Source organism: Lepidochelys kempii, chromosome 7, assembly GCF_965140265.1.
Source record: "Lepidochelys kempii isolate rLepKem1 chromosome 7, rLepKem1.hap2, whole genome shotgun sequence".
Lineage (NCBI taxonomy): Eukaryota > Metazoa > Chordata > Testudines > Cheloniidae > Lepidochelys > Lepidochelys kempii.
Window position 1 is genome coordinate 66,174,331 of NC_133262.1, and position 72,089 is coordinate 66,246,419.

Here is a 72,089-nt window from a genome sequence, read left to right on the forward strand (position 1 = left end):
GACGTAAACATCAGTGGTCTGTTCTGGTATATGTAGGGATGCAGAGCCAGAAGAGTACCCAGAAGTTACCTACTACAGGATAGGCCCAAAAAATAAAATAACAGAACGGCACTAGCCATCACCTTCAGCCCCCAACTAAAACCTCTCCAACACATCATCAAGGATCTACAACCTATCCTGAAGGAGTATTTGTGGCACCTTAGAGACTAACCAATTTATTTGAGCATAAGCTTTCGTGAGTAAGCTCACTTCATCGGATGCATTCAGTGGAAAATACAGTGAGGAGATTTATATACACACAGAACATGAAAAAATGGGTGTTTATCATGCACACTGTAAGGAGAGTGATCACTTAAGATGAGCTATTACCAGCAGGAGGGTGGGGGGGTGGAAGAAAACCTTTTGTAGTGATAATCAAGATGGGCCATTTCCAGCAGTTAACAAGAAGGTCTGAGGAACATTGGGGGTGGGGGGGGGAATAAACAAGGGGAAATAGTTTTACTTTGTGTAATGACTCAACCACTCCCAGTCTCTATTCAAGCCTAAGTGAATTGTATCCAATTTGCAAATTAATTCCAATTCAGCAGTCTCTCGTTGGAGTCTGTTTTTGAGGGTTTTTTTGTTGAAGAATAGCCACTTTTAGGTCAGAAATTGAGTGACCAGAGAGATTGAAGTGTTCACTGACTGGTTTATGAATGTTATAATTCTTGACATCTGATTTGTGTCCATTTATTCTTTTACGTAGAGACTGTCCAGTTTGACCAATGTACATGGCAGAGGGGCATTGCTGGCACATGATGGCATATATCACATTGGTAGATGTGCAGGTGAACGAGCCTCTGATAGTGTGGCTGATGTTATTAGGCCCTGTGATGGTGTCCCCTGAATAGATATGTGGACACAGTTGGCAACGGGCTTTGTTGCAAGGATAGGTTCCTGGGTTAGTGGTTCTGTTGTGTGGTTGCTGGTGAGTATTTGCTTCAGGTTGGGGGGCTGTCTGTAAGCAAGGACTGGCCTGTCTCCCAAGATTTGTGAGAGCGATGGGTCTTCCTTCAGGATAGGTTGTAGATCCTTGATGATGCGTTAGAGAGGTTTTAGTTGGGGGCCGAAGGTGACGATTAGTGGTGTTCTGTTATTTTCTTTATTGGGCCTGTCCTGTAGTAGGTGATTTCTGGGTACTCTTCTGGCTCTGTCAATCTGTTTCTTCACTTCAGCAGGTGGGTATTGTAGTTGTAAGAATGCTTGATAGAGATCTTTTAGGCGTTTGTCTCTGTCTGAGGGGTTGGAGCAAATGCTGTTGTATCGTAGAGCTTGGCTGTAGACAATGGATCGTGTGGTGTGCTCTGGGTGAAAGCTGGAGGCATGTACATAGGAATAGCGGTCAGTAGGTTTCCGGTATAGGGTGGTGTTTATGTGACCATCGCTTATTAGCACCATAGTGTCCAGGAAGTGATCTCTTGTGTGGACTGGTCCAGGCTGAGGTTGATGGTAGGATGGAAATTGTTGAAATCATGGTGGAATTCCTCAAGGGCTTCTTTTCCATGGGTCCAGATGATGATGATGTCATCAATATAGCGCAAGTAGAGTAGGGGCATTAGGGGACAAGAGACGAGGAAGCGTTGTTCTAAGTCAGCCATAAAAATGTTGGCATACTGTGGGGCCATGTGGGTACCCATAGCAGTGCCGCTGATTTGAAGGTATACATTGTCCCCAAATGTGAAATAGTTATGGGTGAGGACAAAGTCACAAAGTTCAGCCACCAGGTTTGCCGTAATGTTATTGGGGATAGTGTTCCTTACGGCTTGTAGTCCATCTTTGTGTGGAATGTTGGTGTAGAGGGCTTCTACATCCATAGTGGCCAGGATGGTGTTTTCAGGAAGATCACCGATGGATTGTAGTTTCCGCAGGAAGTCAGCGGTGTCTCGAAGATAGCTGGGAGTGCTGGTAGCGTAGGGCTTGAGGAGGGAGTCTACATAGCCAGACAATCCTGCTGTCAGGGTGCTAATGCCTGAGATGATGGGGTGTCCAGGATTTCCAGGTTTATGGATCTTGGGTAGCAGATAGAATACCCCAGGTCGGGGTTCCAGGGGTGTGTCTGTGCGGATTTGTTCTTGTGCTTTTTCAGGGAGTTTCTTGAGCAAATGCTGTAGTTTCTTTTGGTAACCCTCAGTGGGACCAGAGGGTAATGCTCAAATAAATTGGTTAGTCTCTAAGGTGCCACAAGTACTCGTTTTCTTTTTGTGAATACAGACTAACACGGCTGCTACTCTGAAACCTAACCTGAACGATGACCCATCACTCTCATAGATCTTGGGAGACAGGCCAGTCCTTGCTTACAGACAGCCCCCCAACCTGAAGCAAATACTCACCAGCAACCACACACCACACAACAAAAACACTAACCCAAAAACCTTTCCTTGCAATAAAGCCCGTTGCCAACTGTGTCCACATATCTATTCAGGGGACACCATCATAAGGCCTAATCACATCAGCCACACTATCAGAGGCTCATTAACCTGCACATCTGCCAATGTGATATATGCCATCATGTTCCAGCAATGCCCCCTGCCATGTACATTGGTCAAACTGGACAGTCTCTACGTAAAAGAATAAATGGATACAAATCAGATGTCAAGAATTATAACATTCAAAAACCAGTCGGAGAACACTTCAATCTCTTTGGTCACTCGATTACAGACCTAAAAGTGGCAATTCTTCAACAAAAAAAGTTCAAAAACAGACTCCAACGAGAGACTGCTGAATTGGAATTAATTTGCAAACTGGATACAATTAACTTAGGCTTGAATAAAGACTGGGAGTGGATGTGTCATTACACAAAGTAAAACTATTTCCCCTTGTTTATTTCCCCCCCTACTGTTCCTCAGACGTTCTTGTCAACTGCTGGATATGGCCCACCTTGATTATCACTACAAAAGGTTCCCCCCCACCCCCCGCTTCCCCGCACCCCACTCTGCTGCTGGTAATAGCCCACCTTTCCTGATCACTCTTGTTACAGTCTGTATGGTAACACCCATTTTTTCATGTTCTCTGTGTATATAAAATCTCCCCACTGTATTTTCCACTGTATGCATCCTATTAAATGAGCTGTAGCTCACGAAAGCTTATGCTCAAATAACCTGGTATCCCTCAGAGAGCAGTAACCTGACAGTAGATTTGCTTAATGAAAAGGGGTTCTTAGGCTTGATTGAAAATTCTGGGAACAGTTCTGGGTGAGATAAGCTTCTTTAGACAGAAGGATAACTGGTCAGTGAAGTTTAGGCTTTAGAATGTGTGTTATGATGCTGTTTTATTTGTTTCCATCGCTCTCACTGGTTTTTATTTTAATCTCTATAGTTTCTTAAACAAGTTCCCTTTAGCTTGATAATTGAAGTCAAGTGCTGTGCATAACATAGTGGTAATGGTTTAAGATAAAGCTGGTACACTGAGGTACACTATTCATTTGTGAATGGAGGATCTGGGATCTCTGTGGGTATCCAGTGATCAGGGACTGGATACCACCAGGGGGCATTTTAAAGGTACTTGGCATCTGGGATGCATCTGTTGTCAACCTGCAGAGGCAAAGACAGGGCTGGTGTAGCCCAAAAGAGAGTGCTTGAGTGGCTAACAGAATGATTGTTGTGGGTCATGCACTCCCTGTCCCCTTTTGGGATGGGGCATGGGTCATTGTAGGCTGAGGTCAAGTCTGCGCGACCCCTCTGGGTCTCAAAGTAATGTGGCCTAACAGTCAAAGTCAGTCTACTCACCCTCTCTATCAGGACTTGGTGGTCTAACAGTCAGAGTCCCAATTGCCACCCTCTCTCAGGGCTGTGCGGCCTACTGGCCAGAGTCAGTAGAGCAGCCTTCACAATCAGAGCTCTGTGGCCTAGCGGCCAGAGTCAGTAGAGCTGGTGAGGTGGGTTGCCACCCCAGGGTGGGCAGCGGCCAGGATAGGGGGACCCGGCCCCTCCCTCTCCACCAGGTCCCAACCCAGGGTTGCCCACCACCAGCTCTACAGAGTTCAGGCCAAAACTTACCGAGCTAGTCTCCAGTTCTCCAACCACCTCCCCACAAAGACTCACTGGGTTACTTCCGACCCGCTTCTCCACAGCTTATGGTCTCCTGGTTGCCCCGATCTCTCCTCCCTTTGTGGTGTCCAGAGCCTGGGTGGTGTTCATAGCTGCTGGCTGGCTAGCCTCTGAGTCATGAAGTGCTGGCAGTTCTTCAGCAGGAGTCTGCACTACACCTTCCTTTCCAGCAGTCAGTCCCAAATGAACTGGGCTGCTCCCTTTTATACCTGGCCTACAGCCAGAGCATGCCCAGCAGGGTCAGGGGTGTGTGGTCTCCTTGGGCCAAAGAGAGGAATTAACCTCTGCAGTACCCGTGCAGGACATGCACACCCCATCACACCATGTCTACACTACAAAGTTAAGTCAACTAACACCCAGCTGGCACAGGCAAGACTCCCTTTCACTGAAAGCAGATGTAACAAGGTGACTCACCGCCCTATGTTCCCTGAGATGCATCAGAGTCATATTTATCTACCTCACAGATGTTGTGAACTTGATTAATAAATATCTGCCCTCTGGCTTTGAGATCCTCAGGTTAAAGGTGCCATGGAGATGCCGACTTTTATTTAGGTAGACATCTGTCAATTTCCAGTCACTCTCCTCTTCATTCCAAGTGTATTAGCACAGTCGATTGAAGGAAGCCTACGCTTCACTGCACTGCTGTGGATTGTATAGCGTAGTTTCTGCACATTAAATGGAAAAAGGAATCCTTGTGATAGTGCTAGATTCATTATAAACTGGATTTCTTTTCCTCCCACTAGAAAAGAATTTTTGCTATGGCTCCTTGACTGTGAAATTGAAGGGCATAGCTATTTAATTTTCCTAAATCATTCCATACGAGGGTTTATTGTCAAGTAGTGAGACAAACCAAAATGTTCTGAAGTCAAATCCATCAGCAACGTTTCCAGTGCATTGACTCTGGTTGAAGATCGTTCGTATTCTGTGATTGTATGATACTTGCATGAGCACTAAGCCACTGGGTTGTACTGTGGCTTAAAGCCACAGCTAACATTGTGTGTTTAGATTTCATGGAGGCATTTGTGGATGACCCAGCCAGAATACCACAGGCATCTCAGAGAGCAGATATGCAAGCTGCAACGTCCTTCAGGAGCAAGCACTCCCCCTACACCAGTTCGGTTCTGCTGGATAATGGTCCGTTGCACCCTAATTGATTCTACTAAATTTGGGTTTGTTTTTGCCTCATGCAGTACTTAGGGTTTTCGGCTTAATTTTGGTATTTTGCAGGAGTGGTCCTAAAAATGACAGGTTACAATAATGACACAGTAGTGATTTTGTACTACCATTGTGAAATACTGTCATATTTTTCTAAGGGAAAAGTTGGATAGTTCTGTCCCTTGCAGTATTGCACAGAGTTAGCTACTGAAAGAATTTTCTCTGGTAACATGAAGCGTTTGTGTTCTATATGTGGCTGGGCAAAGTGAGTCAGATAAGTTAGAACTGTCCCGAACCGTCACCTCAGACCCAAAATGAACTTGAGGTTCAAAAAATGTGAATAACTCTTTGGTTTGATTCTTACATATTTTCATTGTCTGGTTTATAAGCCAAAGGGAAGATTTCTGGTATTTCCAGTTGAGTTAGAAATGCCACACGTTTCTCAAGCTTTTTCTCAGAAGTTTCCCAACCTTGGTCCCAAAGCTGTATAGTTCTGTGTGCTTAATGGAACTGAACCTCTAGTCATTTTGGAGGCTTGCCATTCACAATTTGTATATTGAAAGAATAAACAAGGCATTGACAATTTTTAGTTTTCATGTGATCTAAGAGTACCGGATAATGCTTCTGGCAGGAAAATTATTTTATACGAAGCACTTTCCTCTTATGTACTGAGGCATGTTACCACTAAGAAATGCACTTGTTCCAAAGAGTGAAGATATTTCGTGGAGTATGGCCGTATAGGATACTGAAACTGGAGGGAAGCTGTAACTGGGCACTGAGCCTTGGAACACATATGAGTGTCTTTGTGTACCTGGTAGTGCCCTTCAAAACTAGTAACTACTTGCAGGACATGTGACCAAGAGCAGCAAACCAGATACACTTCCCATCTCTTAGACAGAAGAGACCCGGGGAAGATCTAATGGGTCTCTCTGCATACCAGCTTACACAGGCCATCTCTGGAAAATGGAAGAGTCATAATGTTCTATTCATAAAAATGTTAAATTAAGAAATATTTTAATTTGTATGCTGAAGAATTACTCCCTAAAAATGACATTCAATGTCCTGTTGATTGTATGAGCTCATGCACCAAATGAACTTAGTTTACATGTTTACAAATGTTAATTATTTTTTTTAACTGCCAGCCCATGGAACTCAGGATGAGATCTGAAGGTGAAATTGAGTCCTTTCCATCTCCTTCCTCAACACTTCTAATAAAGACTCTGTGGGCCAAATTAGGTCTTGTGGGATATCTGAACCCCAGAGTTTTCCCACTTCTTCCCGCAGTGACACTAGTCTGAATCCATTGCCTTAATGAGTTGGCACACATGCAACCAACTGGAACTTACAGTAGTAAACAATTAGTTAATGCACAACAAAGAATAGACTCTGGATCACTTTCTTAGTGGTGTTGGTGCTGCAGTGTAAGGTAGTAATAATGAATTGTTGTCCCTAAATTAAGCTATTGAAACTGAGTCGATCTGGGAAGTAGATTTACTGAGCAGAAAGGTGCCATTTTCATACTCTCAAATCTTGAGAGTAGAATCACACTTGCAATAGAACACTCAGAGCATTGTGCACCAGTGTGGCTTAAATTTTGGTATGATTTGAAGTACAGTTGAGTGAGTTCCAGGATTTTGTTATGCATGCATGAAATCAGCATAGTAAGATCCACTAAATTATGCACATCATAAGAGGAACTTGTTAAAACAAATTATCTCACTTTAACCAAGTCAGTTCTTAAATATATCTGTTACATTGGTTCCTAGAGTGCTCTAGATTACAGGGTGATGTGTTCCCTAATCATATCCCACACATCATGATGCTATAATACCATATAGGCAGAAATGGTCCTAGTAAGGGGTGGAATTCTAACAAAATGAATGGATGTTTAAAACAAACGTATGTGGGGGCCTGTGTGGCTCAGGAATTGGTTGTGTAATATAGAGCCTTTCATCTCCTGATCACTGGTTCAGCCATCTGCTTGGCTGATATTATCTGATGGCTCTTCCAGCAGCCTCTGTGAAGAAAGCTGAATCATTTCAAATTCAAACATCAAGAGAAATCACATGAAACCGCTACATCTGGCATCTTCAGTGGCATTCTTAACACTGAAGCTAAGAAATGAAAAGCCGTGGTAGCTGAACATAATTCTCCCACCTGGTCAGAACAGAACCGACATGGTATGGTTTGTGGGGAGAAGCTTGCACGATCATCCCAGGTACTACATTATCACTGTATGGGCAATATTTTTCAATATCATCCGTTCTGTATCTTTTACAGTCCCTAAACTGGCTTTAGAAAGAGTATGTATATACACTGACATCTTGATAGTGCTCCAATTGTTTCTTTAAGCAGAGATGCTCATTAGATGCAAAGCTAGTGTGTATAGAAAATGTCTCATTAAATCATTGATATAATGTCTTGTGCCACTCAAGGGGAATTGACTTCTGACTGATTTGAGCACAAGTATATTCCTCAACTAATGGGAAATGAATGTTTGGAATATGTCAGTCATGAATAATGGATTTCATTGGTATTGTGGTGTGATTTTATATATATCTGGCTGGGTTGTTGGCAGTGGGGATCAAACCTGGGATTTCTTGATCTAAACAGTGGGCAAAAAGAATCGCCTGTTAGCTCAAAGGCTATATAGACTCAAACCTCTGTAAGAGCCAGCCACTAGAGGGGGATGGAGAGGTACAGTGTGTTGGTGCAGGTTACATATAACTTTCACTACTTGTTACATATGAATTTAACTTAATTTAATTATCTAATACATAATAGGGTATTAGTGCGGCCTAATATAGCCCCCAAAGACTTGAAACATGGTGTCTGGGCTCAGCAGTATAATATCTTGTTATTAGTGGGCACAAAGGCCTACAGGCTACTCTGCAGAGATACCAGAGAGGGGCTCTGTTCATTGGTGCCCTGCCAGCTAGACTAGTTGAAAATGGGCACAGGACAGGAATTAGCCTCCATCCCAGTGAATAGCAATAGCACTGGCTGGCTCAGGGGCCCTTTATGCCTGGCACAGAGCTGGCTCTGCACCACCTCTGCAGGGGTCCCCAGTGAAGGAAGTGTTCTGAGGTGGGTCTGATATGGAGTGGGCCTGAGGGCAGGCCAGAAGAAGCAGAGGGTGGAGCTGGGGAAGCAGGGAACATTCCAGGGAATCACTGTCCCTGCAAAGGTCCAGAGGAGCCACTGACAGAGGCAAATCTTAGGGTTGCCCTGGCCTATGCCAGTAGCTAAAACAGACCCTTGCAGCCCCTGAACGGGAGATGCGCAGACCACCTCCCTCTGTCCAGCATTGGTTACAGCCTGAATAAGTCTGGCTCCAGAAGATGTATACTGTCTTACTTCACGAAGACAAGAAGTAGTAGGAGAAAACCAGTCCTGTTTGGAGGGGGTGATTGTGTGGATAGGTAGCCAAACTTTTAGGCTCAATGGAGGAGAAGCCATAATATGCTGAGGATGGTGGGATGAATGCACTGAGGATCATCAATGGCTACGCCTATAGATTCCCTTGGGAAACCTGCTTCTTTCCGCCAGTCTTCATGGATGTTGGTGGTGAGCTGTCCTTAGGCTTATGGCCACTCGTTTCCCCCCACCTGGTAATAAAAATGGCTAAAAGTCTAATTTTGCACCTTTTGGTTTTTGGTTGGAGAAGATTTGCACAGCTGTTGTTCTTTGAACTAATACGAGAAATAGTTGAGCACTCAGTCTGAAGAGCGACTCTGCCCAGTGGGCTGACTGTTGGGTCTGCCAGGAGAATGAGAGATCTTAAAGCATCACTGCCTATGTTTTCTTAGCCCTCCTCCCTTAGTCAATGTACCGATTTTGACTGGTTTCTAAGCCATCTTCCTCCTCTGTCTGAGTGTTCCTGTAAAGCTTGGAAACCTACCGTGTTGGCTCTGCATTTGACTTCTGCTACCTGAGACACTTGGCTGATATTTCCACATGCAAAAACAACAAACCGATTCTAACCCCACTCCCTTTTTAAAAAAGTGTTAAATAGAACGCACAGTGGGTTCCACCTCCAACTCCCCAGTCTGGCGTTGCAAAATCCCTGCACTTCCAGAGTCATAGCCTATTTTAGGACAAAATCAGTGGGGAGATTATTAAATAACTGAGCATTTCCATTTGGCATGCTTTGCCTCTGAGGCAGTTTTTAGTTTCACCTGACTTTGTCAACGCTAAAGTTATTAATATTTACTCAAAAATAAAGGGAGTGAGACAATATTTCCCTTCTGTGGGTTAATTGCAAAACTGTCTCACTGTTGCAAACCCTTGCTAAGGGGCAGATGGAAAAATCACTGCTCTCCATTCATTTACGTAAATTCCCCACCCCACCTCCCACTCTTTTGAAGGAAGCTTTCAGCCCTGGCTTGTAACTGTAGCCTAAAACAGTTTGCCTTTGGTCTCTCCTCACTGCATAGACTGTTAATATTTCTAGTTGCTCTTCCTCCCTTTTAGTGAATATAATGCTAGTGATAGGTGACTGGGTGGCAGCCCTGGGGTCTGATGCTATCACTCTCAGCATAGTTCAGCACTGGTATTTTAAGTGCTACCATCTTTTTCCTGCTACTTCACCAATGATCTTCTCACCACTGAGCTGGAGGGATCTATTTTAGAGCTGAGGGAAATTAAGTCTCTATGTCCATTCCATCCTTGGTTTCTCCATTGAGACTGACAGGTGCCAGTTATAGTGTGTGTGTATGTGTGTGTGAATTATGATGTGGGTCAGGATGTAATCATCTACTCATTCCACATACTCCACCAAGCAGCCATCAAATGGCTCCATCGCTGGTAATGGCTTTTGGCAATGGCCGACCCAAGCTGGATTCCCACCAGCGACCTCACAGTGAAAGGCTGTGTATCCAATTAACAATCCCCTGTGTACTTTATGTGCATGGTTACTCATATGGGTAAGCCCTTTGTACTTCCTTGTTTAATAACTGTTCACGGGTTTTTATGTTTTTTAACATTTGGATAATTGCTTTTTCTGGGAAGCACGGGATCAGTAACATTAAGCTCTTGAAGACTGTCCCTGAATATATCACAGTCTGTGTCTGTTCTGGTATTCTAAAAAATCAGATCCCATCCTGTTTCACCCAGCAGTTATTTAATGAGAGGGTGTGCTGTTCACTTTTGTCTGCCTTTTTCTTTTCTTTTTTTACTATGGCTGTAACTTTAGAAGTTCATAACAAACCAGGAAAGAATAAAAGCAGGGAAATCAAGGTACATCAGCTAGTCCTGATGGGACCAAAGGCTCAGAACAATTTGGGTGGGGCAGCTATTTTGTTGCACTCCTGTCCTTCAGAACTGTGGGTGTCGCTAGAATTTTGCTTCTACTGCCAATGAAAGCAGTGCTTCTCAAAAAAGGTGTTGCAGCTGTGAGAGGTGGGGTAGGTGATCAGTCACATTCTTTGGGGCACAGTCAGTAGACATCAAAAAGTTGGCAGAAGTGATGTTCTGCCAAAAATTTAACAAGAGGCACCACATCAGTTGTTTTTTCTTGTATATAGTGTTGGGTATGTGATAGGAGAGCGAGATCATCTGCGAAGTCCAGGTCTTCAAGGATGAAAGGGTGTCCATTTAATGCCTGTTGGCATGTCTTCTGTTGTACACTGCATTACCCAGTCAATGGCAAACTCCTATCACATACCCAACACCATATACAAGAAAAAACAACTTGACTCAACACATTCAACCAGCAAATTGGACTGAAAATCAATCGCAATAAGACAGATATCATGACCTTTAATATTGCCTCACCATCACCAGTACGGATAGAGGATTATGTTCTCACCAATGTAGAAACATTCACATACATGGGCAGCACCATCAGCCCGGATGGTGGAACAAGCCAGGACATCTGGAACAAAATCAATAAAGCCAGGAACACCTTCAGGAGCTTAAATACTGTCTGGAAATCATCAAAATACACCACCAAAACCAAACTCAAGATTTATCAGAGCTGCGTACTTTCAACATTACTTTACAGTGCAGAATGCTGGGGAATTAGAAAGTATGACTTGTCCAAACTGTCTTCATTCCATACAACCTGCCTCAGAAAAATCCTCCGTATCTTTTGGCTCAGAACAGTCTCAAACCAAGATCTATTGACAGAATGCAGCCAAGAGGATCTGAGCACCGTCATTGATAGGAGGCGCTGGAGATGGATGGGCCATGTGCTTTGGATGGAAACTGATTCTATCACCAGAATAGCAATAAGATGGATACTTGAAGGCAAGTGAAAATGACGCCGCCCAAAAACAGCATGGTGAAGAGCTGTGGAAGCCAAGCTGAAAAACCTGGGGCACAGCTGGAGACCCATTGAAAGACTTGCCAGAAACAGACAGAAGTGGAGGAGCTTCATCACCGTCCTAAACGCCAAAGGTGTAATGAGAACACGATGATGACTACATCATTAGGCAAAGCACATGACGTGTCTTGAGTAAAATAGTTTTTTTCTCCCAGTGCCCCAGTTGGTACTATATCCCCGGCCACCAAATGTATTGATCCCAAATAATTATCAGTTCTATATCCCCCTTTATATACGTTCTATTCTGTTTCCTCCCCAAAATCACCCACCTCAGCCCAGTACCTCTTCATCCACCGTGCTTCCCTCAGCCCATCCTGGAGGATCCTCTAGGTGGCTCCCCTTCTTAGTTATCTGGAACTGCCCATCACACCCTCAGAAGGGGTGGGAGGTCTGTTGTCTCACAGACTTTGTCTCTTTTGTAGCTGGTTATATGGCTAAGAGAGTCCTTTCTGCAGTCTGGATGGGAAATGTGACCCCTTTGGTTCCTGAAGTAGATGGGTCTCTCCAGCTTGGGTTTGTGTGGGTTGACTAAAAGAGTGGATCTCCTCTGATTGCTGGCTGATGGAGTAGGTCTCTGGGGTAGGCCTGGTCACTGGGCCAGAGTCAGGCTACAATGGTTGCAGGACTCTCACTCAGTTGCAGCACCAGGTTGGCCCAGCTTCTCCTCCTGATGCACTGCTGGTATGGCCAACCGGGACTACCTGGTGCTCTCCCAGGTGAGAACATAAAATGGTTGTTTCCTTTGCAGCAAGTGCCACTATTGTGAGAGCTGCGGGAGGTGAGCACCAGCTCACTCAATTCTAGTCCCTGAGAGGGCTAGGAATATGAAAGTTAACCTCAGCATATATGGGTTAACTTCCATCTTGTCTACTGTCATCACACCAGTTTGCATGGGACTGTCCTGAGGATATTTGGTGGGGGGGAGGGGGCAAGGACTTGAAAGATGATCATTTGGGATACGCAGCAAACTTAACTCTAATTTTATATAAAAGGAGGGGGAGGGAACTGTAGATTCTTCTCGGACTCCTGCTGCAGGAATGCAGCTGCTTGTTCCAGTCTAACCTAGCATTCTGTTTGTTTTCAAGGCTATCTTTGAAAGGTAAAATTCTAGAAACTTAGTTTTGAAAAAAGAAAATCTCAGTTTACTCCTTTTCATGGGGCCCAAAGGCATCCTCTGTTAACAAGGAACATGTATCTGAGAGTCCCTTCCAGAACAACAGTGGTGGCCGGGGGTACGTCATAAGTGGTGTCACTTCTAACTATCTGTCTCCAGAGGCAACTCCACCCAGCATTTCAGGGTGCCCAGGGGTGTGTATATTTTAGGAATCCTCAGATATTACCAGGTGACAGCTGTTTGTCTTCTGCCCCATCTTAGGAGGTACAACTTAATTTCTTTTGTTTATACTTATTATATACATTCATCTTTCTCTAGTTTACTTTTGTTTTCTCTTTCATTTCAATAAATGTTGTTTTCAGCATGCTGTGATTTCATGCTGTTACCACTCAAGATTAGATTTACCACGCAAGAAAGAGATCTTGGAGTCATTGTCGATAGTTCTCTGAAAACATCCACTCAATGTGCAGTGGCAGTCAAAAAGGTGAACAGAATGTTGGGAATCATTAAGAAAGGGATAGATAATAGGACAGCTATAGGGATATAGGGATAGATAATAGGGATAGATAATAGGATATCATGTTGCCTCTATATAAATCCATGGTACGCCCACATCTTGAATACTGTGTGCAGATGTGGTCGCCCCATCTCAAAAAATAAATATTGGAATTGGAAAAGATTCAGAAAAGGGCAACAAAAATGATTAGGCGTATGGAACAATTTCTGTATGAGGAGAGATTAATAAGACTGGGACTTTTCAGCTTGGAAAAGGGACGGCTAAGGGGAGGTATGATTGAGGTCTATAAAATCATGACTGGTGTAGAGAAAGTAGATAAGGAAGTGTTGTTTACTACTTCTCATAACACAAGAACTAAGGGTCACCAAATGAAATTAATAGGCAGCAGGTTTAAAACAAATAAAAGGAAGTATTTCTTCACATGACGCACAGTCAATCTGTGGAACACCTTGTCAGAGGATGTTGTGAAGGCCAAGACCATAACAGGGTTCAAAAAAGAACTAGATAAATTCATGGAGGATAGGTCTATCTATGGCTATTGGGCAGGATGGGCAGGAATGGTGTTCCTAGCCTCCATTTCCCAGAACCTGGGAATGAGCAACAGGGGATGGATCACTTGATGATTACCTGTTCTGTTCATTCCCTCTGGGACACCTGGCACTGGCTGCTGTCGGAAGACAGGATACTGGACTAGATGGACCTTTGGTCTGACCCAGTAGTGCCGTTCTTATGTTCTTATAGGTGTTATTAGCCAATGTAGGAATATTTGTTTTTTTTCTGTAAATTCTCCTTTACTGAAATCCTTCATCCATAAATCTTCTTATTCTCTTATTACTCACTTGTAGCTTCAGTGAATTCTCTTTTCTGCTCTTGTCTTCATTGTTGTCTTTCCTGTAACTGAAAAAGAAAATAGCTGCTTATAAAAGTACCAGTAAAACAAAACTGGACCGTGAAATAAATGGCACCAAAGGTTAGGATTGTGCAGATTTTTGAAGAATGGGAACAAAGACGCAGGTATCTATTGAATAAGGGTGAAACAGGGAGCTCTGGTTTAATATGCGCACACTGTTGTCTCTATTTGTATTCCTCTGTACTAGCTGCTAAATGTTTGTGAAGTACAAATTGTCCTGAATGAGCATATGTTTTGCTTTTGTCAGCACAGTCTTGAAAAATCCCTGAAGACCTACTGCCTACGTTGGCAAAGCATTTCCTTCTGATTTTTGCTGAAATATCTGCTAGCAAGGATCTCCATTCTGATTTTTAAAACAGGACTCTGCCCCATATTTCAGGTACAAAACAAGAAGCAGGGTTGGGAAAATCCCTTCAGGGAAATAGAATATTGTTTTTCAATCTCCTGACAGTAAAGATACGTTTTAGATATGTCTACATCAATTCCACACATTTCTGATTAGGACAGCATGTCAAGACACGGATGATTGAAAAATGACCTGCGCCTTGAAATTCTAGCTGTCCACTCATTAAGCCCTTGGTTTTCCTTTCAGATCCCTGCAGATAATTGAAATGTACCACTTGAGAATTAAACATTCAATTATTGGAAGCTTTCTTCCTTTGAAAGGTCGAGCAGAGTAGCGAAAGGATTGCTATAGCAGTGCTAATGTTGCTGGTATGGGGGGAAGAGGTGAGCATCTGCATGGTGAAGGCATACACAGTTCTAGTGTGATTTAGCAAAATATTTTAGGATAAAGAGGTTTGTTATTTTTTTATTTCCAGCTCTCTTACGGCTTGATCCAAAGCCTATTGAAATCAATGGGAGTCACTCCACTGCCTTCACTGGGCTTTGAATCCTGTACTTATGCACATGCTTAATTTTAAATCAGTGGGACTACTCTTATGCTTAGAGTTAAGCATGTACATAAAAGCTGACAGGATCAGGTCGTTGGAGAGTATGACATGAACAGGAGTGCTGTTCACTAGAAAAGGCTTTGGAATATGTGTCACCTAAATGCTATTGACTCCATAGTTTACACTGGTGGAAGATGTTTCTACCCACAAATATGTCACATGGAGTATATGGTACCAGCACTACTGCTGGGTGCATTTTTAATGTCTGGCTTGGAAATTCTAGAAGAAGCACTTCACTTCTGGCCTGGCTAAAAGTACTGTGGCTAATCCTCAAAACACACACGTGAGCTGGGTAAATACAATTACCCAGGTATTAACCACCTGTATTTGTAACTCAGGGAACTGGCATGTGCTGTATAGAAAATTAGTAGTAGTAAAATTCAGAATTGATGAAGTACATATGGAAGTGTGGTAATTTTCACTAGAAATCTGTTTAAAATCTATAGTCATGAACATGAACAATTTGTCTAATAAATAAAACAGCATGTGACTTGGAGAACAGACACAAGCTTTAGGGTGGCCCTGTTAATTAAAGTGGCTTGCCTTAGTTACTAAAGAAATAATGGAGAGTGCTAGTTTACACCGGCAGAGAATCTGGCCCAATATGTTTTCATACACACTGGAAATTCATAGTGATTTAGGGCTTTAGCTCTGGATGCTTTTGTGTTGAAAAAGGCTTAATGAACAGCAATGTGGAGAGGTGGGGGGACAATTTGGGACCTAACTATAACAAGACTAGATCTAGGCTCAGGATGGAATCAGGGACAAGTGTAGAGGTGAGCAGAATCAAAGGTTTGGAAAAAAAAATCAAGGCATTGGACTAGTGACTGTGAGTATGACATTGTTTATATTACAGTTGTGTTAGAACTTGTGTTGCTAAGTCTTGCAATTTTATCCCATGTTGTCATAAATATAAAGGGAAGGGTAAACCCCTTTGAAATCCCTCCTGGCCAGGGGAAAGCTCCTCTCACCTGTAAAGGGTTAAGAAGCTAAAGGTAACCTCGCTGGCACCTGACCAAAATGACCAATGAGGAGACAAGATACTTTCAAAAGCTGGGAGGAGGGAGAGAAACAAAGGGTCTGTGTCTGTATGCTGGTTTCTGCCAGGGATAGACCAGGAATGGAGCCTTAGAACTTTTAGTAAGTAATCTAGCTAGGTATGTGTTAGATTATGATTTCTTTAAATGGCTGAGAAAAGAATTGTGCTGAATAGAATAACTATTTCTGTCTGTGTATCTTTTTTGTAACTTAAGGTTTTGCCTAGAGGGGTTCTCTATGTTTTTGAATCTAATTACCCTGTAAGATATCTACCATCCTGATTTTACAGGGGGGATTTCTTTATTTCTATTTACTTCTATTTTTATTAAAAGTCTTCTTGTAAGAAAACTGAGTGCCTTTTCATTGTTCTCAGATCCAAGGGTTTGGGTCTGTGGTCACCTATGCAAATTGGTGAGGCTTTTTATCCAACATTTCCCAGGAAAGGGGGGTGCAAGTGTTGGGAGGATTGTTCATTGTTCTTAAGATCCAAGGGTCTGGGTCTGTAGTCACCTAGGCAAATTGGTGAGGCTTTTTACCAAACCTTGTCCAGGAAGTGGGGTGCAGGGTTTTGGGAAGTATTTTGGGGGGAAAGACGCGTCCAAACAGCTCTTCCCCAGTAACCAGTATTAGTTTGGTGGTGGTAGCGGCCAGTCCAAGGACAACGGGGGGAATATTTTGTACCTTGGGGAAGTTTTGACCTAAGCTGGTAAAGATAAGCTTAGGAGGGTTTTTTCATGCAGGTCCCCACATCTGTACCCTAGAGTTCAGAGTGGGGGAGGAACCTTGACACATGTCTTGTAAAATCTGGTGCTTTTCTTAAAGCCCCATCTCCTGGAATAATCTCTCTCTCTTCTAAATATACTTTGGGGCCAAAACGTCATAACATGTCAATGGGGCATCCCTAAAGGCATCACCTGTCCCATGCATATACCCCTCCACTGAACTTTGCCTTGGTCATTGTGTTTAGCAGAGACTTAGGGAGCAGCTTTTTTTTTTTTCTTTTTCTGCCAGAGCGATTTTGTAAAATGTCTCAAAAGATGCATTTTCCTTCACAAAGATGCTGCAGAAATCTTATCAGGTATAGGTATCTTTAAGATACTTTTCTGCCAATGGAACTATCAAGGTACAAATGGCCACCATCCTTCTGGGCGGAGGGAATTCACAATAGCAGTAAGGGGCTGACTATAACAGAATTGCATAAATGTTGATGCTACAATGTAACCAGAAAAATGAACTGAGTAAAGGAGCTTTCTGATAACAATTATGTCTTGTTAAGACATCACGCAAGCTACATATATTTTAATGACAATACTTGATATGAGCAGAATATTCAGTGGGTGAGCAGAGTGGATTAAGTAGGTAGCAGAGTCACGAGATGCGTAGATGTTGGGTTGAAGCTATTGGAATCCATAGTCCTTTCAGTATGTTACCTCTTGCAGTTATGTGAGTTCTGTTGAAGTGTGTGTGTAATTCTTTGATCTCTCTATTTCACAGCAGAGCCGTGTGTGGGCAAAAGCTTCATTCTCAGTGGCAGCAAGAGCTATATTTCCAGCATTACTCTTTCTTAAAGATCTAAAAGAGGGTCAGGTAAGGTAAGCCACACATTTTTTGTCACATTAACTACTAAGTGATCTTTATCACACATTGCAAAGAAAAGAGCAGCCTGTCTTCAAACTTGCTTAGGGGCAGTAGGGAGGAACAGAAGCAAAAGACACACTTCTAAATGAAAACCAGTTAACTGTAACAATCATGTTGTTGATGGTTTGACTACTGGTCCACATGTCTGTTGCAATATGTACTTCCTGCCCTGAGCCTCCTTGCAGGCCTAGTTAACCTTTAGTTGCAGAGCATCAGACAGTTTAGGAATGTTGTCGGGGGAAAAATAGTTCACTAAATGTTTGATCATTGGGAACTGCATAGTTGTATGTGTATAAAATGCCATGTGAGTTCCTACCACTCAATGGATGTGTTTTGAATGGCATAAACAACAGTAGTAATTTGCAGTCATTTCAGAATTTGTTTTTCCCACTCCTTAATTGTTAGCTATATAATAAGAAGCAGATTTTTTCCCCCTGCAATTCAAATGTCTCCTTTAATATGTTTTGTATCTTGATGGACAAAAGAGTGTATTTGCTCTTCCGCTTGCTTGAATGCTTTTAGGGAGGGGAAAAGAAATCTCAGCTTTGATGTATTGTGAATAGGCTGGTGTGAGTCTGGAGGATTATAGTTTGAGTTGCTGGGCTCACCATCTGGGAGAATAATTTAATTAATTAATTTTTAAAAATGAACTGTGGAAGTCCCTGGGGTCAGCAGGGCTTGATAGAACATTCACCAGGAATCTAAGTTGAAAGTACCTCATTGGCATTCTAGTTTTATTTACCAGTGGGAGTGTTTCCAGATCTAACGTAGCAGCATCCAGATTCACTGCCTATATATCCCTACTATAGTTAACAATATTTCAAGTCTCTAAATCAGACAATGTAAAATGTACAGTTTAAGTTCTTGCTTCTCAGAGCTCAGTGTCCTGGCTTCTAGAGAGTAGGAGCTTCTGAAGAGAGGACCTCTTGTCCTCCTCTGTCTTCCTTCTCGGCTTGTTTAAATGTAATGAGGCCAGCTGTCTTTTCTAGCTCAACCAGCCCTAATGTTCAGCTCTTTTCTTTTTAGCCAGATACCAGAGAGAGAAATTCCCTCCTGCTCATCAGGAGTTCTGCTTCCAAAGAATTATGAAAACCAATTAGTATCTGGATCACAGTTCAGTATAGATACACTGGTAGCTGTAACTGGCTTCCTGGGCAGCAAGTGCGCTGGCTTGTAAAAGCACTACATTGATTGCATGGCTCATGGGGTTTTATTCTGATGTACCAAATGGGACAGGGTTCTTCCAGCCCAAGAGCATTCCCTGAAAGAATCCCAAGGGGGCCTGTACACCCTGTCAGAAAGACTTACTGAGTTGTTTATTTTCCTGCTTTATCAAATGTTGTTTTCTGCTGTTCAAAAACATGATTTGTTCATATTACTACATGATGAGCCTTACTAAGGACTCAGAGGAATGGGGATTCCTTCTTGTGGTATCCTAACTCATTCAACTCAGTGGTAATATATTAGACCATGGTGAAATTAATTACTGAGTTTGTGTGGTTAGTTCAAACACTCTCCAGCTGGGAATGAGCCATATAACATTCTTGCAGCATCAGTTGAAAGGGCTGGGTCATATGTTAAGTATTATCTGCTTTTACACTCCAAAACAAAAGGAAAATAAACAAAACAAGGGACATATGCACATACTGACGTGGTACTAAAGGTTTTTGATCGCTTTGGTACACCAGTTTGCCTGCCCATAGATCATACCAGGATAGAGAAGGGAGTACCTGGATTCACTGCAGCTCTAGAGGAATGTTCAGAAATTTCACTGCAAACACAGGGGCATTACACCAATCTGGCAAGGAGCTGTAGAAAGGCAATGCCAAGTTGTGTAGTATTTGCTAGTGAGGATACTATCAGTTGTTTTTCCTCTGACAGCCAAGTTTGTAAAAGTTGAATTTGATGTCAAGATAAAGCCAAGTTTTTCTCTGTTCCTCTGTTTTTTCAAGTATGTGGAAGGGCAGTGAAAGGTCTTCCATCCCTCTTGCACACTAACTACCTCCATAATGCTGCTCTCAGCCTTTACTGCATAGGATGTGAAGGATCAGTGTGGGGAGTAAAATCCACTCCTCATATGGGCAGCATGGAGGATAGGCCTATGACAGAGTGCTTGAGCCCAGAGCTGACTCAGCGTTCTGGTCACTACGATACTGGGTATTTCCCTCCCAGAGTGGATTTAATTGGGGCTGAAGGGCTTAATTAGACAGGACACTGACCAGCCCATCAGGTGGGAAGAGTTAAAAGTCAGGAAGGAGGTGCAAAGGGGAAAGATGGCAGGGACCAAGGGTACAGGATCTCAGGACGGGGAGATCTTGCCTTCTCCTTCTCCAGAAAGTGGGCTAAGGCTGAAGTTTACTTCCAGTTGTATGTTGCTGCACAATGCTGTACTGGTGAACAATAAATAACACATGGGTGTTTATAAACTTGAAAGTGTCCACTTGGTGGTGGTGGTGGTCCAAAGAGTGGAGTAGGAAGCCTGTTACAAGGCTGCAGGACAACCAGCGTGTCCCACCTTGCACCATTTTGTTGAATAACAGTCCTTAACCGTCTACTTATTTTGCTGGATTGTATTTCTTTGGAATCACACAAGATGGACACTTCAGGTCTTCTCCAGTGTCCCAGAAAGGGTTGCTGGAATTACAGCTAATGTGGAATCCACATTATAGGTAGCTGCTATAAATCGGCCTCTGCTCAGTTAGAGGCAGGTACATTTATACTGGGTTTTTAAGAACTATTGGAGGCAAATCTTTCCTCCTGATATTTATTCACTGAAAATAAAGCATGCTGAAAGCGGCATTTCTAACATACTGACTTCCACGCATCTTTATAAAACAATGTAGAATGTATGTTTATCAACGTTACACAGTATAAACAAGGAGTTATTGCATGGAGATGGGGACTCTGAAAATTACTTCAGTGGTAGTACTACTCAATCCATGACACTGAAGCCCCCACCTAACTCTCTGGGGCTCTGCTCATGTGTTTTGTGGAGTCCGTGTACTTGATTGGTGCTAATCTCCCAGAAACATGGAGACAGTTAACACTTAGCAGACAAGATGGACTAGATCAGATGACCGTGAATGAAAGAAGAAGAGAATAAATACCATGGTGCTGAATAATCTCAGGATGGCACAAAATAATCACTATGCTTGCATTGCAAGTATTATGGTGCGACATTAACATGAGTGGCCATGTTGCAGTGCCATGATACAAACATCACAGCAGTGTCAAAATGTCCTTCTTTGGTTATTTTTGGCTCTTTGCAATTCTGTGTGAGTAAATGGCTCTCCCAGGCTCTCACTGCTTTAGTGTATAGCCCCAGAGACTAGAAAGCCAATAATGCTAACTGTGCTAGGAATATCGTTTACTGTAGAGTTGCCTTTGTGTGGTTAACAACTTGCTTAACGGTACTTTGAAGTACAATAGAAAACAGATATTTATTAAGTGCCTTTCAGAAAAAAACATAGTTAATGGTATTTTTCAACATTTAATCACAACATCAATTAGTGGAGTCAATTAAGAATTAAAGAGAAATTATCCCATTCAGTATCACAGCCAAATAGTTGTGACTGAACAATCCAGTCTTTGACACGACGTTAAAATATAGCCCTCTGTTGTGTTTGTACCGATCTATTTTATATCCTGTCATTATCCAACCAACAAAACACCCTGTCCATCAGAGACAGTGTGTCCCTGGGAGAGTTTTACTGCTTTGCGACATAAAGTGAGTAATTTGTTAAGTGTTCAAACTGTATTTACGGTATAGGGTAGGGATGTGTCAGCTAAGGGAGCGATCAGAACCATTGTGTGTAATGGATTTGGTCTAAACCTGAATTTACCAGTGGATGGCTTTTTGAACAGTCTGCTATAATAATTCGTTTTTGGCAAAGAGGTCCCAGTAATGATATATCTTAAAATATTCCCAATGAAATACCATGGAGCAATCTGGTCACTGATTCCTTGCATAGGAAGACCATCAAAAAATAGGTGGGAAGAAAAAAAAAAGATTTTAGAGAAAAATGGTGATTAATGGAGAGGAAAAGCAGGAAGCAAGGGAAAAATGGAATGGAGAGAAAGAGAAAAGCAAATGGCAAGAGAAATACAGAGGGACAAAACTAGGAAGACATAAACCAAGGAAATGAAGCAAATTAATCCAGGCATCAGGAGAAAAAAGAACAAAGAGCAGAAGAATAAGCTAAATACAGATGACAAAAGGAGGAGGAAAAACAAGGAAACAAAAGGAACAATGTGGAAGTGAAGAAAAGTGGAGGATGGCTGGCGAGGGAGATGAAGAGTGATAGACATAGAGGGCCATATCTTCAACCGGTGTATAATGAATGGCAAAGCAGCATAGGCTTTTAAAGAGCTGTGATAGTTAACATCAGCTGAGGATCTGGTCTGGTGTCTCAGTTTACTGGGAGAGCTTCTTGAAAGAATGCTGTAAGTTGAAAATTTGACTTTTTTATATCCCACGTTTGAGCACTCAAATTGCCACGTCCAGTGCCTAAAGCAGGTATGTGGGTTTGGGCACTTGGTGTAAACAAGCGTGTTTGAAAACCAGGCACCCTACTGACTTTGCCCACATTGCACAAGCATTTACACTAGACTAAATTAAACAAAAAAAAAATCAAATTGCAGTCAGACTATGCATTATACCTATTTCAAAACCTGGGATTAATTCTATGAGGCTATTCCAAAACTCTGGTCAGCAATCTGGAAGGGATCTTCCCAGAGCATTGCAACGGATACAAAAATAACGAGAGAAAAATGAGGAAAAGGGAGGCAGATGGCAAAAAGGAAAGGAAAGGCAGAATAACAAGTTAGACAAATGTTTACTCCATAGAATGAGCCTATGGAAATGACTAATGTCCACACGGAATGTCAGTGTTTTACCATGCATTGATCTTGGCAAATGGGAAAAGAAACTACCCTCTTTTCTGAGTATTATGATACATTTGTCATATATTCCTGCTGTTTTATGAATGGATCCATACAACCCCAGCCTGGGCTAGGAAATTTTGATGCTTTTCTGGCACACAAAAACATAGTGAACATGATTTGCCTAGATTGCACTTTTGGTATGAAGCCTAGAATGAACAAGAAATCTGTTTTATTGAAGAGGTTGTTTTGCTCAAGGATAGTAACTCCTATAATAAGAGAGCTGAAAAATGTATTTAATCTCTTCTGCAAAAGACCATGTGGGGTTTTCCCCTGAGTAGAAATATATTTTTTCTCCCTCAAGAGACCCTCACAAAATCTAAACCCACAAATAATTATATGCTTGTCCTGAGTATATTTTTGATCAGGTTCATAGAATCATAGAATATCAGGGTTGGAAGGGACCCCAGAAGGTCATCTAGTCCAACCCCCTGCTCAAAGCAGGACCAATTCCCAGTTAAATCATCCCAGCCAGGGCTTTGTCAAGGCTGACCTTAAAAACCTCTAAGGAAGGAGATTCTACCACCTCCCTAGGTAACGCATTCCAGTGTTTCACCACCCTCTTAGTGAAAAAGTTTTTCCTAATATCCAATCTAAACCTTCCCCACTGCAACTTGAGACCATTACTCCTCATTCTGTCATCTGCTACCATTGAGAACAGTCTAGAGCCATCCTCTTTGGAACCCCCTTTCAGGTAGTTGAAAGCAGCTATCAAATCCCCCCTCATTCTTCTCTTCTGCAGGCTAAACAATCCCAGCTCCCTCAGCCTCTCCTCATAACTCATGTGTTCCAGTCCCCTAATCATTTTTGTTGCCCTTCGCTGGACTCTCTCCAATTTATCCACATCCTTCTTGAAGTGTGGGGCCCAAAACTGGACACAGTACTCCAGATGAGGCCTCACCAATGTCGAATAGAGGGGAACGATCACGTCCCTCGATCTGCTCGCTATGCCCCTACTTATACATCCCAAAATGCCATTGGCCTTCTTGGCAACAAGGGCACACTGCTGACTCATATCCAGCTTCTCGTCCACTGTCACCGCTAGGTCCTTTTCCGCAGAACTGCTGCCTAGCCATTCGGTCCCTAGCCTGTAGCTGTGCATTGGGTTCTTCCGTCCTAAGTGCAGGACCCTGCACTTATCCTTATTGAACCTCATCAGATTTCTTTTGGCCCAATCCTCCAATTTGTCTAGGTCTTTCTGTATCCTATCCCTCCCCTCCAGCATATCTACCACTGCTCCCAGTTTAGTATCATCCGCAAATTTGCTGAGAGTGCAATCCACACCATCCTCCAGATCACTTATGAAGATATTGAACAAAACCGGCCCCAGGACCGACCCTTGGGGTACTCCACTTGATACCGGCTGCCAACTAGATATGGAGCCATTGATCACTACCTGTTGAGCCCGACAATCTAGCCAGCTTTCTACCCACCTTGTAGTGCATTCATCCAGCCCATACTTCCTTAACTTGCTGACAAGAATACTGTGGGAGACCGTGTCAAAAGGTTCCATCCTTCCATTCAAGCATTAAACAGACACTGTAGTGTGAACGATTGCATGTTGTTAGAAGCTCCATCTCCATCAAGAGCTGCACAGAGGAAGCCATTTGCAATGCTCAGAAAGTTTTATTGGTCTTACCAAACCCAGGAACTATGCTACATATTCTTCTGCCATCTTTTGGCACCTTATCTATTAACTAACTGTGACAGATATTCCAATGTCTTTTGGGAGATCTCACCGAATTAAGTTTATGTATCACTACGAGCCAGGGATTGCAGGTAATTCCATGGGGTAGGGTAAGAATAGTCTTTCCAAGAACTAAGAACAGTACGGGATGCTTAGGCAAATTCACTCAGGTTGTAACACCTTCAAAGGTACCAGCTCTTGAGGAGTTTCAGCTATACATGTTCAAAGTGAATTCTCCAGGGGCCAACAGACAAAGAAAGGACTTGTGGATAAACAGCCTGAGGTTAAACTGATTCAGGGCCTTCCTTCTGATCCTGCAAACAGATGGGACCTTCTGACCTAGAGGAAGGTCCCAATCCTTAGAGAAGGGTTGGAAGGACTGACACCAACCGGATCCCTTGTAGAGATGGGGCTGGGGGGTGATCTCTGGTAAGCTTATTCGAGTGCATATAGTTTTTTATTGTTTTAAATATGTTTTCTCTGTAAGAATAAATGTGTTTGTTTAGGAAAAGCTGGGTGATAACTTAACTTAACTATTTATATCCTCTGAAGAGAAAAGCAAAGCAGGCCTCCTTTGGGGAGTCTGCCTTGCTGGGGAACTCGCACTGTAGGCAGAGAACTCTGCCACCTGGAAATACCTGGTCAGGAGGGAGAGAAATGCACATCTCCCCCCAAGACAGGTGATGGCTGATGAGCCGAGAGCCTTGAGTGGGTGTGCTTGCTGGACCACGAGGAGGAAATACAGGTACAGTTGACCTGAACTGTGACAATAACTGTGACATATTGGATGTGCTACAAACAGAAGCATGGCACTTCTGGAAGCATTCCTAATTGGGCTGCATATATATGGGTTGTGGAAGGAGGGGGCCAGCTAGCTGGGATTTAGCCGTAACTCCATCTCCACTATGCACTGATCTTTAGAAGCAGAACAGCTCTGGGAAGGGCTGAGTAGCGAATAGGGTATAGCAAGTGCCATGGCAATTGTGTGCAGGCCAGCACAGCCTTGGAGATATTATATGTGTTTCTTCTATAGGCAAAGACAACTGCACTTCTTCCCCACTGTACTGTATCTTGCAGAGCCGTAGGTATGGGCTGTAGGATGTGAAGGGAAGTGTTTGAAACTCCATCACTAGGGGACTTCTTAAAATTTATCTGGACAAAATATCAGAATGTAATATAGAGAAAAATCCTTGAAAAAAGCATTGAAATATAGGTAAGAAGACTATATATACAGATATATCACTAAAATATAAATTAAACTTTGAAAGAACAGAAGATGGGACTGTTGAATAAACATTTGTTTTGCTGAGTAGTTGAAGCTCATTGTCAATCTTTAGGAAGTGAAGGCTTGTGTGTCATGTTTTTCTTTCTTCTTTTTGGCACACAACTTTGTATTTCTAAAGAAGAAAAATTTGCCTGATATATCAACACAAGCTCATCCATTTAGGTGTCTGACAATGGTGAATAAGAAGCAAATTTTTCTCTGCTTTTATGTCTTCTAATACTGAACAAGGAATTTTATCAGAAAATTGTGTTTTCATGAAAACTATTTTGTCTCCTTTTGTCATATACGTCACTGTAGTATGTCTGCCTCAGATCTGTCCTGACTGGCTTTCTGCTACAGATTTAAAGAACAGTATGCACTTCCTCATATATTTCAATCCTTAATTTATTGTAAAATTTTATTATGGCCTGATTCTGAGAGTAGGAGGCCTAATGAGAAAAGCAGCTTTTTCAGTAATGCTTATGACACGTGGAACTATACTTCCATTGCAGCAGTAGGAGTAGAAATTGTTTGTACCTAGGTTTGTATTTTAAGAAGCTTGCTTTTGAGCTATTCCAATCCTTAATTTTATTTTCCCACCCTAGACATTCCTGAAGTAAGCCTTATGGGCCAAAAGGTAAGAATATGGGTCGGAATGGGTGAAGAGTACAAAGATGATCTCCCACTGTAGAACTGGGAGTGTAGTTCTGTTACAGAATGAACATATCCCTGATATCTGTCTCAGAAATTTCTAATGCAAACTTGCCTGGATTAGAGCACAGGAAATGCTACTGCTGCGATGTTTCCTATTTACTTACATTCTAACGAGGAATGCCTGCTGTACATATTCTTAACATATGTTAACCTCTCTGCCTCAGTTCTTGCCAAGAAACTGTCACAAAGGTATTTAACAGAAACCACATAGGAAGTATTCCCGTTGTACTGGAGTGCATGATGCAATTAATTGGGCATGTACAATAGGAGGGTGAAGATATACCGTCCTCCGTTTGTCTAATGTTTAAGTAAAGTATGTGATAGTTTGCATCATAATCATAGTCCTTTCAGGTGTAGACATGAATCAAATGAATAGTTGATTTCCAGCAAGACAATAATAATATTAATAAAAATGAAACCAAACAAGCCAATACAAAATATAATCCAGTGTGAGACCGTACGCAAGCCAACACCACCACCACAGTGCAGATTTTCACAGGGCCACATTGTCAACATGCAAAGCAAGCACAATTAATATCGTCCATTTTTTTTCTGAGGGTCTCAGCTAAAGCCATAACTGCTTTTGAAAACATAGATGTGTTTTAAATGTCTTCAGACAAAGGAAATCATTGTGGGTCTGATCCAGCTCCCTTGAAATTGATGGGATGTTTGAGCATCCAGTTCAGTGGAAACAGGATAGGGCCTATATGTTTTGAGAAGCTGAGAAACTCTATCTTTTAATGGAAGAGTGTGGATGGGTGGGGGGAAAAGTGGGAAGGAGTGCTTTTTGAATGGCCTGTATGGGATCTTTTAACATTAGCATCTGTTTTCAGAAGCCTGCAACTATGTGCTGTACAAAAATATTTGCTTTGTGGGGCAAACCAAAGAGAAAAGAGGAGATCAACACATATCACGGGAACTGTGTTTCAGACTGAATATATAGAGAGCGAGATTGGGCAGGAAGTATCCGATCTTGCCATTTTCTTTTGGTAAACAAGTTAGTGTTAGCTGGTAAATGATTTTTTTTCTGGGTTACACCCTCTTCTAGATCTGAGTCTTTTTTTGAATATCAACAAGTTACCCCAGCTCAGGAATGTTGACAACTACAAGAAGCCCAGTTATAGTCCAGAGTGGATCAGATGAAACCCTCTTTTAGTTGGTAAGGAGTGACTGATCAGACTATTCTTGAGGAAATTGGCACTGAGGGGATGTTTCTGAAAAGATGTAAAGATTTTTGAGCACCCCATTGCGTTGCACCTTGTGGTGTTGTGCACACCAGTGTAAAGTGAATTGAGAGTGGGTGTGAAACACTACTAGATCACTACTCCCACTTTTCTTTCACTTCACATGGGTATACATGATTTCACAAAGTGCAGAACAACAGAATCAGGCCCTTTGTTTTTATTGTTATGCTTATATTACACAAGGGGTTTATTATAATGGTACATTTTAATCCAAAATAATATCAAAACTATAGCTGCACACCTTTCAATGACACCGTACAGTACTGAGGCAATATCTTTTACTGGACCAATTTCTGTTGGTGAGAGAGACAAGCTTTCAATCTTACACAGAGCTTGTCTCTCTCACCGACAGAAGATGGTCCAATAAAAGATATGACCTCACCCACCTTGTCTCTCTGATATCCTGGGACCAACACAGCTACAACAACATTGCACACCATGAATTATTGTTAATATGGCACTTCTTACAAAATAACAATAATGATCGTAAGAAAAATAAACCAAAGATTAAGTCACAAATGTTAACTAAGCGATAATTTCAGTTTGTCTAAATCAGCATAGCTCTATTTAAATTAGTGTAGCTATGGAGCTGCACTTGCTACACACAAAGTTGCAACTAGATACTTGGCTTTACAATTTATAGCCATTTGAAAGAATAGCGAAGAAGTTATATTTGGAAGAGAGCTGGCTGCTGACAAGGATAAACTAACATGAAGCCTACAAAACAAATGGCAAGACTACAGAGTTATATGGATTGTTTATTCATATATCCTAATCCTAAAGATGGAAGACTTAATATTTATATCTTTTTTAAAGGCTGGGGGAGGGGCTGTAGAGAATAATAATTTGTAGAATCTTCAGTTTACATTGGAATAAAGGGAATGACTTGAGCCATATGTGATTAGTTAGGATTAGACTGTTCCTAACTCTGGTAGAGCTGTGCAGGGGAATAGTGGGGAGTACAGTCACTTATAGTAGCAATGGGACATAGGTCTGCACCACAATATTTAGCTCCATATAAAGTTCAGAACCATTTGGCTCTGAGATTTTGGTTTGGCCAAGTGCTGAGTTAGGAGTTGTATCTAGGTATCCACTTTAATACCAAACTTAACCTCAGTTTCACTGCCTTCCGTTGCTCTCTAAACTTTGGAAACCCTCACTTTATGTATATAAAGGTAGCTGCAGAAGCTTTACATTATGAATGTACATCTGATGGCAGAAGTCCAACTCTCAAGTCTTGTGGCTATCTCATAAATTCTATGGTAATGCTTAAAATGGTGTTGCCTGACTATACAGATCCATAGGGGTTTCCTTTACATTCCTTTAACATTAGTTTCCAGAACTGGAATGCTGCTAACTTTCTAATAGTACTTGAAATATCTTAAGTAATATTTTAAACAAAATCTATTAGGTTAAATTTCCTGCATATCCTTCACAGAAAGACTCTCCTTACTGTACATATGTAATATTTGCATCAAATTTAGGGGTTCACCACAACATTTGCACTCCTTTTGTGCACACATTCATTCTTCTCTGAAATTCAAAGGTGATTTCTTAATCTACAGACTGGCCCTAAATGTCTTGTGTGCAGTGTTGCCAATTCTTGCGATTTTATCATGAATCTCATGATATTTGGTGTGGGTTTATTTTTCCTTACAGCACTTGGAATTCTGTGATTAGGTAAAAAGCTCATCTTGCCTTTGTGTGTGTGTGTGTGTGTGTGTATTATTACTCCTGGGGGCATTCTGCACCAAAAAATTAAAAATGTTGCACACACAATATTTTAAAATTCTGCAAATTTCATTTGTCAAAATAACACTACATAATCACGGCAGTTTCAATTATTTTGGTAATTTATTTCAAAATACCTGTCAGCAAGTACGTCTGTAACAATACACACACACACACACATTCCTGCAGGAGTAGAGAGTTAAAGAAACCCCTATGACAATCCAGTTCCTGTTTCCCTGCCCCAAGCCCAGCTAGGAGCCAGACACCCACAACCCCTCCCCCTCAGAGACCAGGGATCCAGAGGGAGAAACAACCGAATGCTTGGTCCCAGCCTTGCATGGAGTTTCCTGCACACCACGCTCTTTTTCCCTCAGGACATGCTGGGAACTGCAGCTGCCAGGAACCCTCTAGCTCCCTCTGCCTCCCCCAGGCAGTGTCTTCTATATGCAAGCTGAGCTCTGATGGGTCCAGTGGTCCCTAGTGGCAGCTAGCAGCACTGCAGTCCATTTCTGTGGGGGAAAGGAAATTCTGCGCAAACGTTAATTTCTGCAAAATTCTCCACTGTGTGGTGGTGCAGAATTCCCCCAGGAGTATACTTTCTCTTCTGTCTGAGAAGACAGAGCCTGCCCCACTCCTACCTCCTCAGAAACACCCCGATCCTTGCCCCTCCATGCCAAGCGTGCCGCAACAGCGAGCAAGAGGGACCAAGTGTCACTCTCTCACACGTACGACTGCCCACCCCATCTCCCCAGCAGTGACTTACGTTTCTACCAGCTGTTCCAGGTGCCCAAACCAACCTTCCTATGCTGCCAGGGAGGGGCACATGAACACTCTTGCAGCTTCCCTTTGCTTCCCCGTCAGAAATAATTTTTCTGTGGGGCAGCAAAAAAAATCTGCGGGAGACATGAATTCTGTGCACACGCAGTGACACAGAATTCCCCCAGGAGTAATATATATCATTTTAAAAGGCAAGATTCTAGCTCTCTTAGTTGTGGACAAAAGGTTGAAAATGTGACTTAGGTGTCCCCAAAGCACTCAAAACACCAGGTAAATAAAAATAATACCATTTAAAAAAATTACAATATTTAAGCCAATGCCAGGAACTGTTGGGGGCCTGCCTCATGATTTTTGACCACTTGGGGTTTTCAATTTTGTGTGTGTGTCTCAGTTGAATTCTTCCCAATTGGAATGAAAACTCCACAGATCTCTCTCTCCACATCCAAACACTGCTTCCATGCTGAGTCTGTAGATCCTTCTAGCTAGCACCTCTCACTCCTCTTTTAATAGTTGATTCACTGTCCTTAAGCCCTGATCCTACAACTGACTGTACAGGCACACCTCTTGGGGACCCTCATTGTAGGCAATGGGGCTATGCATGAGTGCTAGAGTGGGTCCACACACAGTCAGTTGCAGGACTGGGGTATTGATTTAACTGGTCAAATAGAAAATCTTGCTGGATTCCAACATGTTTCAGGTTTCAGACTCAGCCAAGGTGTCTTAGCCTTCCATCTTTTGCCATCTGGCTGAATCCAATAAAAACTCCCCTCAGATCTTATATATATGAATTCTGGTTAGCTCAGATCCTGGGATGAAATTGTGAGAGACTTACAGAGAGGCATACTCTTAAAGGTAGCTTCTTCCCTGGCTTTGAGCAGCTTGTGAGTCTGTTCAGTAACTACCAACACCATTTTTCATTCTTCTAGGTGCTTGTAGCTGTGTTCTCTGCACATGCACAGAAATGCATATGATTGAAACAAATCCCTTCTCCTTTCCACTGCCACTTCCCTTTCTCCAGAGTGAACTACAGCAGCTTCTTTTAAAAAGTAGGTTAGCTGTAGAAGTAATTGTGGGTGCAATTTTATAGGCTTGCTTATTTATTTATTTTACGAAATTCTTTGAAAGCATGAAGATTCAAAATGAGATTGCTGCTACCGGTAACAGTGAAGTTGTGATACAGCTGTAAATGCCCGCACAAGGCCAGCCAACTTCCTGTGTGTTAACTATTAATTGATCTCTGTCATAGTCTGCTGTGCACTGTAACTATTTGCGTGCATACAGCTCAAGCTGACATTGGAATCGCTTCTTACCTTCTCAGCTGAAACCCTGTTCTGAGGTTCTGAATAGGATATTGCGTGTGATTTTTGAAGCTGTACTCTGGTCTGTTACTTCATCTTCTTATGGAATTGGCTGGCATTCCTGGGTCTGGGAGCTATGCATCTTAGCTGTCATGCCATCAGGAGTTCCATGCACATTCTGCCCTAAGCTGTCTCTGCAGGATGTGAAGACTAAGTGAACTTTGGTTTCTAGCTAGCCAAGCTTACAGTGAGGCTCAAATGAACAGAGGGAATGGGGATGATGGAGAAAAGCAGGATAATCTGGGAAGCTCTGTGTAACTGGAATATCTCTGGCTTTATGTATTTGGCCATTCTTTATGGGGGTTTGAGCATTTTCCAGTAATGTTGCTTTTGTACATGTTAATATATATGTGGAATATCCATATATAAAATATATATTTCAAGTATTTGTTGCATACTTCACAACCTAGAGGTGAAATAGTTGCGGGGTTGGGGGGTGAGGGGGAGGGAGATGATATCCACAAACTTGAATTTGATTCCTCTGTGTTCAGAGCCTTTTCCTGTTTACTTTCCAATGAACAGTCACAGATTAGAACTTTGTTTTTTGTATCTGAGTTAGTGAATTCTAAACTGTGTATCTGAATGGAACAGGTAACACTGATAATGCATGCTGTGCGGCTTGGTTACTTGCAAGTATGATCCAAAGTCCATTGAAATCAAAGGACAGACTCCCACTGATTTCACTGGACTTTGCATTGGACCCAAAGGCACACAATCAGACTGACTAGCAGTACATGATTTAGTTAACTGATGCATTTTAAATAGCCACAACAGACTGCAAGATGGTCACATAGGGCCAAATCCAGAGCCCAGTGCACAGCCTGAGTTACTGAAGTGGGCACTGGGCAAATGTTGAAGAGGCTGGGAGCAGAGAAACCCTTAATCTCAAACCATGGAGCTGCTCTATATAGGGTTCTTCAGCTCAGTGTATGAAGTAGCCTTCATGGGATATTGTGCAGCCCCTCTACAGCAGCTGCACCTGCACAGCCATGGAGTCTGTTTTCCCTCATGACCCTCATTTAGTCCTTCCATGTCTCATCCCCCATCTGCTCCTGTGCATGATGGTGATCTGAGCCTCATCTGAGTGCCCTATCACATAAACAGCTCAGTCGAATCTGTCTCACTGACCAAGGGATCTGTGTGGCCAGGGAGGAAGGGGCAGATTTACCATACGGTGGGGAAAGAATATTTTGCAAAGAAATATTTGAAAGATGATTTAGAATAAATATGAGACTTTTTCACAGTTTGCTCGCAAACATTTCACAGGCATGGTAGTAAAATTCTTCACTCTGTGCAGGTCATGATACCAGCACTGACCACTGTAACATGCCACAAAAATAAATAATTCCAGTAACTGAATTTGAATGAAAAAATGAGCTGCTGTAAACATGTGAAATCACTTCAATTCCTGGATTCCTGCTGGAAGCATTGCAGTGTCCAGTGTTACCTTGTACTTGCTACACTAACAGAGCAAGTTTGATTTATCCTGTCCACCTGTGACAGATTTATGGTACCAACCTGCCTGAGGCGTCAGGTTATCAGGCTGAAGCCGCAGGATCGTTAGGGGAGGAGATGACGGAGCACACCAAGTGACTGAGTTCAAAGCTTTATTAATAAAATAAAGTAAAATAACAGTGGAGGGTTGGGGGTTCCCCACGTCACTCAGAGGAAGGAGGAAAGTGTTAGTGCCTCAAGCCCTAACTCACTTTCATACTCACACGCACGACCCGAGGCTGGCCAAGCCTGGGTGTAACATAAGAAGAAGAGTGGGAGAGGTGGATGAGAGTTCTGTCCTGTGAACAGGTTGTCCAGGGTCTGATCTCCGACTTGCTTCAGCTCTTGGGCGGGTTTTAAGTCCTGGGTTCTTCTGGGGGCGTTTTGTCCAGGGACCTTTGTCCCCCTTGCTCTTTGTACCAGTCCAAACCGGCCTTCCGAGGCTTCCTTGACTTCCCCAAAACACATCAGCTTCAGGGTTGTTATGTTCCCATTTGCCGACCTTCGCATTCTCACTAGTTTTTGCAACCCCCTGCAGTCTTGTTCAGTTTACTGATCTGTTCTCATGGCTGATCAGGGTTGGAATCCAGGCCCCCGTCTTTCTTGGCATCAGAGAGTCTGCTTGGGTGTGTTGGCCTTGGGCGGCTGGAGTCAGCTTCTGATCTTCAGACCAAGCTGTATCATCGAGTTAACCCGTTCCCTTCTCCTTTCCTCCCTTTTTGGCCTCTCGCAACCTGCAAAGGAATCTTTCACTCCACACTCACACCTTCAACCCCTCCCAAAATCCTTTCCCATGCATATGCCTATATAGGCGTCAGTGATATACAATGCTGGTGCTTACCCAGGGGACCCCAGAGTGGGGCAATTTTATTGTGACTGGGACGTTCCCATGGTGCTATTTTATTGTGACTGACACACACCCCGCCCCCAAACTCCATTTCTGAAGCCCCTTTTCAGCTTGAATCCCATGTCTGTTGGTGCTAGAATTTTAACTCTGAGTATCTGGAAGTAGAATTAACATAAGAATTGTGTTTGTGTGGGTGTGTGTACATAATGTGTCTGATTCTATTCATAAAAAATGATTGATGTAAAGCATAATTGTTTTAAAAAAATCTGTTCAGAATCTATGTATTTTTGACTTGGGCTGAAGCTATTTTTTACACAGAGAAGCTAGCTGATTGACAAAGAAAAGCTTTTTTAGCTTGTATCCTTAGCCACAAACAGATTACCAAGGTTATATTTTAAAGCATCAAGGCCTCTGGGTTAATAGCTGTTTTTAACTTGTGCCTTTGCTCATTCAAAATAAGCAGAGACCAAGGTTCAAGCAGACATGTGTAGTTGTTTTCCCATAATCACAGATCCTGTGTTTTGCCTTATCCTGGCTGTAATGAACTCCATCCCCTCAACTTCCTGCATTTAAAAAAATCACACATTGTTGTGGCTGGTTTTTCCTTTTGAAAGCTGAGAGTAGTTATAGAGTGACACAGTAAGATTCTGACCTGAATTTACTGATGTAAATCCAGAGTTACTTCACATCAGTGAAATGACTCCAAATTTACTATGCTGTAAATCAGATAAGGAACTGGCTCACAGATGTTAACGGTTAATATCCTGAACTTGTTTGTTTCTTTGTTGCACACCAGTGTTTCAGGAGTGTATGCCAAAAGGCTTGAGCCTGAAAATTACTGTGTACTTGTCCCTGGATACAGCAAAGCACTCAAGCAACAAGCTGGACTACTCACACTCTTAGAGGATGGCTGGTCCAGTGGTCAGGTTGCTAACTGGTGATCTGGGTGCAGATCCCTGCTCTGCCACAGACTTCCTGTATGACTTTGGGCAAGCCTCTCTGCTTTTCCATTCCCCATCTTTACAACGGGGATAACAGCAATGTCTTACCTCCCAGGGGTGTGGTGAGGCTAAATACCTTAAAGACTGTGAAGCGCTTTGAAATCCAGTGATGAAAAGTGCAGCCTAAGAGCTAGGTATTATTAAAATTAAGCATGTTCTTAAGAGCTTTGCTCGATCAGGGCCTGCGTGCATGGCCCCTTGTAGGATAAAGTCCCAAGCTATATTAAATTGTTTTTTTATTTAACACTCCATTCTTACTATTATTCTGAGGTACATTTTGGCATCTTTAGGCTGGACATCAAGGAAGCTAGAGAAAACTGCAGAGTGAAACCTGTAGCATTCTCAGCATTCTATGAAAACCATGACTGGTAACTCTTCTGTGTAATTAGCCATATATGGTTCCATTCAGAAACTCTGCATCGGGGAAGTGGTGTACTTAAGAGCACTGCAGCATCCCTACTACTTTGAGATAAAAGCCCCTTGCTGCGCTCTTAAACTAAGGAGATGAATTGATTTGCTCTCGAACTGTATGTTAATGGATTCATTTACACCTATTTCCATGTGTGAAGCATCATTATATGGGGAAAGCAAGCTTTGTGCAGCCAATCTCATTCATATTAAAGATTGTCTTCTCTTCTAAGGCACTTTATTGTGCTAGCTTTGCCTGTTGGCTGTTCTCCCATGTCTGAAAGGCTATGCCCGGCAATTTTAATTACAGGCCCCCTGCACTAGCTATTCTTAAAGAGATCATTGTCAGGAGCAATGTTAAAAATTCATTTACTTGATTTAAACATTTACGATACAACCATTTGGGAGTGTAACAAACAGCTTCAGTTTAGATGCCAAGGAACCATAAGGCTAGAACCACACAACAGTGGTAACAATTTATTTATGGAATTTCACTAGAAAATGGTCCCCATTTCTTTTTTTGAAATCTTGAAATTTCACTTTTCCATGAATTTTGAAGCATTGGTTATTTTTTGGCTTTGATACTTGATTGTGTGACACGCTCTCCTTCTCCCCTCCCCTTTCTCCCCACTTCACTAGGAACATCAGGCTGGGTAAACGTTGAGTGGCTGTAGTATAGAAGCCATTTTGCGCGCGCGCACGTGTGTGTGTGTGTGTATAGCAAGTTGAGAGGGTGGAAAATAAAGGAAGAGGGGAGAGAGAGATGTGACAAACTACAGAGAGAAGTGGTGGAATCTCCATCTTTCGATGTCCTCAAATCCAGAACTGGGTGCCTTTCTGGAAGGTATGCTTTAGTCAAAACAAGTTATTGGGCTCAATAAAGGGGTAACTGGGTGAATGGCCTATTAACTAGCAGGTCAGGCTAGATGATCTAATAGTCCCTTCTAGCCTTGAAATCTCTGAAAGAATATATATATAGAATATAGAATGCTGCTATCTGCCATCTCCCTATCCACTATTCCTTTCTTAAGCTGATCCATGGAGCTTCATAAAATCTGGCTACTGATCTGGGTGAGCTGTGTTACCTGCACAACTCCCAGGTGAACAAATGAGAAAAGCAGAAAATCAAGTGCCATCCCCCTCCCCCCTTTTTTTTTGGAGAGGTTGGGGACAGGGGGTTGCACTAAGCAACAGGAAACGTGAGATATGTACAGTGGAATTCATACCAGATAGACTGAAGATCAGCAGCAAGCCTAGGAGCAGAACTGAAAGAACCAGGCAGTGTTTAAATAAGAAAGTATATTCAAACTTGTGCACCTGGAGTGGCATCTCACTCAGCAGCAGCAATGGCAGAGAGCCAGTGTGCCTAAAGCATTACTCTCTGACCCTTGCAGCTGATTGCCTAAGCTGTGAATAATCCTTGGTATCTAAGACTGACTCTTTAGTCGATACGTGTTATTACTCTTCATTAAAATCACCCATCCCTCTGTAAAATCCAGCCACTACTAGTGTAAGAGAATTCAGCTGGTTGATTCTCTGCACTGTGTCAGGCAAAATTTCCTTTTATTGGCTCTAAATTTATTGCCCTTTAATTTAATGGCATGTCCCATTGGTCTTAGATAATGGGACAGAGTTAAAAGGAAGACACTGTTCAGTTTCCACTATTCCCTTCATGTTTTTTGCATATACTAAGGCTTTTAATTTTAAACCTTAAAAGCAGCTTTACAAATGTGGGCTTTTTAATGTACCAATTGGCACATCACAGTGGCTTCTATTAGTTACATGAGCATAACTGGTAACCCTGGGAGTAAAGGAATGTGACAGATACATCCTGATGTGTGGTGAGTCAGAAGTAAATTGAAAATATCTCACTTCCATTAATTGCTAATATGTCCAATAGGAGACTAAATTCAGGACATAATTGTCCTGTGACCCTATTAGGAAACTAGAGCTTTTTTTCCCCCCAAATAGGTATGCACCTATGCATGCCCTTTGGCAGGTGTTCATGTTAGTGGTGTACACATACACCGTGGGGTTGGTGTATGTAATTCAGGTGTGGGCAAATTTTGGCTTGGATTTTCAACAGAGCCTAAAGAAGTTAGGCACCCAACTCACCTACTTGAAAGTCTGGGCCAAAGTGACTGCTGAATAGAGGAGGGTTCCGTGAAGGATGTAAGCACATACTTTCTTCAGAGGAAAAAAAACAAACAGCAAGAAGATGACCATTAATTTCCTGAGATCTGTAACATTTCTCACCCCATTTTATGTATGGGCTGAGTGTACATTTCCAGAATGAGGAAAGGAAGGTACTGTACTTTAGTTTATGTACTAGGGGCAAATTTGCCTCTGTTTTGCTACCAAGGAGATCCCCGGATACAATGGATCTGATATTGTTCAACTGCACAGGCAGGAGGGGGAAGAATTAATAGCCCTCAGAGGGGTCTACAGTCCATGCCCCTAAATGCCACATACAATCATAGAAGAGTAGGGTTGGAAGAGACCTCAGGAGGTCATCTAGTCCGCTCCCTGCTCAAAGCAGGACCAACCTCAGCTAAATCATCCCAGCCAGGCTTTGTCAAGTCTGGCCCTAAAAACCTCAAAGGATGGAAATTCCACCATCTCCCTAGGTAACCCATTCCAGTGCTTCACCACCCTCCTAGTGAAATAGTGTTTCCTTATATCCAACCTAGACCTCCCCCACTGCAACTTGAGACCACTGCCCCTTGTTCTGTCATCTGCCACCACTGAGAACAGCCGAGCTCCATCCTTTTTGGAACCCCCCTTCAGGTAGTTGAAGGCTGCTGTCAGATCCCCCTAACTCTTCTCTCCTGCAGACTAAATAAGCCCATTTCCCTCAGCTTCTCCTTGTAAGTCACGTGCCCCAGCCCCCTAATAATTTTTGTTGACCTCCGCTGGACTCTCCAATTTGTCCACATCCTTTCTGTACTTGGGGCCCCAAAACTGGACGTAATACTCCAGATGTGGCCTCACCAGTGCTGAATAGAGGGGAACAATCACTTCCCTCTATCCACTGGCAGTGCTCCTGCTAATGTAGCCCAATATGGTGTTAGCCTTCTTGGCAACAAGGGCACACGGCTGACTCATATCCAGCTTCTCATCCACTGTAATCCCCAGGTCCTTTTCTGCAGAACTGCTGCTTAGGCAGTCAGTCCCCAGCCTGTAGCGGTGCATGGGATTCTTTCATTCTAAGTGCAGTACTCTGCACTTGTCCTTTGTTGAACGCCATCAGATTTCTTTTGGCCCAATCCTCCAATTTGTATAGGTCACTCTGGACCCTATCCCTACCCTCCAGCTTAGTGTCACCCGTGAACTTGCTGATGGTGCAATTCATCCCATCATCCAGATCATTAATGAAGATGTTGAACAAAACCGGCCTCAAGTCGGCACTCCTGGGGCACTCTGGGACCCCTGGGGCACTCTGCTTGATACTAGCTGCCAACTAGACATCGAGCCGTTGATCACTACCCATTGAGCCCGACGATCTAGCCAGCTTTCTATACACCTTATAGTCCGTTCATCCAATCCATACTTTTTTAACTTGCTGGCAAGAATACTGTGGGAGACTGTATCAAAAGCTTTGCTAACTTCAAGATATATTATGTCCACTGCTTTCCCCATATCCACAGAGCCAGTTCTCATCATAGAAGGTAATCAGGTTGGTCAGGAATGACTTGCCCGTGGTGAATCCATGTTGACTGTTCTTGATCACCTTCCTCTCCTCCAAGTGCTTCAGAATAGATTCCTTGAGGACCTGCTCCATTACTTTTCCAGGGACTGAGGTGAGGCTGTAGTTCTCCAGATTTCTTTCTTCCCTTTTAAAAAGATGAGCACTATATTTGCCTCTTTCCAATCGTTCAGGACCTCCCCCAGTCGCCATGAGTTTTCAAAGATAATGGCCAATAGCTCGGCAATCACATCAGCCAACCCCCTCGGCACCCTCGGATGCATTAGATCCGGACCCATGGACTTGTACATGTTCAGCTTTTCTAAATAGTCCTTAACCTGTTCTTTCACCACTGAGGGCTGCTCACCTCCTCCCCATACTGTGCTGCCCATAACTGATGGAACATAGCAGCTGCTTAACAGGGCAGAGCAAGTGTGGACCAGTGGAGGAGGTTAATGAAGGGCAATACTGGAAATCAAATTCCAGCTGCTTCAGAAACCAAACCAGCCTGAATCCACAACCTGGGCTTTCTTACTAAAGCTCATGAAAATGAATAAACAACTCATCTGCAATTTGAGTTTAAAGTGATATCTGGCTACTAGCACCCTTCAGAGAGCAATTACCTTGTTACTCAAAGAATATATGTAGCATTGCTTTTATTTCTTATTATTTAAGTGCAATGGTGCATAGTATATATAATGGATTGGAGTACACCAGCGCATACCATACAATAATATTAATTTGAAAACAAAAATGATACTTTATCTGTGCCTTCTTCAAGGCTCTATACAAGATCATCTTGATGACTGCCATGCTCCACCCTAGAGGTGGCTGAATTTCAGTGGTGGGTAAAATGACTCTGAATTTTTGAAAGCACGAAAGTGACTTAGGAGCACAAGTCTCAATGAAAGTCAATGAGGAGTCTTTACCAAATTTTGCAAAGCACTTTGTTCTCATTTGGGACAAAAACGTTATATGTAGACACAAGATAGTCACAAGGTTATTTTTGATCATTATTTTTATTTGGAATAGTTAAGTACTTGAGTGCATTGTGTGCCATCTCGTTGTCACGGTGTCTGCAAACTTCATTGCATATGTTGGTTTAGTTTAGCAGTTCTTGCCCTCTTGAACCAACCTTTACTGGTCTAGTTATTGGTTCTTTTGGCTGCTGAAATATCCTGCAACATATGCCATAAAAATCGAGAATATTGGAAAAAGATGATGATCACCCTACCCCATTTGCCCCCTAGCTCCATGCTGGCTAGACCTTGGAGCTGCTAAATACATAAAAAGAGAAGAAATAGCTTTTGGAGTGAAGTGTAGGCAGTAAATGATTGGAAGCCATAATAGCATTCTTGGCATCTGCTTGGCAATTTTATATAATCAGATGCCTCCTTTTAGTTAGCGGTTTGTTAAATCACTGGTTTATAGATTTTTAAATGTTTCTCTCCATCTCTGTGCATCTCCAAGTCTCAGTCTTATTGTCCTGGAATTGAAATTGATGATCTGGAAGGCATGCTATTTTATTGCATGTTTTAACCTTTGCTTTGTAAAGGTTATTTGGGGAAAGGGGAGCATAAATTTATGAGCAGCATTCCTATTTCAGTGTAATAAAGACACTAAAGGAGAAGCATTAGATGGCTATATCACAACAAAGAGCCCTGAAATTCAGAGGGTTTGAAGGGTCCCATGTGAAGATGTGGGAGTACTGAGTCCCAGAAGGCCATGTTTAGAGAGACACAGTTTTAGTAATCAACAATTCATTGCCCAGCTGCAGAGAGTTCAATTAGTAAATTATCATCTGAACTGGGACCCTATCAACTAATTTCTCACGGGGTGCTGTACCATGATCAGTGAAGCTGGAGTCAAAGGTCCCAAGTTCTTTGGAGGGGCTGTTACTGAGGAGACGCAGGGGAACAAGGAATGGGTGGAGTTAGACTAGAAGCAACTCAGCGACTTGGAAAGGGCAGTGCACAGGGTTTAATAAAGATACACTTGTTTCACTTAACCTTCATTCAACTTCACTCTTTGCTAATGATATGGACACCAAAATAGCTGTCAGATGGTAATGGCTTTCAGTCATTAGAGACCTAGGCTGGTTTTGAACAAGTGACCTAGAAATCAAATTATCTATATGGCCATTGCTAGAGCTGTTTGCTGCAAATAAATGATGTGACAGATTGAGCCATCTTTTCTGTTCATGAATTGTTTGAAAACTAGACTGAATTCTGTGAACTTACTCATTGCCTCTACCTGTTCATATTACAATTTGGACATGGGATGTTCAACCTGTGGGTTCTCCAAAAATTGCACACTTTGGCTATTCACTACTCTTGATGTGGGATTAGTAACTGAAGTCACATGATACTGTTTCTGTTCCCTAACTGCACAACCAGAACATTTTAAACAGGAGAATAATAGAAAATTAGTGGGGTAGACTGAGACTTGGACCTTACACCTTACACAATGGAGAAAAGGGGAGTAAGAACTCCTCTTATGCCCCTCTACTGGCTACCCAGACCTTAGGCCTGGGCATGTAGGCCCCAAGTAGGTGCTTCATGCCTGATTCCACACACCCCCCACCTCAGAATAGGTGGACAGGAGAATGGGCAGGGAGAGGTGGAGAAGGAATGGAGTCTTGATTTGTTGGTACAGGCCAGGAGTCCATTTCCCTCAAGAGTGACAAGGATGCAGGGAGGGAATTGTGCCTCAAAGAGATGTCTCTGAGACACAACGCCTCCTGAGGCAACTTCTGGGCTTGTGCAGTTTATATTTCTCCCTGCCCTGTGCCCAGGTCTGTGCCAAAAGGCACAACTTCTCCCATGGATGAACACTCATTGAACACACTTTTTCATAACCAGGTACTCTTGTTGGTACAATCTACTATTGTAGGGGGTCTCAAGGGGGTAAAAAAGTGGCACAGTTCATTTGCAATAATTTTTAATGTGGCCAGTTCCATCTTCTTCCTAAACTCTCTTTACACTGCTTCATTACATGAATTTGCCAGTGCTAATAAAGAAAGCAAACTAACTGCATCTTTAATTACCTTATCTGGCCTCTGCCACTGAAGCAGTTTTCAAAACAAATGGAACTTCAAGGCAACAAAAGCACAGAAGGATGGCCAGTGACCATTATATGACTCCATGGGGACAGGCAGCATGCTGGCGTTCATAAGGAGTCTTTCTAACGTCTGGATATGAGTCATTGTATGCTAATTTTATAATGTCAAATGTTCAACGCCATTAGAAGGGCAGTGGGATTATTGGAGCTGAGGTTGCTACAACAAATACTAGTAACTCCACGGACTTCATTACAATTGAAAAGACAGCACTCTAGTTTCTTGCTCATGGAGAGTCATGGGGCATGTCTCCACAAAGGAGAGGAAAACCTGCAGCAGTGAGTCTCAGAGCCTGGGTCACCTGCCTCAGGCTTGCTAGGCTCAAGCTGTGGGGCTAAAATTAGCAGTGTAACTGATCTCACTTGGGTTGGGGCCTGGCCTCTGAGACATGGCAAGGGGGGGCAGGTCTTGGAGGCCGGGAACCAACCCGAGCCTGAAGGTCTACACTACTAGTGTTAGCCCCGCAGCACGAGCCCCATGAGCCTGAGTCAGTTGACCTGGGCTCTGAGATTTGCTACTGTGGGGTTATTTAATGTGTATACGAACCCACAATGAGCTGCTACCCAGCTTGAGAGTATGTCTGCACTGCAACTGGGAGCAGGCCACCTAGCCTGGGTGGACAGACTTGCGCTAACTCTGCTTGAGCTAGGGTGCTAAAAATAGCAGTGTGGGTGTTGCAGCATGGCCAGTTTCTCTAGTTAGTCACCCAAGCCTGGGCTTGCACTCTAACCATGACTCCATTGTGCTAGGTGCTGTTCAAGCACATACCTAAAGTCACACATTTGAAATCTGCAGTCACAGGCCTGAGTGGATTTAGAGGGAGTGCTATGTCCCATTGGAATGGGGGACTACCCCCTTCTCCGGTGGCATAAAGCTCATTGGCTGATTTTCAGAGATGTATGTTGTCCTTCCTGGGCTCTGGGTTGGGATAATTTTGTGGTAAAATTCTACATTCCAGGGGGAAAAGGAAGAAACATTTATCTGGAACGTCCATCTAAAAATAATAGCTGTTGCATGAAGTTGCTCAGCGTTTTGTAATTGTTATGGCAAGCATCACCATGTGGCCCTGCTATGTACAGTCTTAAAGTTCTTTTTCCTAATGTGCAAGCAAGTTTTTAGTCTTGGCAGAAAATACCATGGTATTCATTTGTGATGTCTTTTCTTTGGGGGTTCTGTGGCAAGCAGCAAGGGAGTTTGCTCTCTGCCTTGGTCTGACTAACTAAGGTCAATTCTAGGACAGAGTTGCTCCTAGGGAGCTTAGCAATGGTGTTCTGGCTGGGAATCCTGAAAGATGGGATTTCCTGTGTACTGTTGGTAACCATCTTTGTTCTAGGATGGGTGTAATTAAAATAAGTTGCACTAAGAATATATCTTAACTCTACGTCACTGATTTCTTCTCAGCAGGAAACTGAATTGCAGGGCCCCCACATCCACTACATCTTGGCATTGAGGCAACAAATGGTTAAAATAAGTCCTAGGAAAAGTGATTGATTGATGAGCAATAAGCAGCTGAAGTGGTCAAAGGTGCAAAATAAATGTAGACATAAGATTTGGCTGTCCAGTTCCTATTAAAATGAATGGGGGATCACCACATTGCCTAACTGGGATTGAATATCCTACTATATTCATTACATGGCTCTGCAGCTTATCATGTGCATTGCGCAGAAGTAGTTGCTATGTGCTGATTTACTGTGTGTGTGTGTGTGTGTGTGTGTATAATTTTATTTAGATAATAGTCACACAGAAAGTATTGGTTGGATTCTGATCTTCTGTTTATAGTAACTGCATTGAACATAGTAGAGTTGGATTTACCCTGGTATAAATGAACTCAAAATCTGGCTCCTACTTCATGTGTATTTTTTATTCATGTATACCCGCACAGAGTTTTGCCTACTTATGTGGTGTGGTTTTATTGTATACATGAAACACATTGGTGTGTATGTTATGTTTACCTACAGTGTGTGTGTGTACGTACACACACACACACACACACACACACACAAAATAAATGCTATTATTGACACATATATATATACTGTCAACCTCCATAATCCTTTGAAATGATTTTTCTTGGTTCTTTTATTACTCTTTCTCTAAAAAATGTTGCGCATTTAAAGCTGTGCAAGCACTGAAATCCATTATATTGAACCATCTGTGAATAACAAGTACAGTCTGACCCACTTCTGCTGCATATCCAATCTGCTAATTACCACAAAAATTTGGATGGGTCGCCTGCTGTCCAAATTGTTACCGTGCACCAGAAGGTAATTCTCAGTAGTAAGCAGGAAATGACTTGGAAAACATTATTAGAGTCAGATACTTAAAAAGGTCTTCAGGTACGTGATCCTTAGCTGAATGAGAAGATGACATGAACCAAGCAAATCCATGTGTATGCAAGTTACGTCCATGGAAGAACATAAAAATAGGGTGAGAAGGATGTGAGGCAAGCACAGCAGCAAATTATGTTTTAAAATAGATAACATAATTCTGACTATGGGGGTTACCTGTTGCTTTACAAGCACAGCTCGTATTTTATAGTGATGGGCAAAATTCCAAGGGGTTTGTTTTACTACGCTGAACTTGGCTTGCTTGTCTGAACTTGATCCAAACTGTGTAAATGTACAGCTGGGCTGGAAACTGTGCGAAATCTCGATTGTGAGATTTCATAACCTGATTCCGGTCAATTCAGACACCCCGTGAGAACACAGCCTTTCTTGCTGTGTGTAGATGAATTCATTTCTGGCCAGAGTCTAGCGATATAGGAAAACGTGAAAGAAGTCAACAATTAAAGTTGGTGTGGAGAGTATAGATCTGAGTCATTATCCTCTGAAGTCTGTGGGAATCAAAGGGCTTTCCTGCCACAAACTATATCTAAACACCAATATTTAAATTCAGGAATGGTTTGAAGTTTGTAGAGTTGGAAAAGTACTGCCAAAAAAAAAAAAAAAGAAGTCGTCGGTGAATATTTTTCGACATTTAAATAAATTTGCTTCAGCCATTTTCATACCCTCTTCCTATTCATTTTCCATGAACATTTATGCAGTCAAATTTGATTAGTATGAAGACTCTCAGAAGGCAAAATTTGAGCTCACATGCTCAGATATGAGTAGGAAGACGAATTTTAAATTTTCTTGCCTGGAGCTTTTGCACCAAAATAGTGATGATTAATTATGCTTGGCCTAACTGAAAAGAGAAAGTACTGTGTGACTTAAGAGACCAGTCACAGCTAAGGCCTGGCCTACACTTAAGTTTTGTTGGCATAGCTGTGCCAATTAGGGGTGTGATTTTTGTCTGACATGCATGTGCCAGCTAAAGCCCGTGTGTAGTAGTCATTTATACTGGCAAAAAAGTGGTATAAGCCAGTGTTTCTCAAACTGGGGTCTGCAGACCTCCTGTGGGGGTGGCCTGCCAGCCCCACTGATCATCTCCTCCTCCTCCTCCCTCCCTTAACTCCTTTCCCTCCCTCCCAGCGCCTCCTGCATGCCGAGGAACAGCTGTTCAGCAGTATGCAGGAGGCCCTGGGAGGGAGGGGGAGGAGTGGGAACCAGGCATGCTTGGGGGAGGGTGCAGAATCATGTCCAGGGAAGCCGATGCTGCTGATCAACTTCTCCCTCTCCATCCCAGTGTCTCCTGCATGCTGCGGAACTGATGTTCCCTGGTGTGCGGGAGGTGCTGGGAGGGAGGGAGAGGAGCAGGGATGGGGCATGCTCAGGGGAGGGGGAGAAGGAAAGGGGCAGGAAGAGGTGGGGTGGGGGCCTGGGGCTGATCAGGGGTTTTGGGGTTCTGCAAAAAATTTTAAAGTCAAAATGGGGGTCCTTGGGTTGCTAAAGTTTGAGAACCACTGGCATAAGCTATACCAGTAAAAATACTTTTTTTCTTTTTCCTGGTACAAACAGCAACTACACTAGGAGGGTTTGCTGGTACTATTCTACCCGTAAATCTTTTTAGTGTTAAGGCCTGAGCAACACTGCCATTACATGCATGTGCAAAACTGTGCATTTGCTCATACAGCCTGGGTAGGTTTCTATAACCTGCACCTAGCTGCAGCAGCCCCCAAGAGCATCATAGCTCAGCAAGACTCCCCCTTCCGCACTACAAAGCTGACATTCCACCATTGCAAGGGGGCTGAAGGGTATGAGAGATGGAAAGGAGCCTGGTGTAGCACTAGGTGAATACCACCTAAGGATTCCCCAATGAAAGGAAACTCTCTTGCTGGCCAGATCCACCTCCTTTCCTGCAGATCTGTAAAACAGGGGCAGTGTGACGCACTCTGGATTGGAGTGGACTGGTGAGATAGTGGGGGTTCATATCTGGCTTCGGCAGGATCACTCCCAATGCAGTAGAGTTTTGTTCCATCTAAATGGTACATGGCACTTCTAATGGGGTTTTCACCACTTCCATTAGGCGACTGTTCCAGAGTCGATTTGATCTCACAGACTTCAGTTCATGCCCTCTCCTTCACCAGCACCTCCAGCAGCTTTGCACTGGTGGACATTGGAGATTCTGTGCCTTTAAGCTGGCTGCAGCTCCCCCCCCCCCCCCAGCTCCTTCACAGTGGAGCATCAGTGGAACTGCGTTGCTTGTCCTTTTCCCCACTAACTGCTACTCCTGGAACATACACCGTCCCCCAAGGCACCTGGACAAAGGTGATGTCCTGTTCCTACCCAGAAGCAAAAATGTTGGGCAGCTTTGTGTAATGCCCCATCCCTGTCTTTCTCTTCCCTTCTCTGCCTCGCCCCTTTCCCATGCCTGTTGGGCCTCCGGGGGGAGGCACAGAGTGGCTGGTGCCTTGGAGGTGTCTGGACTCCTTTTCCACAGAGAAGAGAAGAGACCTACACATGGAAAGGTCTATCCATACATGTCCTAGGTGTGATGACTTAGCTTGCTGCTAGAGACTTTTCCCCTGACATTCGGTCTAAAAGTTTCTTTGATCTGTTTTTTTCAGTTGTTCTTAGACTCTAAGTTACATCCCATTGGACAATCCTAAACAATTCCTCTCTGCTCTTGGTGTTTACATTCTTCAGATACTTGTGGACTGTTATTCCAGGCCCCTCTTGCCTTTGCTATGTGGATCATTCAGCACACAGCCTTATCTTTATGCTCATCGTTTAAACAAGAACTGCAGATGCCCCCATTAAGTTTACAAAAACACATGGTTCTCTTTGTTCCACACTCCTCTCCCCCCCCCCCCCCCGTCCCTTAATATTAAACATCCTCCCAAGTGAGGGATAAAGGCCAAATAGCTTGAATCATTAAAAAATGACAGTGAATATAAACAACATGGCTACTATGTGCAATGCACAAAGGGCTAGATTCTTACCGCCCTTCCTCTTACTCTGCCACATAGTGGGGTGAGTCAAGGTCCTCTTATGGCCTTGCTCAGTCTGACCCTGGCGCTGGTGGGGAGAAAGCACAACTTGACTGACAAGTGGGCAAAGAGGAGATGGGAATGGAGGAGCTTTAGCTCTGCCCTCTTACCTGCCATCTAGATTAGTTAGTCAGGTGCACAAGTGGCGGTAAGAGGCCCTAAGAAAAGGGGGGTGAGAGTAGAGAACAAGAGGTGAACAGAGGAAGGGATTCTGACTCCTGAGTAACATGTGTTCTCTCTATGCACCACCCCTTACTGTGGGCATATTGTAAAATTACAGTCTAGCTTTAAATTAGTACCAATCCTATAGGCTTTTTACTAGGGTAAAACTTCCATTCAGTTCAATGAGAATTTTACCTACGTAAGGATAGCAGGATTTAAGGCTGCCCACAATTCCAGCTAAATACAACTGTGGAATTGCAGTTGCTCAGCACCTCTGCAAATCAGCCTGATAAGCTTTAATATCCCCTTTCCCCCTTGAAAGGAGAAGTGGAAGCAGGGGCAGTACAGCATTGCCTTGTGCTTTGTTCTTGCTTGTGGGACATGCACTCAAATCACTGATCAAGGTCAAGGCTTAATATTTCACTTCATTACCTTGTTCCTGGGGGTGTCCAAACTATCGATCATATCTACCCTTTTGTAAGTGCTGCCTGCAAATCTAAGTACCGCTGCCCACTAAGCAAGTAATGGGGTAAAGCCAGAAAGCAGCAGCAGGATTGCGGAGGTGAATGTGATGGCACTTTGGAGATGGCTAATTAAAGAGTGGCTCAAATTAAAAACAAAACAAAACGGCTTTATTATGCAGAATGGGGTGTGCATGTTTTTCTTCACAATGGACCTTTAAGGAACACATTAACTTTGTTTAGCTTAAAATTTAGGGTTTGTGTAAAAAGAGAATCTGCTATAGTCTGAACATCCTCTGAATTATTTTATAAAGCTTGTTTACAATGAATAATGTGTTTTTAAAAACTAACATTCCCCTACAGGGAACCCTGCATTCTAGGTACTGCAATAGCTATATGCATGAGAACCAGAAGATGAAATTTGATGAGAAATTGAGTAGAAAACCAAAAACTCTTTCAATGTCCAAGCAGAAATATAAACCAATTGCACAAAACAATTTAGAGACCTGTTTTTCCTGTCATTTGATTTAGATGTAACTCTAAATGGAGCCAAAAAGGTTATTATGTGGCTAAAAAAAATTTCAATGGAACGTGATTTTTTGGTCAAAAAATACAGTGTAGTCGAAACCAGAATGTTTAATGAGAATGTGTTGATTCCAATCAAACAATTCAATGGGAAAATTTTTAAGTATTTTGTTTTAACTTTTATATTTAAAATATTAATTTTAACACTATGGTGTATATTCAATATTGTATAAATATAATAGTCAAAGTGAAATGAATCAAAATGACATTATCAAAATGAAATTCATTGCTAGTCTTGAACTGAAGTTTTTTAGAGTCTCGGTTTCACAGGAAACTTCAAAATTTTGGCTTTCATTCCAGTTTGGAACACATTTTTTAAAAACCAAAGTGTGAGACTTTCCCATGGAACAGAAAATCTGGTTCTTCACCATCTGTAGTTACCCCAGAGTGAAAATGGTGTTATGAAACCTCAAAACTCTTGTTTTAATAATCTAATGTGGTGTTATTTGTAATATCAGAAAAGGAATTAAATATTAAAAAAGGACCAGATTCACTGCTATGATCCAACCGCTTTGGGTTGCTCTAGTGCTGCAAAGCAATGACACTAACTTGGATATATCACTGTTTATGTATGGCACAAGTTAGTTAGAGCATACTTTTGAATCTGGCTGAATATTTTCATCTCAACAATTTAGTATACAAAATTTCATTCAGGAAAATTCTTTTGACGTAAAAACACAAGAACAGAGAGAGAGAGAGAGAAGTTAAAACAACAATAAAATTTTTTTGTTAATCTAGGCAGTGTTTCCAGTTCACAGGTTTATTGCGAATCTTGTGTTGTTTGGTATTTTTCTTAAAGCCCCACTTCCTAGGTACAGGTGAATATGTGAGGATCTCTGCTTTCATTTAAAACAAACAAATTAATAATAATTTTTTTAAAAATTGGGTTTCTCGCCTTCATAGCCGCAGAGAAAATACAGTCTAGGTGAGCTAGTATGAATGCGGCCCCAGCGTGCAATGAGATCCACATGGGTGGAACTCTGCCTGCATGAAACCCCACTAATTTCACTGGGGTTCTGTGTGAGCACAGGGTGTTTATATGGAGCACAATGTTTGTATGGAGCTCTTTGCAGGATCAGGGCTGTTTGATTCATTTTGCCTAGCTGTGTGAGTAAACTTTTTTTCATGGGCTCGAGCGCATGTGTGCAGAAATATACATACACGTTTGTCTTGGTTTTGTGGGAGGGTCAAAAGCTGACCCCAGAGGACCCCTCTTGTGCTAGCTACTGAGCTGTTCAGCTACAGAGTAGTTTTGTTGTTGTGAATCTAGGCCTGTTTGCACGCCTGACATTGGTGAATGGAAGCCTGAGGGGTGGAGGTCTTGTTTGTTACAGTTCAAATCTCTGATGAACAGATCACTGCGGCTGTGCCTAAGAGCCTCTGCTTGTTGAGGAAGATGGAAAACTAAGATTGGCATAAGGATGTGGATTTTTTTTTCCAAAGCAAAGCTGAAAGAAACATGTGCAGTCGTGTGTGTGTGTGTGTGTGTGTGTTGTGTGGGTGGGGGGAGAACAAACTGAACTCTGTATTCCTTCTAGCCATTTCAGAGCACTAGATTACACTTTTTCCAGGCAAATTTGTGCTCTTCATGAAAGGAAGGGAATAGCTTCACTCTCTTGTCTTTGTGGTAAATTAAATAATATTTTATTAAAAAGAAAAAAAAGCTGCATGAAAATAAATATTTTACTCTTCAGGGTGAATACATCCTCACAAAACTGCTCTTTGGGGGGTTGCCACACTGGTCGGCCTCTGCCCCCCGCTTCCATTGCCTCCTTTGCATGCAGAACAATGAATCTGTGTAAGCACCGCTGCTCAGTTGTAGTGAGATGATTCACCTGCACATGAACCCATGGAAGCTGCAGAAAGCTTTCAGGCAAAGGTGCAGCAGTATAAATATTTTAAATCTTACTGTGAGCTGGGAAAAGTGTGACATATGTTTTACATTTCAGCGCCTGCCATAGGACCATTATTTTAGAACCTGTCGCCTTTTGTAGGCTATGCACTCGTAGACAAATGCCATCACTTCAAAACCAATAGCTAAGCGGCCTCTTTTCATACATATTCCTTTTCGTTTCAGCTGACAGTTTGGAAATGTTCCCCCCTTCTACACCTCCTCCCCGTTAAGATGATCTGACCTAAAAATAAATAGACTGCAATAGACGGCTGAGATTTAAAATAAAACACAAACATTTCTACTGAAACTTGTAACCTCCCACTTTGTTGGGGCCACAGTGACAGGTGAGATGAAAATCATTACACCTGATAGCGGAGTTGAGCAGTACAGCAGGGTTAAAATATAGATTTTTTTTTTTTTTTTTTTTTAGCTCTGGAAATGAGAGTTAAAATCTGGCTCAAGTGAAAATAAATGTTGTTGCTAGCCAAACCGCCACACAATCTGTCCTGACTGGGAATCCTTGCTCAAGAGTGGCCTTAGGACTGAAATATGAGTAAGGTAGTATAGGGCAAGACAGAGTTGTGTGAGGAAGCTTTCAACTACAAATAGTTGGGCAAGATTCAGAAACCACTAGGTGAAATCTACGGCCTGTGTTGTGCAGGAGGTCAGATTAGATGATTGTAATGGTTCTATCTAGCTTTAAAGCAAGGGGTTATGCATTAGTTTAAAATCTCAATATTTCACACAGATCGGTGTTTGCAGCAAAAGCTTGTCAAGGTGAAAAGTGTTAGCCTGGCAGCTCAAGCTCTTAGATAAGAGGTTTATTTTCAGGAATTTTTCCTTAGAATACCGGTGGTTTTTAGATTTGCCGCCAAATTGATACTTTAGACAGCTGTCTGAGAGTTTTAACTGACTGTCAGGGAAAAAAAAGGTCTACTAGTCTGAGAAACAGTCCCTTACATAAAGTGGTGTTTTATGTACCCCGTGCTGGGTAAGAATGTGAGGACTCCATGCTTGTAAAACTGTCTCTTTATTAATTTGCAGAGATGCTGCCATTGCAGCTAGCATTCTAGCCATATGCGCACAGACTGACTTCAGAGGGAGTCTTCCCACTGACTGCAGTGGGGTTTGAATGAGAGCCTTGATGAGCTAATTGTTCTCTGCCAGTTTTGATTTCTGTTGCTTTATGGAAAGACGCATGCCATATTATATCAACCTGCCAAGCAGTTAAGGCTTAACTGTTGATTTTAACACTATTTTGCTTTGTAAATTAAATCACAAAAAAGGTTTGCTGAAATGTGGACGGCACATTGAAATGTAAACAAAGCTTGTCAGGGGCTTTTATAAAGCTCCTTGTTGAGACTAAACAACTCCACATGTTCAATGGGCTGATTAAGAATGCAAAAATGGAGGGGACTATCATGAATAAATAATCCATAATAACTATGCTGATAAAAGGCCCAACTGAAAAGAATTAATAATATCTTGTTTTCAAATGGTACCCCATCACAGAGGATTTTTCTAGCTGCGACCTAGAGTTACAAAATTCAGACACTGATATATTGGCAAAAACGAACAAAGGTTGAGAAGCAGGAGTACTCCTGGGTCTGATAGAAATCTCATAGAGCTGCTTTTTTAAAAAAACAAAACTAAACTCAACTAACAAGGCTATTTGACCACAAATTCTTCCACGGTTTGGATGTATCTGGTGAATTGTTCTTGGAAACTGTGTAGCTTTAAGAATTTGCATCTTTGGAGACTGTTATTAGAAAAAGTAGTTTAGCAAATTTTGTTGAAATTCTTTGAAGAATCAGCGTGAGAGTAAAACCTATGAAATCTCAGAGGAAGAGCTGGATAGATTGTGTCCAGTTTTAGACTCTAAGTAGATGCTTTGGGCTCTTACTAGCCCTCAAGTTTCCTTCCCCACTCTGAACTCTAGGGTACAGATGTGAGCACTTGCATGAAAGACCCCCTAAGCTTATTCTTACCAGCTTAAGTTAAAAACTTCCCCACGGTACAAACTTTGCCTTGTCCTTGAACCCTATGCTGCACCACCAAGCGTGTTAAACAAAGATCTTCCCCCAAAATATCCCCCCAAGTTCTACACCCCCTTTCCTGGGGAAGGCTAGATTAAAAAATCCTCACCAATTTGTACAGGTGAACACCCTTGGATCTTAAGAACAATGAAAAATCAATCAGGTTCTTAAAAGAAGAATTTTAATTAAAGACAAGGTAAGAGAATCACCTTTGTAAAATCAGGATGGTAAATACCTTCCAGGGTAATTAGATTCAAAACATAGAGAATCCCTCTAGGCAAAACCTTAAGTTACAAAAAGACACAAAAACAGGAATATACATTCCATTCAGCAGAGCATATTTTACTAGCCATAAAACAAAAGGAAATCTAACACATTTCTAGCTAGATTACTTACTAACTTTACAGAAGTTCTGAGTCTGCATTCCTGATCTGTTCCTGGCAAAAGCATCACACAGACAGACAGACCCTTTGTTTCCCCCCACCTCCCGATTTGAAAGTATCTTGTCTTCTCATTGGTCCTTTTGGTGAGGTGCCAGCGAGGTTATCTTAGCTTCTTAACCCTTTACAGGTGAAAGGGTTTTGCCTCTGGCCAGGAGGGATTTTATAGCTCTGTATACAGAAAGGTGGTTACCCTTTCCTTTATTTTATGATACTAGCAGAGGAAACTTTTGAGATAATTTGGTTTTAATGAACAATGCACCATATGTTCAAACCCAACACATCTGACTCAGACATCAGGGTTTATAGATTTTGCTTGAATGTCTTCAAAATAAATGTGGACTCAAGGATTCTGTTGTGACACATTTTAAAAATGCCAGTGCTTTGGAACCAGAGGAGATACCGCAATTTCAGCATCCAGCTATATCAGAGCAGAGATGCCTTCATGAAAAAGGATCTGGTAATATTTATCAAAGAGCAAGGTGGCCTTGGAGCACAGCAATACAGGTAAAGAGAATGGATAACATTTTCAGACGTGATAGAGCAACCTAGGTACCGAAGTCCCATTTGTACCCAGTCTATTCAGAGGATTGACTTCTAAGGGAACAGACCCAATGGCAAGACTCTCATTGACTTCAGTGGGAGCAATATCATATCCAAAGAAAGTCACTGACTGTTGGAATAAGAAGGCACAGTTCCACTGATGTCAGTGGAGTTGTGGAATGAAATCCTGGCCCAATTAAAGTCCAATGAGAGTTTTGCCGTTGACTTCAGTGCAATCAGGAAGACTGGCTTCTGTGCTTCATTCATACAAACTTCAGATTCAAGCTAAAACTGTGGACTTGGGAAGACTGGCAAACTAAATCCACCAGCATGGTTACACAAAAGTAGTGCAAATGGAAACTAATGTAGTCCTAAACAATTGTTCAAGAAGAAATAGGTGGTCATAATGCTAGAATAATCTGATGTACTGACTCAAAGTTGCCTCTATCTCCAGAGCACCCTCTAAAAATCTTAAGCTTCATTCATATTTTAAGGATTTGGGGATCTTTTTTTCCCCCGACGCTAATTGTATAGCAGGGTCTTACCATTACAACAGCTTTGAAGGGTCTGTCATTGGGGTGTATGCACCCCACACTTGCAGTGTAAAAGTTAAAGGGAGCTAGAGAGGCACCTGATGGCACCTGGAGGGTATGTCAGATTTAATTCAGTGTATCACCCAGATGGAGAGGAGCTGCGTGGCTGATTTAAGTGGAGGAGCTGTCAGAGAGAACTGGTACCCTGGTCCTGGTCCTGAAGGGAGAAGCACAGCAGATATGAAATAGACTCCTGAGGCAGTCCTGAGATAAGGAGTCCAGGGAAGAAGACTTGAGGGTCAAGGGCTTAGGAGGAACTGGGCTTCCTGTAGCAAAGCAGGAAAGAACTTTGCAGAGCCTGGGAGGGTGGCAAAGAGTTTGCTTGAGGCAGGAAGCCCAGACATAGAGTAGGTCTTGGGGCCTTCTGCTGAGAAGAGGACTCTGGAAATAGCCAGGAGAGACACTGGAAAGACTCAGAAGTTGAACAAGTTCCTGTCACGATCACTAACAAAAGGGGTGGGAACTAGACCTCCAGGGAGAAAACCCTGGGAGGTCTTGCTCACTACAAGAGATGGAAAGAACACTGAGGAGACTGGAAAGGGAGCTAGGGAAAAAGTCTTAATGAGAGGCCACAATAGGAACTAGTTTAGGGAGGCAGTATGGAGTCGGAGGCTCCTTGCTACAGGTTTCCTGGATTGGAACCCAGAGGAAAGTGAGGACCTGGGTTCCCCTACCAGCAATCAAGGGAGGGAGCAAAAAACCTCCCTGATACAAGAGGTTAGGACTATTGGAAGCCCTGAGAGAAGGGACATAGGATCCAGAATTAGGGGACGAAGACCTGACACAAGGTCACTGGACTATTTGTTTGCGGGACTCTGTTAACGTGGCACTGGCGGGACTGAATGTGACCTGGCCGGAAGGCTGAGTCATGACAAGAAACAGATGACCAAGAGGCCAGTGCAGTTGTCAGCAGGGGGTGCCCAAGGAGGAGAGTCTGCTATGCCATTCCCAGCCATGAAGGGGCGCGCAAGCTGGTGAGTCACTCTTCTATAGGGTCATTGTAGAATAACTCCATGATTATCTCGTATAGTGCCCCTGAAATCTATTTGATACACAAGTTCACCTCCTCCAAAGTGCAATATTCTCATCAGAGATAGGGACTTATGCGTTCTGAGAACAATTATTTAAGGGCAGGGAAAAGGGTTGTGGGGAGCTGTATTACCATGTGGGCAGCAAATGGAACAAAAATATTAACTTTAGATAGGAGTGGAAAGTTAAGTTAGAAATGATGTTTTGACCAGGACATTTCTTTTTAGAAATTGTGAAAGTTTAGAAACAATTGTAAAGGCCAAAGTAGAGCTCGTGGTGGGTGTGTAAGGAAGTGATTTCTGTGTCGTGAGATGCAGCATAGAAGACTGTGGGGACAGAAGAGGTGGGATAAAGATGGTTTTTACCACCTTTGTGCATATTGGATTCTCGCTTTCTGCAGAGGCTGAAAAGGTCCCTGGAATAAGGCAGAGCTGCCCTGGGGGCTGTTCTAACTTATGGCAGCCTCCCCAGGGCTGTCAGTGTGTTGCTCTGCAACCTATAATCTCCATAGCATGAAGCACTACAGATACTGCCCCTAACAAGCTTCTTCCCATCCCTGGGGCTTGCACAGGGGGTGGCATATTGGCTATGTTGCGCCTGCATTGAAGTTAATTCTACCCTGGCCCCATGCGGCATCAGGGGCCGGAGGAGAGGTCAAGTTGGCTTCTGAGCCTTTCATCCTGCACTCCATGAAGATGAATGAAAGTGTTTTATTTTATTATTTTTGATGTTGATATTGTGTTTTGTTTTTTATACAATTTTCAAAACACCCTTAAAAGCTGTCACTTGACATTTTAAGAGGTTTCCTGGCCCTGCTTGCAGGCTAGGGGATTCTGTTTGGGAAGTCTGCAAAGAGCCAGGCTGGAACAAGGTGGTGTGGGTTGTGCCTCTCTGCCTTTGGGAGCAGCCTGCTTTGTCTCTCTCTTTCCGGTTATTGTGTGTTATCAGTCTGGATTCTCTAAGACTAAAAGTAGTGTTATGCTGCAGCTTTCCAGCTGGAGTATGTTATAGTTGTTATGTACTTTCTGTGTGTGTATGCTGTGAACATGAGACCCGTAATCAGACTTTGAGAAGTTAGAGATAGAAAACATCTATTAGGTCACCTTCTCTGTTTCACTTTGGGGTGTTCCCAGTGCCTTGTCAAGGTTAGATTTCAGTGGTGCTGAGGAGATGGTAGGATAGCAAGTGCTGAATGAAATGTGCATGCAATGATGTTCAGAGGAGGGGGAGAAGGCCAATAAGTAAAGTTGTGGATGCGCTGTTGCTTCTTCAATTAGAAGGTCAGATTCACTCTTGCTGGCTCAGGAATGTACACACTGCATCTTTTGGCCCTTTTTGTCCCTGAGGATGTTAATCAGACCGAGAGCAGTCAGTGGTACTTCCACTTACCCTCCCTTGGCGTTTCTATCCCAGAGGGCAACTTTAATCTTTAGTAGGTACATTGTAGGAGCTCTGTGGTGCTGCAGCAGCACTATGCATGATCACCATGACTACATCCTTGCCTGCTTTGGTAACTGTGTTCGCAGCCTGTAGGCCTCCGGGGAGGGTGAGGACATTGTGGGTGGAACTCTCACCATCATGGGCCTTATGTAAGGTCCCTAAGAAATCAAACAAAGTAAAAATTGAAGGGACAAAGTGGAAGTAAAAGTAAAGTAGCTAGGAGAATAAGTCAAACAGAGGTCAGCTTTTTATATAAGTTACTGGGAAAATATTCTATTCCCTTGGGTAACGCAACCCATCTTTTATACACAACTCAGCTTAATTTATGCAGCTTAAATGGCACATGTCAGAACATGAACCATCAGTGTTTGGGAGCAGGGGAAGGAAGAAAAACTAATAAACTGCATTTTTTTCAAACTGGAGTTGAAAGATACCATTCTGAGAGCATCTTTATTTTTCTTTAGCCATAAACAGCACTCCGATATCTGCACACAGTTTGCTTAGTTATTTGCCAGTAGATGGAGTAGTTAAGTCATCTGTCTCTCTATCATCTAACTAGCCGATCAGTTTCTAATCTGACAATCTCCATAGTTTCTAGGTGCCCTTAAACCCTCACCTCTGTCTTCACAGGACCACGACAGCCACCTCGTCATTGCTTGTAGGGAATGCTAGCTGCATTTCCTATAGTGACAAATAGGATGGTTTCTTACCCATCATCTAAAACAAAGAGTTTCATTTTCTGCCTTTTGGACATCAGAGATTTATCTGCACAAGTTTCTGTTCATTTTCCCTTCATACCTTTTTGGGAACTTATTCTTCTCAACAGGAGAAGATATAAAAGTGCATTCAACAGTGACCCTGATGCTGCTGTGTAATAAAGAAAGTGAGGCCATTCTTCAAGGGAAGACCATATTTTAGGCTGTTTATTTTGTCTCATGTTTATGAAATAGTATAGGCTTTACCCTTCCACTAGGAGACACAGGAGGGTTGATTTTCTATGTGGTTCATATTGTATAGCTAGGAGTGATGTGGTGCATACTATGGAAAACGTCCTAGTAGAGTCTTGTCATTAGATTAATGTGGAGCAGGCTCTCAAGCAGAAGCTAAAACTCTGCAGATATTCCCATGAACCTCATAAACTCAAACCGAGGCTATGTCTACACTACCGCCAGATGGATGCTTCGGTGATTGATGCACCTGGGTTGATTTAGCAGGTCTAAATCAATGGCAGAGCACTTTCCTGTTGACCCTGGTACTCCACCCAGAATGAGAAGAGTAAAGTAAGTCAGCGGGAGAGTGTCTCCTGTCAACCCAGCACGGTATAGACATCACAGTAAGTTGACCTAAGCTACGTCGACTCCAACTACGTTATTCATGTAGCTGGAGTTGTGTAATTTTGGTTGACTTACCATGGAAGTGTAGACGTAGCCTGAAACACAGACTTTTAGAACTTCATTTCTAAAACTGAACCCATGTCTGCTGAAATTCACAAGCTTGGCCATAGGTGGTTAGCATAAGTGCAAAGCCCATTTCTTTTCTCCTGATATATACTTCCTAAGCTTCCAGGATCTGGGGTGCTGGGCTCCTCCAGTACTTCCATGGTATGACCTCCTCTTTCCAAAGAGGGTCTTCGCTTCGGCAATATATATAGGCCACTGCATCCACAATTCTTAAAGGGCCTTCTGGTAGCGGTTGGATATGCCACCAATTGTACAGAAGTAGCAGGCCTGACCTCTCCCACTGTTGCCAACCTCTCCAGAGCTTTCAGTGAGACAAGGTCGATATATTTTGGTGTGTGTGGGCAGCTAAGACATTTCTGGGCAGCAATTGCATGTTAGGGTTTATTAGCCTCTCTTCTGTTGCCAGTGTTCGTTGCTAGTGAATATGAGACTTCTCTCAGCCTTGTTGCAGTAGAAATAGCTGGCAAAGGGAATGGTGGGATTTTCCAGCTCATGCCTTGCCAAAAGAAACAATTTAAGACTTGTGAAGGCAGAGGCCCCATAAAGACCTTGATGGAAAGAGGTGCCGCCAAAGACACATTGAAAGCAGAGAAGGTAGCCACCTAGGTCTCCTGATGAAAGAGCACACTGGGGGGCAAGAGGGCTTGCCAGTGGTCCTATCCAACGATATCTGAAGCATGAAGAGAAGAGGTCCCAGGTTGGTACGGATGGAGAGCAGGGTAGAGAGGCATATGGGGTGAGGTTAGCAGCAGTGGGAGGAAGAGAGAGCCAGCTCTGGGGAGTTCTCCTTTCAGTGCATAAGTTTGCCAATATTTGTCAAAAAGAAATTTGTAATTGCCTGGTTAGGTTATATTACCCCACATAAAGAAATTATTTTACAGCATAACTCCACAACTGCATAGTAGCCAGATTTAAAACAGCAGTCTTCGATTTTTGTTTATATAAAATCATTTTTAAACAACAACTGTCATGTTTCTGTCAAAGATTTCATTGTGTGAGATAAGCACTGAACGTGAATTGCCAGTAGCTTCAATCTTTTTTTTTTATGTACAGCTGGTTGAATTATATTTTGTGACTATGATCTCTGATAAATTTAGGCTCTTTCAGTTTGTGAATCCTTCACAAATCAAAACTGATGTCTGTATTTGGTATTTGCTGAGCCATTTGAACACATTTCAGCCTATGAGGTTGCACATGAACTGTATACTTTGACTACTTGCTATTCATTATTGTTGGCATGTGATTGGTTACTTAAATTACATGGTAAATTTTCTGCCCCTTGATTGGATGAAGAGAATAATGAGTAGAATGAATAGAAAATAACTAGAATTCTGAACAACAAATACTCCCATCTGTGTGAAAATAACCTTGATTTAATGCTAATATGGCCTTTCCCCAAACATAAGTGAATGAACACTAATTTGTGCATTATAGATAATGTGGTCTACAAACCAAACAGCACTTTGGAATTCTTCTGAATACTTTCAAACAGTATTTGGACAGCTGTAGTTTTTTTGATATTTCTAAATATAAAATCTGCAGTTTTAGAAATAAAAAGAAAAGGCTCTGAACTGAAAGTTCATAAACCAAACTCTGCTCACAGTGAATTCCTATCACCTAATTATAAAAATCTGAGTATAAAGAATGGAATTATAAATCCCATCTAAATGTAATGGGAATGCTGGCAGATCTTTAACTTTAGCAGTGCAAATGGTGACTCTATAACAAGCCATTGGCATAGTTACTAGAATGTATAATTGGAGGTGTAGATTAACAAAAGACTAAACACTATCACATATTTCTGAACATTGGAGGCCCAGGACTAGTTATATACACTCTCAATGATTAGTATATCAGCGTCTGTGAAGTTACACCAGGGATGAATTTGGCTTAATGCATTTGCTAATGATTTTGAAGCAAATTTGCAATGTTCACTTCACACAATCTGAACCAGAAAAGAATATACATACAACTGCCACTCTGGATCCAAACTGCTGCACCACACTCTTACGATATGCATATCAATGAACACGTACTGGCGCTTTGTGCAAAAAAACCCATTCAGATGATAATAGAAAATCATCCAATCTTAGGGCAAGTGTCAGCTGTCCCGTGAAAAAAAGAAAGAAAAAGGCAGGGAAATGTATACTGGCAAAATGAGTGCTCTTAAAACATCCAGGAAGAACAGATAAAGATAAAAGTGCAGGATCAAAAGTTTCAAAGGGCTGCTTGCAATTGAAATGTGAACATCAGACAATTTCAAACGCCCTTCGAATAGATTTCAGCACTAGATCCTTGTGCTTATTGCCCTGTTCCTAAAGTTTTGTTTGAAGATAAACCTTTCAAGCTCAAATGGATACTCTATTCATTGCATCAAGTAACTTCTAAACAGAGCCAGACACACAATCCTTGTCTCCTCCTTTATACACGACAGGTCAGTGAACTCCTTTTTGTGTGTGGCTCCACCAGAAATATGTGTTAGCCACCTACTTATTTCATTGAAGCAGGAGCCACCAAAGGACAGTCGCTTTGATACATCAGGAATACAATGCATTCTCTTCCACACCCAGCTGACATCTCCCAGAAAGTTGGAATTCGCTATCATAGAATATCAGGGTTGGAAGGGACCTCAGGAGGTCATCTAGTCCAACTCCCTGCTCAAATTAGGACCAATCCCCAACTAAATCATCCCAGCCAGGGCTTTGCGAAGCCTGACCTTAAAAAATTCAAAGGGAGGAGATTCCACCACCTCCCTAGGTAACGCATTCCAGTGTTTCACCACCCTCCTAGTGAAAAAGTTTTTCCTAATATCCAACCTAAACCACCCCCACTGCAACTTGAGACCATTACTCCTCGTTCTGTCATCAGCTACCACTGAGAACAGTCTAGATCCATCCTCTTTGGAACCCCGCCCCGCCCCAGGTAGTTGAAAGCAGCTATCAAATCCCCCCTCATTCTTCTCTTCCGCAGACTAAACAATCCCAGTTCCCTCAGCCTCTCCTCATAAGTCACGTGTTCCAGTCCCCTAATCATTTTTGTTGACCTCCGCTGGACGTTTTCCAATTTTTCCACATCCTTCTTGTAGTGTGGGGCCCAAAACTGGACACAATACTCCAGATGAAGCCTCACCAATGTCGTATAGAGGGGAACGATCACGTCCCTCGATCTGCTGGCAATGCCCCTACTTAAACATCCCAAAATGCCGTTGGCCTTCTTGGCAACAAGGGCACACTGTTGACCCATATCCAGCTGCTCATCCACTGTAACCCCTAGGTCCTTTTCTGCAGAACTGCTGCCTAGCCGAATGGTCCCTAGTCTGTAGTGGTGCATGGGATTCTTCTGTCCTAAGTGCAGGACTCTGCACTGGTCTTTGTTGGACCTCATCAGATATCTTTTGGCCCAATCCTCTAATTTGTCTAGGTCCCTCTGTCCTATCCCTACCCTCCACTGTATCTACCTCTCCTCCCAGTTTAGTGTCATCTGCAAACTTGCTGAGGGTGCAATCCACACCATCCTCCAGATCATTAATGAAGATATTGAACAAAACCGGCCCCAGGACCAACCCTTGGGGCACTCCACTTGGTACCGGCTGCCAACTAGACATGGAGCCATTGATCACTACCCGTTGAGCCCGATAGTCTAGCCAGCTTTCTATCCACATTGTAGTCCATTCATCCAGCCCATACTTCTTTAACTTGCTGGCAAGAACACTGTGGGATTCAACACTATATTGTTGCACTGTCCCTCCAAGGAAGGAGCAAAAATTGTTTGTGCATTCAAGGGCTCCATTGTAGGTTTCTCAGAAAGAAAACATAATATGCTGTATTTGAGATCACTTCTAATAGAAGGTGTTAAAGAAATGTGAAGTATATTTATACAATATACTACTATTGGCTTGATTCCACCAGTGAAATTCTGGCCCACTGAAGTCAATGGGGCCCAAATGCTTATGTTCCCATATAAAAAGTCCTATCACTGCCTCATGTACTCTCTAGCAAATGGAACTGTAAGCTCTGTGACATGGCATCTGGATTTGGAAATGCTCTGGTGGAAATGCTAGTAAATATGAGCTGGTTTCAGAAAAAAATTAAAACCTGAGGATTTAACTTGAATTAAATATAAAAATGAATGGTAAAGTCAGTCCAATATTTTATTTTGGGACTGTGGTTAAGCTAATTAGCTGGGTGTTTCAGTGCTCAGCCATGAAATGACTAATGATATTGATAGTGAAATGACCATCTTTAGGTTTTATTGTTAACACTCCATTGCAGTGACTGGGATAGTTCACCCCTGTGAGAGTTATTGCTTCTGGGTTTCCCCAGACTTAGAGTATGTCTACGCTGCAGTCAGAGGGGTGACTGCAGCACATGCAGACATAATGTACAAGCTCACTTGGGACCTGAGATATATCCTCAGGCAGCTAGTCTGTGCCACTACTCGCGCTGCTGTGGCTTCAATCCTCTTGTTGTTTGAGATCGCTAGGTGAAAGCTAGCTGGGGTATGTCTACATGTGCTGCAGTTACACTTCCTGATGGCTGATTCACAGCAACAGAAAAGGCATGCTTTTAACACGGATGGACACAAAGCACAAGTACATCTACCTTGTCCTATACCTCCAAGCTAGGGTTTACCTAGACTAGCTACATCAAGGTAAAGACTACCAGTGCCTGGTCTCCTCTAGGTTATCTCCAAAGTAATTGATTGCAAATTAACTTGAGGTTACATAACATTAGTAGAAGTTAGTGAGGAAACTCTCATTTTTGTCCAAGGCTACTACCATTTGGTTATTTCTATACTGCAGCAACAGTCCGATAGAATCCATCTCACAATAGCTATTGTGGTGGCTTGGATTATCACTGTGGAATATTGCTGTACTGTGCATTGTTCCTACCTTATAACCTCCAAACAAGAGTTTCCTACCAGCTGGGATTCTTCCTCTTCCTGCACAGCTGCTTAGGGAAAGAGAATGAGGCAGGATTGTAAACTGCAAAATAATCAGTCAGACTGCATAGCAGGAAGGCTGGAGATACCTTCAGAGCAGAGAGAAGGTTGGGACAATGGCTTTAACACAGAGTATTCCTCGTCTGGTCACAACTTTCCTGTTTATTGTTAATAGCAATTTGTTTTGTTGTAATTATTGCCCTCTGAGTGTCCTGAGGAACAGGGAACCTCAAACAGGAACATGACTTGCCTTTGGTTTGCTCTTCTATTTGGTGATCACCATTCTCCCTGCTTTCTGCATTTGTTTAGCCCATCTCAGAAGACCTCAACAGGCATTGCAAAGTTTATACTGGACTCATTTTACCCATCACTGAAAGACAGGGACATCTAAGGTAGAATATGTTCTCTGTTTATGATCCTCACAAAGCAACATTCAACATGTTTAAGACAGGAAGCAAAGATGATATCCTTTCACTTATTTTAGCATAAAACTAGTGTAACTCTTGACTTCATCCTGATCTGCAGCAGTCTGAAATTAGACCCTGGCCCAAATCGTGTCATGTGATAAGCAGAGCTGGAGAAAGAAGATCAGGTTTTCTGAGCATCCAGAGCATTAGGAATGCCAGCCTCAGGATGTACCATTGACTCCTCACCATGTTTAATAAAGTGCTCTTTCTTGCTATTCTGCCTGCATCACTTACTACTAATTAAACCAATATCTTTTCCAAGTGATACTGTAGTGGGCATTTAGATAGACAGAATGAAGCTGCCCAAATTGGAATTTGGTTAGGACACCTGGACTAAAAAATGGACTATTGTGAATAGGTCATTTTAGGGGTGGCAAAACTTGAAGTAAAACTGTGAAGTAAGTGTGTGTGTGTGTGTGTGTGTACACGCATGGGATAGGAGGGGGAGTGAGGGGAAATACTGAGACTTGTTGGGAGGGAGGGCTGCTGGCTTCAGGCTCAGAGGTGCGTCCTGGGGGTTCCTGCCTACTCCAGCCCCTGCAAGTCCCTCTCCCTGGCCCTATCCTTGGTGCTGCCATGGCTGCTCCAGCCCCTCTGGTTCCCACTCTCATCTCCACACTTCCCCCCCACACACACCCCGGCATGTGCATTGTACATGAGGGTGGACCCCCCCCAATAATATTTCCCTGGGCGGGGGGGTGCTAGTCCTCTCTGTTTCTATCAGCCATGGTTCCTGAATTGATCTCCCACCTTAGTACCTTTTGTTCAGTCATTTGAAAGACAGCATATCCAGCTAACAGTGCTTCCTAATATCATGTTGGGGCATTGGAGGGCAACTACCTATGGAATAATCAAATAGTACCAAGGTCTGGCTCTCCTTCCTGCTTGAGTTCACAGCCTGAGGTGGAATAATGGCTGCAGACAGTCACTGAAGAGCATGTCTCCTTTTTGCGGTGAATTATTAGATTTACCATCTCCTCCTATTCCACTGGACAGATTAAAGATCTCACCCTGCTGCACTCTAGGGCTAAATGAACATTACCAGCAAGTCCTTGTTATGTTTTATCTTTCAGACCAAGTGACTACAGCTTTGTGGATGTGCTTGGTCTATGTTTGGAAGTCTCATGCTGGCAGAAAAATCTCTTGGCTAATACTATAGTTATTACTGAGAAAATGCCAAACGTATATCTAGACATTTTAAAAAAGCTCTTAAAGAAGACTGTTCAATTATACTTTTTCTAGATAGTCATGTGTGTATAGCACTACAAAACAAGGCAGGCGTCATTGCTGACACATTGCTGGAAATGGAGTTGATTGAATGTGACTCAGTCCCTCGGTCACATTGTCCAATTCATCAGTGTATGCACGGCAGGCTCATTGATTATATGTAAGACTAGCAGGAATGGTAGGCTTGCTTCACAGAGCTGCCTGCGTTCAGCTATTATAAACTCCCTCTTCTATGAAGCAAATGTAAATAAGTTTGGGCTTCATGAATTTGACAGCACAGCCAAGTTTTTGGGTTTTTTGTTTTATTTTTACACATATAAAAAGAAGAAATGCAGACACAGCTCTTTTCATGAGGAAGCCTGATGCATCCAGAACTTAGATGATTAAACCCTTTAAATCACCAACCAATACACCCTACTAAATTCCTAACCAGAAGACTGCATACTGACCAGCCAAGTTACCAGAAGAGAGAGAGAAGTAAAAATATATCCATGAAAATGATCTTCCCGTTATCAAACGTGTTTATATTCCGCATACAGTCAGAATGAAAGGGTGCTTCAAGAGACTGTCCACATGGATTCCACTCTTGGTGTGCCTGGGCCCCATGTATGTGAGATTGGATTCTTTTGGCCTACAGTACTTGTTGGGGTCACTCCTGCATACTAGAAGTCTTCATTCTCCACTCTCCCAAGCCAAGGGCAGAGTAGGCCTAGGTATCCCGCAGTTCCCTTTGACTGCATGTGGCAGTGAGATGGAACACCGGAAGTGTCTGCCTGCTTCTCTGCACCACATGCTAGTTTACTCAGTGGTTAGTCTTGTTGCCTGTGGGTGAAAAGTAATTGCTTGTTGTAGTCAGAACACCCCTTTCTGTATGGCTCACTGGGCTTGGCCTGAGAAGGGCCCTCCTGTTATTCTCTCTATTAAGCGAGCCACTAAGCCTGCAGACCAAATCTCTCTTGGTACCAGTCTGTTGGCATGTGGGGCCTCGGTTTTCAGCAGCTTAGCTCTCAGCACTTACGTACCGGCAACCTCAGAACCATGTTCTTTGGTGCCCAGTGCCTTTGATACCTAATGTGTTCATGTCTAGGGTATGTACAGTACCAAGTGCTTTATCTGTGGGCCTAGCACCAGAGCCTCCTTATCTCCTTGAGACGTTGAGGGCGGTGATAAGTAAGCTACCAGCTAACAAGTTATCAGTATGGCAGGTAAAGGGGATATCTTGGGTTTAGACTTCACCCATTTAGGTAGAGCACAGTAGAGTCAGGACACTCCAGACAAGATGGCCCAGTAACAAACTATACCCCTATATTCACCCCTTCCACACTATTGTTGCAGTCTTTATACAAAGTATGCCTTGTGAGGTATCATTTGAAAACTCATAATTTGTTGGTCATTATTGTCCTGGTAAAATGTGTGGCAACAATATATGTCAAGTTATACAATTGCAATGTATGGTGTTACTAAGACATGCGCCAAATCTGGGGAGTGGCAAAACCAGTTCCTCAGAGACACAGGGCAAGCTGATGCCTCAGCCAGGTGTAAACAAGGTCAATGGGCCATTACCTGCTAAGTGGCTATTCATCGGCAGAAAAATGGACCTGAGCGATAAATCTACATCTTAGCAAAGAAACAGTATGGGGTTCCTGTCCACACAGTCTGCCTGTCCCCATGCTTCCAACTGGAGATGCTTCTCAAAGGAGGGAGAGGACTATAAAAAGAGAAGAGAGACCCCCAGGAACTTCCTCCTCTTTGCTTTCTCTGTCTATTGTCTGACTACACCAGAAGGAACAAAGGAAGCATCCATTAATCGGAAGAAGGCGTCCTGGCCTAAGAAGTGAGTCCAGTAAGACTGTGGAGAGCACGTGGAGAGAAAAACTTTACTTTGAATTTAACAGAGCTGTGACATGGGCAGTGTAATCATCCTTTATCGCCAGAGGAGAGCGCTCCCGGCGATAAAGCGCCATCTATACTGTCGCTTTTCAGCGCTAAAAGTTTTGTTGCTCAGGGTGGGGGGTTCACACCCCTGAATAACTAAAGTTTTAGCACTGAAAGTGGCAGTGTAGACACAGCCTAAGATCCTGACAAGGCAGCAGGAGGAAAGTGATGAGGAACAGCATGTACAAAAAGTACAGCTTGTCGCCACTGTCATTTTCTTGTCCTCTCCCAATGACACAGTAAATCTATTCAGTCAATGACTTCACGGCACTCCAGGACCTCATTAAGCACATGGCAGGGACTCTAGATGTACCTCTGAAAGTGGTGCAGGAGAAACCTCACAAACTCCTGCACACTTTGCTATCTTTCCATGCCCAGCAGGCTCGCCATGCCTAAAATCAGGGACTCTTGGAAACTGCAAAAGAACAGTGGCTCATGCTGTCAGGAAGTACCAAATCCCTTCCAAGGGATCTGTGTATTTTATTCCCAGTCAGTATCGGGGGTTTGGAGTCCAAGAGATCAAAGCAGCAGGGACCTCCCAAATCTTCACCTAGGGAGAAAGACCTGAAGAGGCTAGACCTGTTCAGATGTAAAGTCTGCCCATCTGCCAGCCTTCAGATGAGCCCGGTTAATTACCAAACACTGTGGATCTATGATTATTTGAATTAGAACAAACTGCTTCAAGTCTGTGTGGTCAGGTTTCCTCAAGAACACCAAGAGGCACTAAAGTCCATTGTGTCTAAAGTACAGCTGCTAGTCCACACATCCTTTCAGGCTCAACACAGCAGCGTGTACTATGGCTACATGGTTGGCCAGGAAAAGCTCTTCCCGCCTCCAATCTTCTTGGATTTTCCAGGAAGTCCAAACAATTGAGGACCTTCCCTTGGAGGGCAGTTAACTTTTAAATTTCAAGATGGATGAGGCCCTCCCGTCTTTAAAAGTGTGTCAATTCTGATTGCTATATACTGAATATTAGACATTTTGCAGAGTACTTTGATAATTTTTTCAGTGACAGACTTTTTCCCATTTCCCTTTATAGGAGAGTTTTCTTTATCCATACTGGTTCATATGATCCTAGTGATAAGGAGCAAGGAATATCTGGAAGGAGAAAGAGGCTGATGATTTGAGGAAAAATGGCTGAATGTACAAAATGACCTACATGTTCCACATAACAGTGTGCACTATTGCTGTTTACACTGGTCATTGGTTTGTTTACATATCTTGATTTTACTCTCCCTGATCAACTCCTTATTCATTATTTCCTGCGTACTAGTTTCAGTGCTGCACACATGAATAAGCAATTCAATCAGCAGGTGGAGTTTGCAGAACAGACTGTACACCCCTAACTTCTATGCTGCCAAGAGGCAGGCTGTGACCAAGGGAACTGCCCTTCCACTTTTCATTTTAAATAGCGAATCATCTGCTCTTGGAAACCAAAAAGTTCCCAGACCCCACGTAGCTGAGGGAATGTTTGTTTTTTTCATGAATGTCGAAAGGTGTGTTCTGGTTAACTAATTGGGGTCTCTCTATATTGTCTTGCTCACTGTGCAATCCTGACACAATAAATGCATGCAAGAACTTCCAATTGTTTCCCAGAGGTGTTCTACCAGCAGCTGTGCTGTCAAGACAGCAAAACTGTTCTTTCATGCACTCTGCTCACTGTCCTGTGATTAAATGCAGAGACAGTGCAACTAAAGACGTACTACCTGAGCTAATATGAAAATAATTTCTGACCATCTAAACTGGAATGTCCAGCATATATGCTGTGGACTGGTGCAACTAAGCAATCTTCCTCCATCATGAGACCAATCTTCAGCTAGTGTACGTCAGTGTAGTTCCATTGTCTTTAGATAAGAATCTGGCCCCATATTTGCAATTTAAGCTCAATAATCTGTCACTCTGCAGACTTCTATTGTTTTAAGAACATAAAAACTGCCCTACTGAAACAGTCCTTAGTCCATTTAGCCCAGTATTCTGGGAAGTGGCAGAGAGGAAGTCATAATATGCAATGCTGTACTATAGAACTGAAAGGAGACCTTTCTTAAAAAAAACCAAAAAAACAAAAAACTCCTAGTTCATGATGCACTTATGCCTAGAAGCATAAAAATTGATCACTCTTTTTTATAAATTTTTTCCTATCTGGTTTAACTGTACGTATACTCCTATGACTTAATGATACCATGCAGCAGTAAATTCCACAGGTTGATTATACATTGTGTCTAAAACAGTTTTTGTATCCATTTTAAATGTGCAGCCTTTTAATGTAATTGTCTTTCTATTTATTTGAATTATGGTAGTTCCTAGAGCCCTCAGCTGAAATCTGGACCCATTGTACTTGGTGCTGTATATAGACAGTAAGAAACAGTCTCTCTTTGTTATTCTATTATGAGGAAGAATAAATAAAAGTATTTAACTGGTGACTCTTTCTGCATCACAGACTTTCCTTAATAAGGGGACTGTTGTCTTATTCATCTTGGAAGAATTTCATTTGACATCTTCAACCTTCATACATATGAGAGTATTTGCTACTCTTCTAGCATTTCATCTTTATGTCACCCATTGCTTTCAGCTAAATGAGCTACAAAAAAGAATTAGATAATTTCATGGAGGATAGGTACATCAGTGGCTGTTAGCCAAGATGGTCAGGGATGCAACTACATGCTCTGGGTGTTCCTAATCCTCTGAGTGTCAGAAGCTGAGATTGGACAATGGGATGGATCGCTTGATTGCCCTGTTCTGTTCATTCCCTCTTAAGCATCTGGCATTGGCCACTGTCAGAAGACAAGATACTGGAATAGATGGATGATTGGTCTGACCCAGTATGGCTGTTATGTTTTTATGTATGTGAGCAGCCATCAAAAACCATTTCTTCTTTTTTGCAGTCCTTTTTTTGTCTGAGTTCTCCTATACTGATATCATTGCTCCTATTGTCCAATGAGATTTTTGACTGAAGAATATTTAGAATTTGAGCTGGTTGAATTTTCAATTACATGAGGGGTTTTTTTTGTTTGGTTTTTGTTTGGTTTTGCAAATGAATTGTTGCTATGTTCGTTACCAGTTTACAGAGCGGAGAAATTTTTTGAAAATTCAAAATTTCAGTTTTATCAAGAAAAATTTCAAACGTTTCCACAAAAAACCCCAATTGTGTTTATTTTTTACTGTCTGGAGTTCAAGTAGCCATAGAGCAAGAATACTTTTTCACAACCATCCTCATTATTGTTCTTCACTTAGCTCAGATTTTAAATTAAATTAAATTAAGCAGACTCAACTTGATTAAGGGTATTAGACTCTGATCACTACATTATTTAGAGCTGAGTCTAGCTTGTCTACACTACAGGTTGTCAGTATAACTTATGTCACTCAGGAGTATGAATAAGCACCCCCGTGAGCGACATGAGTTACCACCGACCTAAGTGACAGTATGGACAACACTGTGTCAGTGGGAGAGCTTCTGCTGATGACATACCTACAGACTCTCAGGGAGATGGTTTTATTGTGCCGACAGGAGAGCGTTCTCATGTCAGCAGAGAGCTTCTTCATTAGACGCGCTACAGCAGCAGCCCTGAGTCAGTCAAACTACTGTGCAAAGAATAGAATCTCTGGACTGAGGAGTTCACAAATAAATGGTGATATCCTGGCTCCACTGAAGTCATTGGGAGTCTTGCTATTGACTTCAATGGAGCCAGGATTTCGCCCTAAACGTATAAGAAGAATAATACAATGCAAACACTCTTAATTCTGGAGGCGAACACTGAGTGGTGCACAATTGCTTAAGCTGGAAAGTTTGGCAGAATAGAAGGGTTTTCAGAAGTTTCTTGAGGAATAAGTTTTCATTAAATTAATATTCTTCCTGTTGGTGAATTTTCTTTTCTCTTCCATGGGTTTTATGGGAAACATTTTTATATGTCTATAAAGTACTTTGTAGGCTTGCATATTAATTTACTCTTCGCACACTTAAAACTTTGACCTTAGGAGTTGGGGTGTATAAGGCATACGGGGAATGGGCTCTTAATATTTCTTCTTTAGAAGGAGGAACTTTAGTCCTTAGTGAAGACTTATTTAGTTACCATTATTTGGTGCATTAAAAAGAAATAATGTTTATAAAATGAGACCATGCTAAATCAAAATAGCACAGAAATCTGAATACATCAAACTGCTATATATATATTTCCGAAATCAATGGATACTTCCCTTTATCTTTTCGGGCAAAAAGAGGTGAAAGGACAAGGGGGGTGGGTATGTCTGGATCTAAATATAAAGTGGTCTAACCATCCTTAATCACCTGTAGAGATGGGTGGTATGAAATAAGCATCCTAATTCCACTAATAACCTTTATCCATTCTCAAAACCAAATGCAACCTTCGAGGTTCTGAAACATTCAGATGACTTTTTCTGTTATTCCCACATCTTCTTATTTCTGGGTTCTAGGTGGGGATGGTAGTAGAACACTCCAAATGCCTTTTAGATGTGCTGTTTTCATTGTATTTCCATCAAAAATTGGAAATGCAAGAAATCTCAAGAGATTTTTCTTGCTCACATGGAAATCCAAATTTTGCAGAAGCAAAGGTAAGGTTCAAAGAATACTTTGAACTTCGGAGTGTTTAGCGTCAAACCACTTGGAGGTTCCCTCATTAACCACATCCCCAAACAAAGTGTTGTTACCTTTCTCTTCCATAAAGAAAAGCCCTGAAATTAAAACAAATTAAGCAGTCCCCAGTAGAAATAAGGAGTTGAGTTACTGAACATGTACAACTGTTTGACCTGGGTGTGCGGGGTGCCTTGAGAATGACTTAGGTCACAATCTTCAGGAAGCAATTTGTTGTCATGGCTTCAGATTCCTCTCTAGTGTTCACTTCGTAGTGGCAGAGGATTAAGAGTTTATAGCAAGGACTTGAAACTGTGAATATGTCCAGGGATGGAGAAGAGGGTTTGAGAACAATTTGTGTTGGCTGTTTTCCAGTAGAGGTTATGCATAATAATAAAATATATTATAATTGAGAATGCAGAGGAATTCTTTAGATGCCTAAAATATATCTGTTTGCTACAAAACAGCTAGGGGTAGAGTTTGTAAAGGTAAGATTTTTATTTTATTGTTTCACATTTCAGGCTTCTCAGTTTCCAGGAAAGCAGATAAGTGACAATATTAATTGTCTGAACGATCACTGAATATGGTGGCAATATGCATCTGACAGAAATTGATAAAATAAATTTAGCCTCTTTCCTTCATGCTTTTCACTAGAGTATCATAGATTATTGCAATGAAAATGTGGCACAGTTAAAGTGCTGACATTAAACAAAGCCAGATGTACCTAAGTAGCAAAATATCCAGAAGAAGCAATGATTTAGCATATAAAGTATGTGTGGATTACAAAACCCCCCAAACCTAACAACCCTTGGAATCTGGGCCTCGTAGCCCAACCTATCACTACAAACCAATTTATAAATGGTTTTGGCAGGAATGATCCCAAATCTACACCCACTCAGTTTGTCTTTCTGCCATAGAT

The 72,089-nt window shown here is 42.4% G+C and overlaps 1 long non-coding RNA gene across 1 annotated transcript; it reads right to left on the minus strand.

Moving 5' to 3' along the window:
* Window positions 1-11,023: 11,023 nt before the first annotated feature.
* On the minus strand, window positions 11,024-31,577 carry LOC140915318 (uncharacterized). The gene is made up of 3 exons (XR_012160130.1): window positions 31,404-31,577; window positions 13,824-14,093; window positions 11,024-11,115 (listed from the first exon to the last, which is right to left on the minus strand). It is a non-coding gene; the product is annotated as an uncharacterized lncRNA (long non-coding RNA).
* Between the last annotated feature and the right edge of the window lie 40,512 nt (window positions 31,578-72,089).